The sequence below is a fragment of the Diadema setosum genome, chromosome 20 (genome assembly GCF_964275005.1).
Source record: "Diadema setosum chromosome 20, eeDiaSeto1, whole genome shotgun sequence".
In the NCBI taxonomy this organism is placed as follows: Eukaryota; Metazoa; Echinodermata; class Echinoidea; order Diadematoida; family Diadematidae; genus Diadema; species Diadema setosum.
Window position 1 is genome coordinate 15,061,506 of NC_092704.1, and position 72,089 is coordinate 15,133,594.

Sequence of the window (72,089 nt, forward strand, 5' to 3'; positions counted from 1 at the left end):
TTTGTAGTTTTTTGCAATTCCTGAATGTGTCATGAAAGTTACAGGGAGCAGGGTGCCTTCCTTGCCCTACCAGAGATATACATGCATTACACAACCTTTTGATTAAACTGAAACTGAAATCACCTCATGCCAGACCAAACCATTAAATCTATCCCAATGTATTCTGTGATCCAACACTAGCATATTCTGCTATCCAACACCAGCACTACAACAGCTCAAATGTCATCATTAAAAATCTAGATAACCACAGCATATGCTCTTGCAGGATTTCTTAACTTTATTCACGATCTTAATCATATTTCTTCTACACTCTCCCTTGTCACTGTACTTCCATTAGATTTAATCACCTAAAATGAAAAAAAAAAAAATATAGGCTTCCTAAAATGATCAAATACAATTTCCTTTTTCTTTCAAACAAATATCTGAACTAGGTAGACTGCTTACATAAATAATTGTTTACTCAGGGTATCAAATTACATTAGCCAAGGGATAAGGGGGAGGGTGCTTTCTACTTGAGAATACTGGTTTACAAATATGTGCTATGGGCAGATGACTAAAACAACATTTCTCTAACACCTTTTCCTGCTCTTCCTCTCTCTCAAAAAAAAAAACAAAACAAAAAACAAAAAAACAACAACAAAGGGGTACAAAAAGGACAAAGAGTTTCTTTACCCATACAGTGGAAGTCTGGAATTGTTTCAAGGTTATCTTATCCAAGTCACAGGATATTAAAGTCAAGCTAATGAATTCTACAAGTCAATTGTGCAGCCTTTGTAACTAATGCTGTCAATTTTTGTCAAATAAACAGAAGAAGAAAAATCTCTATAGCCTCTTTTAAATATTCACCATACATTATTCATGCATATCAAAATATGGATTGTGGATGTATTGCAGTCTCCCATATGTTACACAAAAGTAATACAAGCTACAATAGTATTTGAGTAATGCAATGCCACTTTTGGGGAAAATAATTCAAAAGCTGCTCAGCAGTTCTATCATGAATTTTCTGTTTCCTTTTCTACTTATTTACATTGTATTCATCTTTTTAATAAAACAAATCTTGTACAATTAATTCAAAAAAAAATGAAAGACTTTACTGGATATAAATTAGTTACTAACACAGATATGAGCACGTGGGGCAGGGTGTAAGAGACAACCTGAAAGAGTTCTACTATGGGTCTACCATATGGCTAATCAAAGCAAATTTTGGTCAAGTACCTTTCCATTACATCAATAGCAATGATTTGAAAAGAGTAACTCTCACATAAAGTGCTTTATTAAAAAACCTGGGTGTCATTTCCTGTGAGAACCTTCAAAATCTAAATTCAGACTTCAAAAAAAGAAAGAAAAAAAATTTATATATATATATATATATATATATATATATATATATATATCACAATGTCCAATCAATCCTCCTCCACCTTCCCGTTCTCTCTTTCTCTCTCTCTGACTTTATTCTACATCATAGCTCACTTCAGCCTACCTGCTTTGCTTCACGACCAGCCAACGCTGTTGGTCAAATCCTTTGCCAACTTGCTTTCAGTCACAAACATAAGAGTTTGAGTGGTGAATGGTGCTTCGAGTCAGAGTGGCAATCTTCATGGGCAACTCCATAGAAGCGGAGAGGCACCTCACAAAAGGCTTCTCTGATCAAAACACGAACCCGGGAGTGGTCACCCCCATGCACAGTCACATCGCAAGGTACTGTACTTCAGGCCGTTGCCATGACGAAAGAGATGTTGTACATCTGGGTGTGGCATCATCATCTCTGCTTCCCAATAGTGAACAAGATGCTTCACTGAATGCCCATATTTGTAGCCACAGAGTCTTCTTCCAAGCTGAAATCACCCTTGCTCAATTCATATCTAAATTCTATAAATTTGCTTAACACACACACACACACACACACACTGTTACACAAACACAGAAAGAAAAAAAACAACAACAAAAATGGAAATGTCACTTTAGTGACTTGTATGCCTTCACCATATCACAATTTCTCCTAATCGGTCTACCATATATAATGCCAATGTGAGAACACAATACAACAAGAGTAGCAAATAATCATTATCTGGTAATTATACATAAATATTCATAACACTTAAAAACAAAAATCATTGATAACAATCAATTTCTAGCATTTTCACTAGACCTTTGACCCCATGGTCCAAATCTTTTCCTACATAATTCAATGTATATGTACTAAGTTTCAGGAAGATGCCTTGAGCCATTTCCAAGTATGGTGTAAAAGGTGACATTTAGCATTTTCACTTGACCTTTGACCTCTTGACCACTGACCCCATGGTCCAAAACATGTCCTAGAGAATCTTTATTTGGTTATACAGGTACACATGTATGCACTAAGTGTCAAGAGATATAGAAGGAAGTAGTGTAAATTGAACATTTGCCTTAAGTTATGGTTAACAGTCATTCAGTCTTTGAGATTCATTGCTGTCACATGTTTTACACATTTGGTAGGAAGTCATCCCTAACTGTTTTTTTTTTTTAAACCACTTCACCAATAAATATAAGTCTGCAATCTGTTCATCAAACATCTTTCCAACCAGCAATTTCATCCCTAGATAAATGCATCCATGTGTATAAAAATATGATGTATATGTAGTTTCAATGACAGAGTGTACATCTTCCTGTCAAAAGAAAATTTAGTGAGTACGATGTAGTGTATTTTATCGCAAGAATGGTCAACTTCATGTATGACAAATATCGACAAAAAGTGTGACATTTTTAACATCTTCACCTGACCTTTGACCCCATGGTCACAATCTTTCTCGACATCTAGTTTGAGAAGTTTATGTATTGTGTAAATCTCCAAAGTATGGGAATTCTAGCATTTTAACCTGATCTTTGACCCTTATGACCTTTGATCCCATGGCCAAAACTTTCTGGAGAATGGTGAATGTTGTATGGAGAAAAATAATGACATGTGAACATTTTCATTTGACCGTTGCCCTTTGACCCCATGACCCACAATTCTTCAAATAATCACTAACTGGTAACACCCATTTTCATGACAATAATCTGAGCTATTTTCAAAATATGGGAAAAACTTGTGACATTTGAACATTTTCCCCCTGTCCTTTGACTCCACTGCCAAAATCTTTCCTTACAGAATCATTGTGCAGAAATTCATCTATGCATAGAGTAATCTCCAAGGTATGGAGAAAATGGTATAATATCAGCATTTAACAGTAGAATTTTAGTATTTCAATCTTACCTTTGACCCTTGCCCTTTGACCCCATGACCCCAAAAGTCACACAAAAATCACTGTCAGGCAGTACATGCATATGTACTAAGTTTCATGAAGATATCTTGAAGAAGTTTCCGAGACAACAAAAGTGAAATTTTAGCATTTTCACTTGACCTTTGACCCCATGGCCCAAAACTTTCCCCAGATAATCTTTTAATGGGTAATATATGTATACACTTAAGTTTCAAGAAAAGACTTTCAGGCATTGCACAGATATAGGGGAAATAGTAAAATTTTGAGGATTTGACCCTGACCTTGAGCATGTATACTCACGAGTTGATAGGCACGCCATCCAGTCATAAACATGCATATAATGTCAAGTTTCATTAGGATACCTCAAACCCTTTTCAAGGTATGTGGCGAAGGCATAAAAAAGTGTAATTAACATGGTATTAAATAGAATTTAGGATTTTCACCTGACCTTTGACCCTTGACTCCATAACCTAAAATTCCAAAGAAAATCATTATCACATAATACATGTATATGGCCCCAGTTTAGTGAGATATCTCAAGCCACTTCTGAAATATTCACAAAACTAAAATTTTAGTTTTTTTTTTCTTGACCTTTGACCTCTTATCTTTGACCCCATATCACAAAACTTTTGCTAGAGTATGTTTATCTGGTAATACATAAATATATCTATGCATTGCATGGATATGGGGAAATGATATTCTAAGAATTTGACCTTGACCTTTTGACCTTAAGCATGTGGACCCCCCCCCCCCCCCATTATCTAGTCACAACTTCATCAACTGAAACCTACACGTGCCAAGTTTCATTGAGATATGTAGCTCAAACAGTTAAGTTACGCTCTCCACAAAACTGACAATGGACAGAAAGACTGACAGACAGGAAGGACACACAACTTGAAAAGATAATGCCTCCAGCGACACTTCATGGCGGAGGCATAAAAATAGTTCAAGGATTCTTCAATACATTCTTTGTATATAAATTGCAATTGAGTGAGTTGATATTGTCATCACTTCGCAACTTTCTTTTTGTACACAAAATCTTGACATTTCTGGGTTTTTAAAAAACATTTTTTCCATTGTTGTTGTTTAAACATGATCATGCCTCAGTCTCATACCTGAGTGGTCATCAGAGGAGAAGTTATTCATTCAGGAAAAACATTATAGTCTACTCTCTCATAGCAGAAAAAACTTAATTTTCATCATTTTTAAAAACACAAATTGCAAGGTGATTATATCATCAGCTCACTCATTTGCATATTCACATTAACTGGGTTTTTTTTTTTTTTAGTGCTGTTTTGCAAAAATAAGCAAAGCATCTCAATCTTAAAAACTTCCTTAATCTTTATCTGACTTTGAGTGAAATTTCGCTGTTGTGCTTTTTAGAAAAACTTTTACTCTTTATTTTCAGACTAACTTGTCAATAATTGCCCTTGGACAATGGCATTCACAATGAAATACAACTCTATCCATGCCCCAATACTGACAAAAAGGTATTCCATTAGTTTCACATTGTTCATGAAATATAAAGTTTGACACCAGATACACTTTGCACTGTTTATGGCTATTCTTGAGAGAGCTAGGCTTGTCTCTGAAAGGTATCAGAACGTTACCTGTACTATAAATCTGCTGAACACAGTTTGCGACTGTCTTCAAATTTTGTATTCACCGATAACTGCAGCATTTTGATGCCTATCAATTACAAGTCTAACATAGACACAGATGATTTGGACACCTTCCTTTGATTCACTCATACTGACTTGTGCATATTTTCTCCATATCTGAGACTTTATTATCTAGTGTAAAAGGAAAGGAAAAGTGTGTGTTTTATTACAGTTGACTCCCGTTATAATGAAATCCTCCGGACCAGCAGTTTACTTTTGTTACATCGAAATTTCATTATAACCGAACAAATAACAATAAAAAAAAACTAGAAATGTCGCTATGGCGACTGATGCCTCCGCCATAATGCATGATTCTCCCAATAGGCGTATAGTACAATGTCTTCACAATGTGTGATCCATGACAGTTTCACATAACTGCCAAATATTGAAATGACATGTTTGTAAGAAATGTCTTGAACTGGGTTTGCTATAATTTTCTAAGAGTGCAGGTACACATATCTGGGGAATTTTGGGGAAGTTTATGCATTGAGTAATTTCCAAGGTATGAAGAAAGAGTGTGATGATGGTACAAAATATATTTTTTTGTGTGTGTGTTTTTGTGTTTTTTTTTGTTTTTTTTTTTTTTTTTGGGGGGGTAATGCATGTATTAAGTTTTGAAACTAATAATACAAGCATTGCATATACTAGTATATGAGGGAAATAGTAAAATTTTGAGGAGTTGACCTTGACCTTTGACCCCTGACTATTGACCCATGACCCCTAAATTCCCTAGATAATCCCTGCCAGACAGTACATGCATATGTACCAAATTCCACGAAGATACATTGAACCATTTGCAAGAAAAGTGATATTGCAAAATTTCACCTAACCTTTGACCTTTTGACCTTTGACCTTATGACATGAAACTCTCTCTGGAGAATCTTTACACAGTAGTACATGTCCACACCAAGTTTCAAGAAAATACCTTTGGGCATTGCATAGATATGGGGGAAATTGCAACATTTGTAGCATTTGACCTTGACCTTTTGACCTTTGACCTCTTGCCAATGTCACTAAAATCTACTCAACTAATTGTCCCATCATACATCATCCTTGGACCAAGTTTGGTGAAAGCTGCTTCATCCAGTTTTGAGTTATCACGTAAACAGATAAATTTTGGGATTTGACCTTGATCTTTGACCTTTGACCTCTGTTCGATTTCACTGAAAAACTAATCAAGTAATTGTCCCATCATACATCATCCTCCAACAAAGTTTGGTGAAATTTGCTCCATCCAGTCTTGAGTTATCGCGTAAACGGATACAATTTCATGATTTGACCTTGACCTTTGACCTTTGACCTTTAGCCGATTTCACCCAAAATCTAATCAAGTAATTGCCCCATCATACTTCATACTTGGACCAAGTTTGGTAAAATTCCAGTAAATATTACTCAAGTTATCGCGTAAACGAAAGCGGACGGACGTACGGACGTACGGACGTACAGACGTACGGACGTACGGACGTACGTACGGACGGACGGACAACCCGAAAACATAATGCCTCCGGCACCACTTCGTGGCGGAGGCATAAAAAAACTAGAAATGTCGCTTTGGCGACTGGTATGCCTCCGCCATAATGCATGATTTTCCCAATAGGTCTAGATAGTACATGTGGACACTGTGTGATTACATTTTCACAAAATTGGCAAAATATTGGAATGACAAGTTTGTCACAAATGTGTTGAATGTTCACCTTCCTTGACGTAGGTTTAATTGGATGAATAGGAGAGCATGTCTAGGGATTTAAGGACTTTAACTTGACTTTGACCCATTCATACATTTAGGCATTGAGTAATTTTCAAGGTACAGGTGTGGAGAAAAAGTGCAATTTCTGAATTGAATAGTAAATTGTTACCATTTTCATCTGGCCCTTGACCCTAAAATTCATAAGATAATTACTTTCAGGTAGAACATGCATAATATGTACCAAGTTTCAAGGTAACTTGAGCCACTTCCGAGATATGGAAGAAAAAGTTAGTTCAGCACTTTCACTTGATCTTTAACCTTTTGACCTTTGAGGCAAAAAGAGAAAAAAAAACTTTCCAGAGAATTTCTATTAGGTTACACACGCATACACCAAGTGTAAAAAAAATAACCCTGCTGGCATTGCATAAATATGAGGGTAATAGTAAAATTTCAAAGTCTTGCACTTGACCTTTGACCCCATGAACCCTACATTTTCTAGATAATCACTCTCAGTCAGTACATGTATATACTATGTTCCATGAAGATACCTTGAACAATTTTCCAAGGTACGGAGAAAAAAAAGAAGTTTTAATATTTTTTACTTGACCTTTTGACCTTTGACCTCTGACCTCATGACCCAAACTTTCACAAAAGAATCTTAATTGGGTAATACAATGTACATGTATACACTAAGTTTCAAGAAAATATCTTCAGGCATTCAATAGATATGGTGGAAATAGTGAAATTTTATGTATTTTACCCTGACCTTTTGACCTTTGACCTTTGACCTCATGACCCAAACTTTCACCAGAGAATCTTAATTGGGTAATACATGTATACACTAAGTTTCAAGAAAATATCTTTAGGCATTCAATAGATATGGTGGACATAGTGAAATTTTATGTATTTGACCTTGACCTTTTGACCTTTGACCTTGAGCATGTGCACCCAAAAGTTGATAGGCACAACTTCAACCCCTAATACACATACATGCCAAGTTTCATTAGGATACCTCAACAGGTTTCGATAGTTACCTTGTCCACAAAATTCATTACGGACGGATGGATGGAAGGACGGACGGACGGACGGAAGGACGGACGGACGGACAACCCGAAAACATAATGCCTCCGCCACGAAGTGGTGCCGGAGGCATGTCGTGGCCTTAATTTCTATTTTGCTGTAAGCAGAATTTTGTTACAACCATGTTCGTTATAATGGGAGTACACTCTATGAATAAATGTGACATCCACGAAAGCCTGTAAAAGGACACTACACATTTACATCAGCAATTTATGACTACAGGGTATTTGTGATCATCCAGCTCAAAACCCACATAAGGTAGGCCAAAATTTAATTTAATTTAATCAAAAAAGAACATGCAGCTTTTGAATGATAACTTGTAAAAACTGGACCATCCTAACCCATTCAAAAAGTGTTTGAAATATGAGAGTTAGAAGGAGCAGCTTCATCTTTCACTTCATCGCTGGCATGAATTCAGCTTAAAACTGTTATGATTTTTCTCGAGGCTGTAATTTGCTCTTGGATTTGGAGTGATACCAAATAGGACACCTCTTTTAACCCTTTAGCAACTGATGATTCTGTACATAATGGCCTATGGTTCCCTGGAAAGTACAGCAATATTGTTCTCATTTTAATGACTTTCTAAATGATATAAAATAGCAAACTGCAAGTTTATTTTTGTCTATCATAATCTATGTTTATTTGAAAGCCTATCATGACTTTACCAAGAAAATTGTGTGTCACAGAATTCCGACATACTTTTTTTGTTGATCTTTGACCTCTTTCCATTTACAAATTCTATATGAAAACAAAAAAATGGTAAAGCGTAAAACTATTTTTTTTTTAAGTGCATAAGCAGTATCAGGTTTTAGTAAGTAATAAGATGGGCGGTTTCTGGTGTTCCAGTGACTAATAGGCTAATGCACAATTTACTGACCTTTTATTTGGGAAATTTGGGTCTGTAAATGCTTACTCCACTTAACATGCTACACATAACACATGTATCTCGTGTAAGGATAGTCCCTCTTAGAAATGTACATGTTCATTTTACAGATATTGGACATACTGCAAACAGACACAAATGGACAACCTCCCAAGTGTCATGATCAAGATCAAGAATTTGGGAAACACACACACACACACACACACACACACACAAAGCAATGATATCCAAAACTGATTTTTTTTTTCAAGTATTTGACATTAGCTTGGTTTTATAATTTATACAAGTTACTAGCAAGAAACATTTATCTTTAATACTTTAATTTACAATGCATTACCTCCTGTATCTACATTGTATTCCTTACAAGCTGAATTTATTGATTTACAAACACCAGTGAAAAAACAAATAAAAACCCCTCAAACCTCAAACAAACCATATTTGAGATGCACCCCTCCCCCACTGAACAAATTACAGCTCCTTATTGCACAAGTCTCTTGAAACACATCTATCACTATGATCACTCTCTACATCCCTCAATACTTTGATATTCTGCAAATAGTTAGCAGTTATCAAGGACATTTACTTGCAGCCTAAATGACAGAACAAATAGTTGACCTAAAGGTGCAATCACACATCGCCGGTTTAGACGGCGGTTCATGGCGGTTCAGCAAATCGCCGTGCTCCGCCAAAGACCGTGTTTACACCGTACACAAACCGTGGTCATCCGTCACCCATCCGCCATGAACCGCGAGAACCGCGGGGAACCGCGGGGAACCGCCAGAAAAATTAAACATGTTTAATTTTTCGTGGCGGTCTTGGCGGTTTGAAATGGACCGTGTTCACATCGCCGTTCATCGTGTAAAGAACGGCATCCTCCGTGTTTGCACCTCAAGATCCGTGATAATACCGTGTTAACACCGCCATAATTTTCAAGCGAAAAGAAACAATGAACTTAAAAGAGAATAATGGCTCCGGCGACACTTTGCGGCGGAGCAATAAGAATGGAAAAAAAAAGCAAAAATGAACCCATAATTCAAGATCGGGTAAATATATTGAATGTTATAGTTTCCTTATACTTCTTTAACACATAGTATTATACAGTAACAAATAAAGTTTGATGTTCAAAAAGTCGTTAGGTATGTTGAATTACCTTATTTACATCAAAACCATCATTTTCATTAACTGGTAACTTCATAATTTTACTTAAGCTTATAAATAACAGCTTTTAAGATGGCCAGCCACGTGAACGTGATGAGTTATACACAGAAGACTTATGTAAATATGTTATGTTGATACAGATAAAAATATTATGTTGAAACTTAAGAGAGTAGAGGGATGTGCAATGTTGAAAATTGAAAAAAAAAGACACCATTATTATGTTACGTGAACCTGTAAGTAAAGAGGAAACTATGCACACATACTGTATATGCTTGTTTGATAATGTATAATATACATAAATGTCTTTTTATTGACTGTTGTTAAAGGTATTATTATTATTATTATATTATCATCATTGCCGCTCTAATAAAGCGCATATACCTTTGGCAAGGTCTTATATGCGCTTTAGAGGGGGAACAAAAGATAAACAGGAAAAGGTAATTCCAGAAACAGCAACATGCTCCTCTAATCATCATCTACAAACACTATGTTACTATTTTATCAGATAAGTTTTTAAAAACATTTTGGACTTATTGATGGAACTTGCATGTTTTATCTCTTGGACTGCTGTTCCACAGTCCTGGAGCGGCGTAAACTACGTTTGCCATAGTAGTTTGTTGTAATGGATCGAGGGTATCACATACAGATTCCCCTTACGATTTAGGAACTCTCATAGGCTCATATTTCACAAGGAGCACTGAAAGGTAAGAAGGAGCAATTTTGTGAAAACATGGATAAACAAGCAACAAGATCTTAAATTCAATACGCGAAATAACTATGTGAACACTAAAAGGGGTTAATGAAAAAGAGAGATGTTGAAACAAGCAAGTACTCGTACGTCACTTGATGAATAAACCTGCAAATGAACAGGAAACTTCGGAAACTATGTTGGATTCTGCTTTGATATGCATGTCTTTTAATGACAGTTAATACAGATATTTTGAAAATCAAAAGAGAAAGAGAGAAAGCACGTTGAAACTTGAAGATAATTGCTTGTTGCATCACTAATATCAATCTGTAAAACATAGGGGGCTACAACGATTCATAATTTCTTTAAAATTGCGTTTACCTAACAAAGCAAAACGCTCCTTGTTGAAACCCATTGAGGACAAGTGAAAGGGCTCTGATTGCATCCAAATACACGGGCTTGGTATGGACTCCTCCACCTTTCGGGGAGATCCGCGTTACTACCGCGTCAATCCGCGTTTGCTCCGTGTTCAGATCGTGTTGAGAACGTAGTCAAAGTGCTTTCCGCCATCATTGGGACACGGTTCACGGCGGTTTGAGAACCGCCATGAACCGCCATCTAAACCGGCGATGTGTGATCGCACCTTAAAGTCCAGGAAATGTCTCATTATGTATCTCCATCGCAAACAAAGGTGCACTACCATAAAGCTCCTTCATTTTCTATCCAGGCTTCCCTAGTAAGAATACAAAGCAACCAAACATGGCTCTATGGGTATAAGGGCAACAAATCAACTCGTTGCTTGGCATCAGTTTTTCTATCATTAACTCAAAATCAAAATTTTCTTGCGGAAGTCAAGTTAAGCAAATTCCTGTTGTTGCTTTTTTTTTTAAACAGGACTATAAACATGTATGCAAACCTTTTCTTTTTTCATTTATGAAAATGCCAAACTGCATAGTTTGCACATTTTCCAGCCTCTTTGTCACAATACATTGGCTAAATTATTGATATTTTCAACAAGTCGATAACATATCATGCACTTATTGTGGCCAACTAGGGGAGGATGACAAAAACTTTAGATACCTTGAAGGTCATGTTGAGGCAGCCTCAAGGAAAAGACAATGTGCAAAATCTAACACCTTTTGACTACTGTATGAAATGTATTTAAAAAAAGGGTATCTGTGGCATACCTGCCAACATTTCAAGATGAAATATCTTACTCGTGGATTGCAAAAATCTAATTTTATATGCAAACTGAAGTTAAAAATCTTACTTTCAGTCAAATCTTCAGAAAATACACATGAAGGTATATCCAAATATTTTTTTTTAATCTTATTTCTCTGACAGAAAATCTTATTTTGCTATTTCTAATGTAAAAAATCTTACTGAATCTGATAAAATCTTATTAGTTGGCAAGTATGCTGTGGGCCACTACAGTATGTCCCCATCCCCCCCCCCAAAAAAAAAAAAAAAATTACAATCGGATTTTTGCATTGCTAACACCAAATATGATTAAAAAACCATCTAAATGCTACTTCAGGGTCTTAAAATATGACATCTAATAGCTCTATTTAGCAGAAAACCCCATTCAGTTTGGTTAAGTGGTCACAGAGAAATGTGGCTTAATTGTTGTGAAGCATGTCTTGAGTCTGATTCTTCCAAGTTTAGCACTTGGATGCTCTTTGAACGGCATATTAATGTTTAAACACAATGGACAGAACTTGGAGGGAAGGGATTCTTGACATGCTCTACAAAAATCCTCATTTCTCTTTGACCACTGAAGCAAATTGAATGGTTTTTTTTTGTAAGATATGGGCAATGAATTAGTTTCATACCCTGAAATTGTGTTTGGATTGATTCACTATTTTTAAAGTTATCGTTGCAGAGGTTACTGTTGTAATTTTCGGGGACATAGAGTACAGCGTACAATTACTTTTCCTTTTTATAACAGGGTATAGCTTATGAACTTTGTGTCAAAATCCACCGATATGAAATCCTTGCAGAACCCTCTTTAGCATATATCCCAATTTCCACACACGTTCGGCTACACATGGTAACATACTTGTACAACCAGCAGGGGCGGATCCAGGAATACTGTAAAGGGGGGGTGGGGGGTGCCTAACATTTCTGGTGTCACTTCTGGGTTTCATTTCATTTTTTTTTTTCTTTTTCTTTTTAACGAGAAAAAAAGGGGGCATACGCCGGCTGTGCCCCCTCTGGATCCGCCACTGACCAGGAAGTCTCAAATCTCTAAGAGGAACTGAATCCCAACTGTATGACTAATATATAAACATCTGATTTGATTACCCACTTTTTTTTTTTTTTTTTTTTTTTGTAATATCAATCATGGTATGACAGAAAATTAGATAACTTCATGTTCTATACTAATATCAAAGGAATGTGGGCTTACAAAAGTTAGAATGAACGTGTAGATCCTTCCATTCTTTTCTGGACCGAAGTATAAAGACTCTTTGGTATTGACATTAACTGTGTGTGCATTGCTCTGATACATCTGCAACTGATGTAAAGCTTTTTGTATGTATGCAAACATCTGAAGAGTGTGTGAATTTGTGTCCTATCCCATCCCCTCAAAGAAATTAATAACACATGACAAACGAGACATGAAACTCGTCACACTGACGAGTTAGGTGATACGCCTGGGGTCATCAGATGTCGGTCATCTGTGATCGACAAAGAAAAGAATGTGATATAGGCACCTTGAAGTTATATTGAGCGTGCATGCAAAACGGTTTCTCTAACCACTCGGCCACGGGACATCCACGGAAACGCTAAGGCCGAAAAAAAATGTATAGATATTACAGGGGGAAAAAGTCAATGCCCACTCAACAATTGTGGCCGCGTGAACATGTATTGCATTGCTAGAAGGAAATGCGGCCTTGTAACGACTGAGGTCGCTGTGCCATTTCTGGCAATTTCGGAAAAATACGTCCCGCAGACATAAAACCTATAATCGGCTGATTTTGATACCTTGCCTTTAATCACAATTTTCAGTGTGATGACGTCATCAAAGTACAAAACAATGACATGGACTTGAAAGACAATTGCTCAAAGTACAACACCTCCGTTGTCGTCATTACATACTATTTGACAGAGTCAGGATGCAACATTCTGCAGCAGTCGAAGCAATGTGGTCTCCAACACAAAACAGAGGGATATTGTGTGTGTGTGTGTGTGTGTGTGTGTATAGGTGCGTTTATATACGAACGTAATTTCTACATGGACGAATGTGTAATACACCATTGAAGAAAAAAAAAGTAAAATAGCTAGGTATTTTGTTTCGTGATCTTGTGGGGTCCGAACCTGCACGAGTGCAACCTCACGTCTCTGAGACGGCGCCTTTAACCACTCGGCCATACGTCTCGACGAGAAAATATGAGGAACGTAAACTTATGTATGTGAAAGATGAATCAGGAATCGATTCGTCCACATTCCATTCTCATTTTCAGTTTTAAACTGCAAAATTGTCAACCTCATGAGAAGATTTCAAAGAACAAAATGCATGATAACTGCAGCTTATTGTCTCAGCTACAACATACTTAAATTTCAGAGGAAATGAAGCAAAATCAGCTGAGATAAAGTTGCTTAAACGTTGTCAAGTCAATGGATGGTTTTAAAAAAAATCACTTCCCATAGACATAACACGTAAACTTGTCCGATTTTACATCTTTACTTTTAATCACAATTCAAAGTATGATAACGTCATCAAATTTCAAAACCATGACATGGACTTGAAAGGCAAATGTTAAAAGTACAACGTATGTGAATTTGGGATAATATTGAGCTTAAACAACAGAGATACGAGCAAATGAATGTTAGAAACAGTACCTCAAAAAAATTAATTCCACTTTTTTGATTTCAGATGATGATATGATGACGTCATAATGTATTTCGGGAAATATTGATACTTGAAACGTTATTTCCAATTCATATGCTTTTGTAATATGCAATAAAAACATAGGGTCAACGGACTTTTTAAAGAGCTATTGCGAAATAAACAAAGACATGTTTTTCGCTATATTTCCACATAGACGCGCACACGAAATTTCAACTTTGACGCCAGCGCATTCCTTTGTTATAGGTCAACATCGATCGGAAATCAGTGGATATTGTTACTCAAAGTATCAGGAATCCAAATCAGTCAAAAAAAATTGCATTTTCATGTTGGTTACGCCCTCTGCGCGCGAAATTGCGCGGACGGACGCGCACGCGAGAAAATGTTTGAAACGCTTAAAATTGTCTGAAACTTCGAGATTTCCCATTGGGAAGTCGTTTTGAGCCTTTTAAAATTTTGACGCGCTCTTACGCGCGCGTAATGAAGACCTGGGTAACTAGCGTTAAAAAGTAAGATAGAGCGTGACCTGAACTTTATGTCCACCGAAAATGACGCAGAAATTACATCTAGTTATGAAGTTATGATCGATCATGTGACAAGGTCCGAAAATCACAAAATGGCGCCTAAATGACGTCATAGATATGTTACTGTCATGAAAACCTTATTGTGGCTAGATATTGTTATGAGACATGTTGACTGAAAGTTTCATGTCATTCCGTAATGTCATTGTTGAGATATTGACGACACAAAATTGTCCAGAAAGAAAGAATAAAAAAAAATAAAGAGAGATTTTGACAATCACAATAGGTGATACGCTGATAGCGTATCACCTAATAACTAGATTAGATAGGTTACCTTCAAAACAACAATTACCTACTGTCCAGATTACCAGTGGATGCAAAATACACACAAACATTTTTCTGTTGTCTGTCACTTTAAAGGGATTATTTGCAGGAATATCTTCAAATAATACATCATCCTACTTGCAGCTTTCAAAGTGGATTAAATCTCTATAGGGCTGTATCCCCCAAGGCTTCGATTGCAGTTTTACCAGGAAATTTTATCTTGTACTGTACTTACTACCTCGCAGTTTCACAGATGGGTTTTTACAGCAACCAATCTAATTAGAAATTGCAAGATTTGGTTCCTTCCTCTCATTTCTAATACCTGATATACATTGCCTGACAATATGTGGAGAAACACATTTACCAGTTTCAAAGTGGCAGTAAAGGGGAGATCAAACTTATAGGAAAATTTACAATCAGGAAGTCTATACGGCATGTTCACAAGAAACACAAGCATGAACACTAAAGCCTGCAGTATTTGGTCTGAGCATTTACTGAATATCAACTGTGGCCCAAATTGGAAGATGTCACCTACAATGTACATAAATACTGGTTCTCAGTGAAACCTAGTATTTGTTCACAAACATTTCTGTCTCTAAGCTGGTAAATCTGCCATCCCACAATCTGTGAGCACATTAATGAAAAGAAAGAGATCACACATGAACAGATGTTGTTGGTCAATAAAATCTTTTAATATTCTCTGCTCATTCATGAAATGTTCACATACAGGGATAACTCTTTCCCCCCTCAATAGATCACAAGCATGCTGACAAAGCATGATATTAAGTTACAATGAAAAATCTTGCCTTTTTAAAAACCGCACCAAAAGAAAAAGTATAATGGTGAATATTTTCGCTTGCCAGCTCATAGTTCACTTGGAACTACTAACTTACCAGGACATGACCAGAGCTTTCAGAGCGTAGAGTACTTCTCATTTCACACAATATACTTTTACATCACCATCTTTCAATGTTGGAAATTTTATACAGAGCAAATATCTCCTGATTTGCAATACCCGACAACAAATATCCATTTTAATCTGGAGGGCACACTTTAATTACTACACAAATTTCAAACACTCACAAAAAAATATTAGATATTCTACAGAAGTGAAACTACTCTACAACCTCTACATACATACAACGCATTTGTCTACATCATTTTCCTTTTCAACAGTCTTGCTGTTATGTCGTTGCTGCAGACCTTTCTACAGCCTTCCTGTAAATTCATGTTTGCCAAACTATATACGGAAACTACTTTGTGCTCCTCTGATGATCTTATTATGCATTCATACCAGTAAGAAAGAACATTTTGAGATCATAATATAGTGCCATATTTTTAAGAACAAGCGACCAGGAGCTTATGAAAGCTAACCTCATGTTAATGGGTTAATAATAATCCTTTCACCTTTCAGGCAGTTACCAGAAGCTGCCTTTTCTTAATGCAAATCTGTTCATTCATATTTTTACCAGTGCCTGTAATATAAAAAACTTCAAATAAATGTTTTCTTCATTGCACAAATGTTCTTTGACAAAACATCACAGTGCGAAAAAGAGCAAATAGCTCAAACCATAGGTAAAGAGCACACCAGCTTTTGAACAAGTATCTTCTACAGTCCTTTTTTTTTCCACAGATGATCTCTTTTGAAGAAACTTGCCAGGAACACTGAGCAGGAAACAGTCTGTAATAGGTTTTTATGCATGCCATGAAGCTACCTATATTCTGATATTCACAAACGCCCTATCATTATCACAATATTTTCAATCTTCTTGAAAATATACCTATTTTCTTTTTCACTTGTGTAACTACGAAATCTGTAAAAAGAAAAAAAGAAAAAAAAAGAATGTCTGAAGGTTTAAATTAACAATTTTCATCTAATAGTTTTATCAGTACTCAGGGAAATTACAAGTAAAAACTGACAACTCCCAACAGTGTGCTGCTCATTTGTTTTTATTCCCATTTTTGCATTTCCTGGTTACAGTGAGGTTAATCTGGAAAAAAACAAAAGCATTGAAATATTGATCATTTTTTTTTTCTAAATTCAAACTGCAAACATAGAAATTTGCTGCTGTCCAACACAAGAGGACACCCTGGAGGAAAGTTCATTAACTTCATGTTATCCTTTTAGAGAACTGAGGTATGCTTAAGATTCACTCTTTTATTTGAATTCAGTGGCATGCATTTTGTAATTGAGAACTAAACTACAGTCAACCTTGCCTAAGTCAAATCTATCTTGGACTGAAGAAATAGCTTAGATAGACTTAGAAATAATTCAACTTTTATATGAGGGATTAAAATCAAGAGACTATAAACAGAAGAGGAATTGAAATGACCTTTGACTTAGGTGATTATTCAACTTATGCAAGGTCGACTTAAGCAAAGTTGACTGTATAGTCTACAAATAATAAGGGTGAATATGAATTGATTACCTTGATATTCCCGTAACTTTTATTGTGGTTTGCATATAGCATTTCATCCACTTGCCCTTGCATACTTCAATCAATTATCAGTCTACAAAAATGTAATGCTTGTTGATATCTTGTTCATGATGAAATTTAATTTCTATCAAATAATTATCCCTGCCCTACATGAAAAATGACAACTGCTGTGCTAAATTTTGCAGATTTATTCTGGTTGTTTTGTGATATTCGGGTGAATGCTTCCATGTTCTTGCATAATAATTAACAAACTTTTGACAGCCATTCAGACCTAAAATGGGTCCTGCCCCACCAGTTCAGAGGCACGACCACAAAATTTTGTTTTGTATTTCAAGAAACTTGCTCGTGCACAAAAATCAACAACAGAATAAGTAACAACCAGTCACTGATGTTTGCTTCAAGATTTTTGTTGTTGGTGGTAGTCAGACAAACTAAATGTGAACTTGTTTGTGATATCTTAATGATAAATATATTCTCATATATCATACTCTAAGTGGAAGAAATGAGAGTAATACAGGTTATTCAGAAGGGAAGTATCACTTGTGTGTGTTGGATATCCTCAACCCTGATACAGTGCTCAAGTAAGTGTGGCTACAGTATTTACAGTCATGATTGTGTTGTCTCTCTGTCTGTATTACCAATACTGCACTCAGAAGATTCAATGGCATCACAAATAACAAATGAAGAAGACATAAACTTTACGAAGCAGCAAGACAAATCACACCTACAAGACTACAACCAATGGAATGAAACTGAAAGCAACACGAACTGACAAGACAAAAAAAAAAAAAAATCCCAATTCTTGGAAGTCACATTGCAAAGGCATTACTAAGTATATCTTGAATTTGCTTAAAAATTTGCACCTAATCAATACTACGTCAGAGGCAAGATCAAAATTTAGGAAGTGCTTCCAGAACATTCTACAACCAGTAATTTGACGAGGTAATCATTCAAAGTCATATCAATACGCACATAGTACAAATTAGTTCTGTACCATGACACACATACACTTCTGTTTGTTGAAACATCCTCATTCAAACTGTGAACATATATGCTGATCATATTTTCACTTAACCATGTTTTGATGACCATTACAGAGAAAAATCACCTACAAGGAAGTCAGAAATACAGAAACCTCACCAAGTCGAATCCAAAGGGACTGGGAGATTAAAAAAAAATCAATTTTAAATGAATTTTGACTCACATAACAGAATCAACACGTTACTATCCATCTGGGGTAGAATTTTTCTTTGACTTTTAGAAGCTTATTTTTCAACTTCTTCAAGGTTGACTCAGATGCTGAGCTTGATTGTATTTTCCAAAAGTTCTTCACAGGGATTGATATGGAGTGGTTTAAAATGTTTTGCTCTTCACTAGTGATTAGTTTTGCCATGTTCTGTGTTTGAAAGATTACCCTAGGCATCCACTAATTCTTCTCGAAAGGCAGGCTTCCACTTAAGCAGTGGCACTACTTTGATATTGACAAATTCAATTTGACAAGACACAATGAGTCATCCAAAAGAGCTCACATCCTGGTCCTTGCAGATAATAAACCAATAGAATAATTTGCCACATTATGCAAGTTAAGAACAGCAGGTTCTCAGCTGGTTCTGAGGAAGAAATGATCTTGGGACTTCAGTACTGCATTTTATATCTCCAGTATGACATCAGAATATTGTTACAATGCATCTCCAAAGTAAATTATTATTTAAGATACATTGATGTTACACATACTCATTTGTCTCTGCAGATGTAATGTCAGCATTGCTTTTTCATTCCCACTGAAGTACTAGGATTAGAATATATCTTACAAAACAACCTTCTCCATTACTATCTGTGGACTTTTCAAGGGAAAACAAGCTGCCTTCATCATTTTTCCCAGTATTTCTGCAAAAATTTGGAGCTGGCTATCAAGGTAGGGTTGAGTAAGATCAGACACAAGTTTATGTCCACCCAGTTCCGGGTCCTACTGGACCTTTCCTATTGCCCCTACTTCCCCCTCTAGTTCCTCCTCTTCCTCCTCTACTAAATGAGGACCATGCCCTACCACGGCTACCAGGAGGGAAACCTTTACTAGAAGTAAAGGAGTTCCGCCCTTCTCCACTGCCAGATGCAGAACCACCAAATCGGTCTTTCCTGTAGGACTCGTCTTTGCAGTATTGTGCACCAGGAAAAAGGGCCTTTGGCTGCTGGATGTGTACACTGTCCTGAGATGTTTGGTCTTCCATATCTGGGGGTGCAGCTGCAGCACCAGAATTACTGGCATTGTTTGCATTGTTGCCTATCCCCAGTTCTGTCAGGCCTTGCTGGGCTATCATCTGCATCAGAGCTGCCTTGACACCGGGAGTCACAAGGGGGGCATCCTCCTGTTGCACCTCATGTTCCTCAGCTTCTGGGGACTCGGGAGGAGGGCCAGGCGGGGTGGGTGGTTTCCAGCTCTGCTGAGAATCATCAGACATTCCTAAGTCATTCCTGGAATTATCCCTGGAGTATGGCACACTGGAGGAATCTCCTATATGGGAGCTATACTCATCTATACGATCTGATATTGAGCTGTGTCCACCACTGTGTTTATCTGATAGGGGGCTGACATAAGCACCCCCTTCTGGCACATCACCATAACTTCTAACTCCCTGGCTGGAAGAACTTGTCTTCGTTTCACTGCTTCCAGCATTGACTGGCTTACCAAAGAGTGCCGACACATACTGTGCTAACGATGTTGCAATTTCCTTTGCCTGCTTCTTCTGTTCAGAGGACACAGAGCCAAAAACCTGTTCCAATGCACCTCCACCACCCTTGGATCCTTCAAGTGCCCTCACCAGTAGCTCAGTGGTGACTTCCTTGCTCGGTAGCACAGGAGCTTTACTCTCCTCACCCCCTTCCTTTGACTTCTTTTTAGTGGCAGCAGCAGCTATCAACAGCTGCATATTCAAATTCTCCAAGAGCTTAATGGTGGAGGAATCCACTTGGACATTGAGGGTTTCTGCCAGCTTGTTGATATTCAATGCAGGTTGTGCCTGCAGAAGGTTTATCAGCTTGGCAAGCTGTTTCTCACCTGATCCTTTCCCACTCTCCATGGACCCATCCTTACCTTCTTTGACTTCAGGAGTGCTTGTGAGACTAGCCAAATTTCCTCTCTTTGAGCTACCTCCTTCTTCTGAACTGGGTCCAACACCCTGAGAGGTTTCCTCTTCTGCCTGTGATGGAGGAGGTGGCTCCTTACGGCTTAGTTTGGCATGACTTGGGTCTGAGCCGCTGCCCCGACTCTGTGCAACAAGCTGCTGCTGTTGCCGTTCCTGTCGCCTCCTCCGCTTGCTCCAAAGCTCATGACAATCTTGCCAATGTGGTAGACTGTGGGGAATAACAACAAGAAAGGTACAAAAAGATGGTTTCACATATTCATGACATGTTAAGCAACTCTTGACTGAAGACTAGACAGAAGCACACACAGACCAGAAACAAATTCATTACACTTTATGAGCATCACCATCAAAGCTTTATGATAATCTATGGCACAAAGAGTTTGCGTCTAGGGCACCTCCCTCAGTCTTTTGTTCCCTTCATAAAAATGTTCTGAAGAAACAGAGTGCATGATCTCAGCTGTGTAGTAATATGCAAAACTTTATTTGATAGCGTGAATGGATGATTAAATCTGCACCAAAGGGAGGGTAATTTGTGAAATACTGTACGAGCTGAAATTTTCGCGAATTTCGCGAATCGCCATTGAATGGCGAAAATAACAACATGCGAAAATAACAACGCGCGAGACCCTCGCAACCGCGAAATTAACAACACGCGAAAATGTCCTCATATCTGTATGCGAAAACTTCAGTTCGTACAGTACTGTTGTAGCTACACATGTAACTTGAAAATTTGATCAACTTGGCATATGCAACAAGCACGTGGGTAGAAATATATCTCACTGAAATACCATCTTTGTCAGAGCAGATAACTACATGCAACAACTCCAGACTCCAGGCTTAGTCAGATCACTTTAACCTGCCAAGTCCACTTATTCATCACCAGTGAAAGGACCCAGATCTCATTTCATGAAAGATGATAGGTTAGCAACTCTTGCTAGAATAGCAACTTCTTGCAGCAGCAGCCACTCAGATAGAGTGGGATTCTTGCCATTATGACAGGACACATGCCACTGCAGCAACTTCTCAGAAATGAAGCCCAGACTACACTGCTTACTATGTTTGCTATTAGGATATCTCTGTACAACAACATCAAAATAATAATAATTTGAAGGTAGTGTATACAAGTACTTGTATTTGTGCATGCTTAAAATCACACTAGCCGAGTATGGCACTTTTGTCATAAGCATCATGAAACATGCCCGTTTCTAGACATTCTTCCTAAAGCTCAAGTCTCTATTTGATTTTTTTTTTTTTTCAGGGGGGGGGGGATTTATTGTCATTCTTCATTGTACATTGGTCAACAGAATGACCACTCACCGACTGAGTAATACTGTTTGACTCTGCATATAGATAATTATTTATCTTACTTTGTTCATGAAGTGCATTCAGAAAGAAACAGCTTCATATCACAATATCATGATTATCTTTTTCACACATGAATGCCAAGTTCAGTCCTGCTTTTCTTTTCAAGGCCAAGCTGTAAGTCACTGTCACACCTTGTCTGATAAAGCTTGTATTGGAAGACACTCAGTTCTACCAGAAAGCTCTTTTTCCCTACTATTGGCCTTAAGGGCTACATATCTTGCTGGTGAAAAATTTAGGTTGTATGCAAGATACATATGATGTAGGAGAGTTGGCATGAGAAGTTTCCCTGAAAGAAAATATGTGACCCGCTACAACAAAATGATCCTAAAGTCGGGCGAGGTTGATTATTTGAAAATGGCATGATATAATCTCCTAATCTTTCTGCTTTAAATTGATATATAACACATTTTATAAAAATAATCGGCTGCGGAGATATCGATGTTTAAAAGAGAGCATGTCGAGACGTCTGGAAAATCACTGTTTCGAGAAAAGCGCCCTAAAAGTCTTCCTTTCGACGCAATCGCGATCAAGGGACACGCAAGTTAGTTTCACCTCTGGACAATAGAAGGTAAGCCCTAGCAACCCCCGAAGAGTTCATTCAAGCACATCAGCGTCGGCGGTCTCCTCACCAACCAATCAGTGACCAGGATGTGAGAAGCGCCTGAGCATAGCGCACCCCGCCAGCACGCACCAGTCGACTGGGCAGTGTGCGAGCTTCACGCTTCGGTTAGCAGCAAGCAGCAAACTGACCAATGAGATCACTCTGGTCATTGTTAGGGGCGGAACCTATCTGTGGCGCTCAATCCAAATTTTCGAACCAGTTTCTGCTCGTTGAAACGCCAAAAAACATGGCTCAGAAAAACGCTATTTTTTGGTCTTTCCTTTGATCATTTTGCTTCAAAATTTCGACAGATGATAGAAGACATGTTAGACTCCAATAATATATCAAAATCAGAAAATCGTAAGTTTTGACCAATTTTAATGCTCTGACTTCAAACTCGATTTTCACGGCTTTGGCCGTGCGCGACTTTAGGACCTTTTTGTTGTAGCGGGTCACATATAATCCTTGGATATTACTGACATCTATTGATCCTCACACCTACAGATCTATAATCCCACTTGAAGGAGTCTGTTATGGAAAACATGCATATGATAAAGATTGAAAAAAAAAATAGAAATGTCGCTTTGGTGACTGGTATTCCTCCGCCACATTGCATGCTTCCCCCGATAGGTCTAGTGCATGTCTTGACAATGTGAGAAGGCAGTTTAACACAACTGGCAAAAAATAAATAAATAAATAAATAAAAAATCTAAATGACATGTTTGTCCCACATATATACCTATTGTTTACTTTCCTTGAACTTGGTTTCGTTTGGATGGATGGCGAAATTATTAAAGAGATCAAGTATTTGGGACTTTGAGCATTTCTACTTGACCTTTGCCCTTACCCTTTGACCCCATGGCCAACAATTTTTTTTAAATAATCACTAACTGGTAACATCCATTTTCATGACAATACTTTGAGCTGTTTTCAAAATACAGACAAAAATTGTTACATTTTTAACATTTTCACTTGACCTTTGACCCCATGGCCAAAATTTTCCCTACAGAATCAATGTGCAGTAATGCATGTATATATCTAGTTTGAGTAAGTTTATGCATTGCGTAATCTCCAAGGTATGGGAAAAATGTAATTTCAGCATTGAAAAGAATATTAGCATTTTAACCTGATATTTGACCTTTGACCCCATGGCCTCCAAATTGCCAGGAGAATCATTGTCAGAAAGTAAATGCATTTGTACTATGTTTCATTTCTGAGATATGGAGAAATATGTGGTATTTCATTATTTTCACTTGCCCTTTGACCTCTGATCCCACGGCCCAAACTTTCTTCAGAGAATCTTCATCTGGCAATGCATGCGTATTAAATTTCAAGAAAATTCATACCTTGAAGCTTTGCATAAATCTGGGGAAATAGTGATATTATAAGAATCTGACCTTGACATTTGACCTTGAGCATGTGCACCAAAAGTTGAAAGGCACAACTTCTTCTACTCGTACATATGCCAAGTTTCATTAGGATACCTCAAACAGTTGAAGTTATGCTGTCCACAAATTGATTACAGACGGATGGATGGACAACCTGAAAACGCAATGCCTCCAGTGACACTTTGCAGCAAAGGTAAAAACAAAAATTCTTACATATGCTAATAGACAGCTGTGTGAATGTGCAGAGCATCGTTTCAGTTGTCACCAGGCCAAAAGGGCTCTTAAAAGACACATTAGGATTCCAGAAAAGTACACCTCATGCATGTGTCACTGCAGAAAAGATAGGAGATCAATACCCACTCCCCTCTTTTCTTAATGCACTTTAGACATCCTAAATCACCCTGCAGTATCACCAACTTTCTCCAAACAAAGCAGAGTTTTTTGGAGATGTGATCCAGTGAAGTTAATAGATCCTGCATATTATTCATGCATGTATATTTTGAGCTTTGATATGTGCCTGAAACCACAGATGGAAACCTCATACACTTTTTGATGAATAAGAAGGGCATCTGCCATGACTTAGAAAAAGAAAAATGGTAAGATTACAAAAACCCTTAAGTTGATGAACAAATACTTACTCTGGCTGGGGTATCGAGATTACATTCAGCCCCCTTAGCCAGACACAATTCAATGCATCCTCTGCAGTTGTTCTCTTGTCAGGGTCAAGGGTCAACATGCCATCTAACAGGTCAAGGGCATCCCTCGGCAGTCTGCAACAACAACAAAAAATAGTACAGAATATGTAGATGAAAGTATACTTTAACACTTATCATGAGACCTATGATGTGACTCAAAATATTGTATCAAATGAAGAGGAACAGTCCATATAAAAGAAAAGTGCACAGTAACATTCTTCCCTCACATGTACGTAGGGGAACAGAAGTTGGATTCCAGTTTTTTGATACTTTAAATTTGATCCTTGATAGGTCTCATGATAAGTGTTAAAAGTATACTTAGAACAGACATAGCAAAAATTCCCTTTAATTTGATGATATAATGTATGTGCAAAAATGTAGTGTAGAATGTGTTCATGTGCTGACTGTAAGCTGTCTTCATCACATTTGATAAAAAGACTGCTTTTGTTTTTTGTCATCTCTGTGGCACTGCTATAACACACACAACACTATGCATAAATATTCCCATACGTTTACATTTGTGTTTAATTTTTCAAACTGCTGGTGGTGTTCAGCAATCATAATCGACTGTGCATATTGACATAATCTATGATATGCCATCAGCTGAGAACCTGAAGTGTTTGAACACCATATTCTTTACACAAGGTAAAAGGAAAAGTTTCTCAAAATATATGTGTGGATTGAGTGAATGCAGTCATATTGGTAGAACACATCAGTGAAAACTGAGGAAATCAGACAATCAGTTCAAAATTTATGAATGTTTAAAGTTTCTGTGCAACCATGGCTTGATGAGAAGATTAGTTTGAAGTGTGATGTCACATAACAATAAGACGAAAATATTAAGAGAATTCCATAAAATTTCAATTCTAATGAAAATTACACTTTCTTTTGACTTGATACTGACACATGTGATAGCTAATATCATTCCCCCACTTTTTTGAGGTAAGTCAAGTGCTCTTTCATTTTGCTAGAAATATGAGAATATGTTCAATAAATACGGAGATTCTTCTGTTCTTACGTTGAGAACTCTTCTCTGAGTCTTCGATTGTACACCTTCTTGGGCTTCATAGTATTGAAGAGTGGCAGTCGTATAACATCTGGCCAGACGGCTGGTGTTGGTGTTCCACAGATTCTGCTAATGAGCTCTAGCTGGGCTAGCTCTTGGTTGGCCTGGAAGATGGGTCGTTGGGTGAAGAGCTCCCCAAGGATGCATCCACAACTCCAGACATCCACGGCCGGGCCGTACCTCTCCTCACCAAGCAGGAGTTCTGGGGGCCGGTACCACAAGGTGATGACTTTGTTGGTGTACGGACGTGTCTTGTCATCGGCATGGTACAATCTGGCCAAACCAAAGTCTGCAAGCTTGATCTGTCCCTGTAGGAAAACAAAAATTGCAAAAAAAAAAGGGGAGTAAGTAGAGGGTGGATGATGGATGTCCCTACAGCACACAGCTTGAGGTACAACTGATTTACATGAACATGAAAAGATGGATACTGCAAAATCAAAGGGGTATCATCATCAGTTACGATTGCCGCCATGAAGGTGCATATTTGTCACTATCAAAAGCAGTCCTTGTGAAAATGACAAAGTTATAGATTGCCACCAACAGAAACTCCTTTTCTGAATCTGTCGACTCTGAATAACAGAAAACTGACATACAGTAATACCCTTTGTGTTGCAATGGAAATGGCTTTGTGTTGCAGCAAAAATCGCTTTGTGACAGTGAGCTTAAGTGACATTTGGTTTAAAGAGGCCCAAGGCCATGGAAAACTATTATTATACTGTTTTAGCTTTAAAAATACACACCAATGAAATACCTAAAGCGCACACCCCTTTATGTCACATCCACTGCATTGAGTGCTGTATTGTTACAGAGCATAAACCCAGCATCAGACAACACAAATGTCCTTTTGTGGGCCAAGTAGGAATTTCTGAGATGAAGATGATAACTGTAATAATAATATGAGTGGTGTATCTGGCATAAAGCAAAGATTAATTCCTTGCCTGGCCAAACCCTTTAAATGCACCAGAGTATTCATAACTTGTTATTCTTGAAAAGATGAAAATAAAAATAAATAAATAATGACAAAATTGAGTCATTATAAACATTGTCACCATATGAAATGTATAAACTATTAAGCAGTCTTGTAGCAAAATAATTCCAACACCTTTCAATAATGCATTATGTTCTTATCAACAAATCTCAATTTAATTTTCCGGTGCATTTATACATGAACTCATGAACTTTGATACAACATTGGCTGAACTTTCTTGGAATCTTTACCTTGTTGTTGAGGAGTATGTTTGAGCACTTAATGTCCCTGTGAAGGAAGTTCCGCTGGTGGCAGTAGTTCAGTCCATCGAGGAGTTGCTTCATGAAGCTTCCTATATGTTCCTCACTAAATGTCACAAGCCCTGATTCTAATAAGCCCATGAGATCATGATCCATGTACTCAAATACGAGGTAGAAAGATCCTACAGAGAAAAGACAAGAAAAAGATCAGCATAGTAGTTTCCAATATTAAAGAATCTATATTTTTGCTGTTTGTAAATTGGGCATATAATCATAATGGAGAATACAGAAAATAACAAAGCAAGTTGTGTCAACCACTTAATTTTCAATATAAATAGGCTACAACGCAGTCGTGTTATGCAGCGCAAGATAAACTAACCAGCATGAATAGAAGACGTAGAAAACTGTATTTTTTTGAGGGGGGGGGGGGGAAGGGATTGACTTTATTTTTATTCTAATTTCATGACAAATATGTGACTCCCACAGAGTGAAAGGGTGCCACGGTGCACACCAGGAACATCTTGTGAGAAGGCAGGGTCATTCTTTGGGATATGTAAGCCACACAATAATTCTGCACTGCAAAATTTGTATAACACTGTTACACAACTTATGTATGTCCAGGAATACTAAAATGCAATAAGTAGCTCCATCCTCCCCCCCCCCCCCCCCCCAATGCTCTCTTATTATCCAATAAAGATGATTTGAATATAACAGCTGGCACTGCGACAACAGGTGGTGGTATACTTAAAGCCACTGTTTACCATTGGGTAAACAACCTACCATATGAAAATTTTGTACTTACGTCACAAATATAAGGAGATATCACTGAATTTCTCACTAAACCATAACTGCCGATAATTAATTCTAGAAATGATATTGATAAATCTATTATTCATATTTCGTTTATTTAACAATATTTAACATTGATTATACTGATTTACAATATTACATCGGTTGTTTCTATCCCTAACTCACTTTTTAGAACTATTTTGAAGCAGTACAGCTGTTTTGGTTTTTGGTGTTTTTTTTTTAATCCATCTGCAAATGGTAAACAGTGGCTTTCAGGTTTCTCAAATCATATCAAGGAAGGAAACATGTTTTTTGTTAATTCTCTGTCAAAATTCAAATTTCTCAAGGTCAACATGACATCAAAGGTCTCACTTGCAAGGCAAATGGTAAGTCAATACTCACCATCTGACTATCGTGAAAAATAAAACACAAAGTTACCATATTATTCTACACACTGACACAACCATCTTGACCAAAAAGGTGTTCTTCGAATTAAAGCTACCAGTCAAAATATACATGCGAAGAGACAGACTTCAAAGTTGCTTACCTTTGTCCTTCTTAAAGTCCAGAGCATCCTGTTTATCTGTCACGATCTCATGCAGCCTAACCACACTGTCATGGTTCAACTGCCTCAAGATCTTGATCTCTCTCACAGCTGTAATAGGGAAGCCCTCCTTCTCATTGTCAGTCCTCACTTTTTTCAGTGCCACCAGTGCACCTGTGCAGTCATAAGGTCAAGATTAAGGAAGGACATAGAAGATGAAGGTGATTGTCTGTATTCACATGTGCACAGGGCATAATACATCTCAAAAGACATGTGCATGAATACAGGATAAAAGGTACCAGAAAACAGCATGAAAGCTAATCAAGTCCGATATCTGTCCTATACAAAGGTTCTAAAAAGTCTTACACATCAGTCTCATTACACTATTCTTTTTTTTTTAAATATAATTAAGCTATTATCTACATTTTCTATTTGAAATGCACACACAAATACAAAAAAAAAAAAATCAACAGAAAGCAATAATGACACAAGCTTATTTGAGAATACTCTGTACAATCAACAAATCTCAATAATTTAGTTAGAGTCACAATAAATCCATAGCACGAGAGAGAGAGAGAGAGAGAGAGAGAGAGAGAGAGAAAATTCATTTTGCAGTTTATACACCCTATGAGATCTTTTTCTCTCAAATGTGCACACAGGTTTTAAACACATTATTTTCAATCCCTTAAAGATGTGTCATTAATTTTCACAGCATACTGGTACCAAGATGACTTGTGAAACTTTTGTTATACCTGTATCTTTGTCTCTGGCCTTGTACACCTGGCCGTAGGTCCCTTCTCCAATCTGGTTGATGATCTCAAACACATCCACACACCTCTCTCCCCAGTCTGGGGAGTTGCCCGCCACTTTGGCCCTCTTCCGCCGAATCTGCTCCCGCTTCTCCTTGGCCACATCCACCTTAACAGACTCTTTTGACTCCTTCTCTTTCGTCTTCACGCGAGACTGCTGAAGCTGTGGTGAAGGGGTGTCCATTGGCGATTCCTCTGGAGTCGGGGCCATGGGAGGAAGGGGAAGATCGGCTATGGATGTTCTGGACCGTACTCTTTCTGTCTTTACAGACAACCGGGTCGAGTCTAGGGCAAAAGCTGTGGAATGGTCCTTTTCCTTTGGCAATCTGACTGGGCTATCTACAGCATCAATGGTGGGCGGAAGAGGCAATGGCGCAAGGGGATGTTTAGGGGGAGGGGTGGACTTTACAACTGGTGGCACTGGTGATGGCACTGATGGCTTGATTTCTTTCTTGATGATAAGGCCCCCACTACCTGGCACTTCCACAACAGTTCTTGGTGGTGAGGATGCAGGTTTAATATCATTTTTAATTGTAAACACCATAGGGCTTTCAGGCTTAGGCTTTTTCTTCACAACTTCCTGTGGCTTTGGACTGGGCTCTTTCTCCTTCTTAACCTCTTTTGCCTTAGTAGCCTGAATACTCTTTTTATATTTCAGGACTTCAGCACCCAGTGAAGTGGATGTTAACCCAAGACTGGGGCTGTGGCCACGGCGTATACTTCGAGAATGCACAGGGGAGGGAGATCTGGACGGAGAGTACCTGTTCCGGCGGTATGTCGGGCTGTCACTTGGTGAACGGGACATCCTCCGCTGCCTTTTCCTGCTTTTAGTTTTAGATTTGCTTCAGTTAGTTTAGGAGAGAAGTTTCATGTTACACATACAAACATTCACATAATACAGCATACAATGCAAAAGATCCACTACTTCGTGTGAAAAGAGCCATTTAAATACAAGAGCAAATGTTATACTTCAATTTGCTGGATTTTGAAGGAGGGGCATATTTCATATCTGGTCGAGCTAAATAATAATATAATCTTGCAGGCAGACTACTTCAACTCATGCCTAATAATTACTGAACAATGTTTGTTCATACCAACAGGGTATACTCTCTTGCTTTATGCACAAACAGGGTGCATGGTACGTGCTGTCCTTACAGGGCAAAAATCAGAGAGGAAAATAAATTAGGCAAAATCAACATTGGTATTCTACTGGATAAGAGCAAGAAAATAAGATGTAAATCACCATGTTGCAAATCATTTCAATTAGAGTAGCAGAAGTGAAGTTGTCTTCAGCAATAGGAAAACATCTGTAGAACCTCTGAATAACTTTCCTGCACAACCAGTTTTAATAATGTAACAATGATGGGGAGTTAACAATGATCTTGAATAAACCTTGAAATCATTTCACCACGCTTACCCATGTGATGGACTTCTGCTTCTGGACTTGTGGCTCTGGCGTGATGAGTAAAAGTCTGGGCTAGGACTCCTCTTCTTCCTGCTGTGCTTCTTCTTGCTCGGAAAAGGACTTGGGGACTTTCGATGCTTCTGCTTCGACTTTGACCGCTTGGGGGAAGGTGCATACCGGCTCGGAGGCGAAGCTGGGTACCTACTCGGGGGTGGGCTTTGATATCTGGCAGGGGGCGAGTATGCTCGCGGACGGCTACTGCGCGAGTAGCCACGCTGAGATACCGCCTGTGGGTCAGGGGATGGTGGTCTCCGCGATGCCGTTCTAGACGAGTTAGACACATGAGGGGAGGAGGAGCTGCTGCCCTGCTGAGTCATATAGTTTTTGATTGCTGTAGCTGGGGAAACATGCCTCCCCTTTTTTCCCCTATCTGGACTTGACCTCCGCTTGGCAGAGGGGACTGGCGATCGCGGAGGGCTAAGAGAGTAATCATCGCTACTGATGTCATCATATTCCACTAGGGGCTTGACCACTGGCTCCTTTGCCTGTTTCTCCCGAGACCTGGAATGTTTGCTCTTGTGTCGCCCAGATTTTGAGGCCTTGTGCTTCCTCTTGCTAGGGCTGTCCCTGTGTTCACTGTAGTAACTGGGGCTGCTGCCCCTACTATGGTGGTTGCCTGGCATTGCAGAAAACAGCACCAATTCACTACCTTGTTATTTGCTCATCTGAGGTATCTGCAAAGAGAGAGAAAAGGAGAATGAGATAATTAGAATCACTAGTACTTCACCATATAACAGATCAATCCTCTTTAGTTGCACCAAGTACCAACTATGTTTTAAACCACTGATATAAAATATCAAAGGGCATATATCTATGCCATATAATTTGCACATCTTTTCATAGAAAACATGACATACTCTCAGTATTACACACCTCCGTAGCATCTTTTTTTTTTTTTTGCTTATAAGGCTTTTGTGTTTGAACAGTAACAGTAACAATTTCAAGGTAATTGCTTCCTGCATTTATATGAAGAACAGTACATGTACTTAACCCCTTGACATGCCATGATCATCTCAAAATTTTATCTGCAAAGAGGGACTACACTGCTCACAAATCAAATATGAGTTACAGTATTTTTTGTGCCTCCATACCCTGTTTTTGCTCCCATGGGATTAAAATATGCAACCTTCACACTTGGGACCAATTCACTTTGAAGCTCTTATCCCCTGTGCAGCTTAAATCTGCTTTGTTAAATGATGCAAGCTCACAGAGTCACTGTCATGGGTACCATTATTGATTTGAACCTGTCTCAGCCTACGAATGCTTGAGAAATAATAAAGCTACACAGAAAAGTCAGAGAAAACCTCAAACATATTCTAAACATAAATCTAAACGCAATGCCCATATTTGCATGAGCTGCACCCACTCCTTATCAGTAAATTTCAAAACATGTTTGTCCATTCATTCAGTTCCCTGCAAATGTTCCCTGCAAACAAGTAGTTCAACAGCAAGAAAAAAAAAATATGGTGCTACTGACAAAGTCCGCATCCCTCTATCATGGCTGCATTTAGCTAAACTTGCGTTGCTGAGAAATGTGATTAAAAGTATTCTGAAATAAATCATCTCTCCTTTATGTTACGATGTTGATTCTTATCACAGCATCATAGTATTTAAGCTTTCAACTATACATTGTTTGGGGTTCTTTCCTTCGGGAAACACCCCCATTAGAGGAGAAAAAGAGAAGAACAGAAGAAAAACTTCACGAGAATTGAGAAGTGCATCATTGCTGCGCTTTAGCGCTGAGGAATGTGTCTGTATTGAGCTTTCCTTCTGTGATACATTGTTGCATAGAAAACAGCGAATGCATGCATGACAATTTATTCTTTCAGGCATCTTTTATTAATTTCTTTTAGAGGCACCAAGTTTAGCAGGAAAACAAAACAAAACAAAACAAAAGAGCAAGGAGGAAAAAACTGGTGCAAATTACAGAGCGGCATCCATAACAATGTTGCTTGCATTGATGAGAAATGTGACGAAAGCATCACACTTTTTTTCCCCTTTCTGATACACTGTTGATATTTATCACGTTACTACAGCTTACCAAGTTACACATTGCAGTCTATCCTTTGTGTTTTTATGATTCAGGATTCTAATTGAGGACTGCAGCATTTCTACACAATCTTGAGTTCGACCGCCTCACTATGAAGCATGCTAAAGCTTGAGCCAAAACTGAACTCGCAAAAAATGCAACCAGTCACACTTGCATTTGACCATCAATTTCTCAAGCAGAGACAGATGATGAACTGGGGCAATCATAAATATGACTGACTTGTTTTCCGTTAACAGTTGTCAACACACTGAACATGGAGTTTGTGACATCAAAGACGCAGCCTTTCTGATGTATCGCGTCAGCCACTGTCATCATAAATTTGAGATGTACAATAGTTGGATGCAAGAATATGCAGAAATGCCGGTCTTTGTTAGGCAAGTTAATTCACTACTAAGTGTATTAAGTTTGCATGAAGTGTGACCATCCCTATCTGTAATGGTTCAAAATTCCACAGACATCCTATTTTTCCTGTACTATGTGGCAGCAAATCCAAACAGTAATCACTACTGTTGTCATGTACAGTGTGATGCGATAAACACATGCTTGCACTGTCAGTAGAGCACCATTTCTAGCGCGCCAGGTGCTTCCAACCTTTGGCTCAGGTGAGCTAAAAATGCACATGAACATTCCAAGTTTTACAGTATACTGTATGGGGCATACACAATGTATTTCTAAATAAGTACATGTACAAACTAGAGCAACTTGACCACCATGCATAGTTGGCTATGATGCCTCAACCTCCTCACTTCACGACTGTACTGGACCATAGGAAAGGACTACTGTACGATTGTATACGCCATATATCTAGCAAGTCTGAATTTTCTCGAAATCGGGATTTTCCGACAACTTCGCGAGAGGTTAAATTCGCAATCATGGCATTTAGTACTGAATGGAGAAATGTACAGTTTATGTGCACGTCACATTCATATCGGGATCAGTCAATATTTTTGTGTGTCTACAAATTTGCGAGCCAATAGCACCTGACTCGCGAAATTCACAAAAATAACTACGTCGCGAAACATTTGGCATATTAGTTACAATTGTAGTACTGCAGATGAAGGTCACTATTCTTACTATCAACTTTTGAGGACTGATCATTCTGCTCTCCCCCCCCCCCCCCATTACATAAAAGGAATGCTTTGTACAGTGTAGTAGCATTCTTTATTTCTATACTTAGCAAATCACATTTCCTTTGAATACTTCAATAAATAGCTAAATTTACAGCTTGAAAATCATTTTCTCTTGCTCTTAGTAGTTCAGCAGCTTTAACTTTTAAGTTTGCTCTCTCACCTGTTGTTACAGTGAAATAATTGTGTACTTATTTTTATTTTTTCTACTGTACTAATGTAAAAGTGAAAATTTTCACGGGGTTGAAATTTTCTTTGTGCAACCAGAAACTAGCATGTAAATACACACATGTGAATATTTTTGCTTGTCATAAGGTTGAAGTAGTTGATGTCTTATTTCGCGGAAAATATCCACTTTTATAGTACAATATGTTACCCACTGATGACATCACTGCAAATCTTGAACTGAAATCATGGCTAGAAAGTGATAGTTTGGCTGAAATTCAGGGATTACTTATTTCTGTCTTTAGGAAGTTTGCCAAAGTAAAATCAGCATATATTCACCACAATACGAAGCATACCTTGGCCAAGTACATGTATCTACAAAACTACCACAAGGTGTCTTGTTTCTCACTCTTAAGGTTGTGTGGACATACGGACAGAAAACCTAAATCCTGAAACATGAGACCTACGAACAAACTTGAAACTAGTTGCCAATCTACTCACTTATAGCACTAAAATAGCATAAAACTAAGTTTGAGAAGGAAGATGATGAAAACTTAAAATCTGGGTCCCAATTTGATGTCCAAATTTGGAACCTGAGAAGAAACATACATACACTATCATCTTTGGAGAGTAGGTAAAATCACTGGCATGTTATGAATAAATGAACAAGTCATTGCTAAACAACGCCAAAATCCCATTCATGCCAGGAAATCTCTCCTACACAATTGTAATCTGTCCTTACGACCCTCTCCCCAACATTCTATTTGTGAGATGATTCCCTGCATTTATACTTCCATATTGTTCCTTTGAACAAAGGAACAACATGGTCAAAGCAAAACATCACAAGAATTTTATAAGTGAGAATCTACAAAGCTCTCATCCAACCAATCGCCACTTATGGTGCTGAAACATGGACCCTAAGGAAAGCAGACACAAGCAAACTTGAATCCTTTGAGATGAGATGCCTTAGGACCATTGCAGGCATTCATCTCCTAGACTGCACCAGGAATGAAGACATCAGGAAGTCTCTGAACATCACAAGATCCATCAGTCAAGAAATCCCCTCACGTAGAATGAAATGGTTTGGGCATGTTATCAGTATGCACGAGCATCACCTACCACGTGAAGCTTACTATGTCAATGACTGCAACACAGCACAGCCATCTGGACACCCTCCCCTTCAATGGAAGGACCAACTTCGCAGTGATACAGGACTTCGCAGTGATACAGGATCAGCCCTGCCGACCCTTGAAAACCAGGCCAAGGCCAGGGGAGGTTGGAGTGAGCTCACCAGAAGTGCAAAAGGACACACCGCCCTACACTTTTAAGTCAGTAAATCATTTATAAATACTTCCATAATTTCTTCAGCTGCCATACTTACTCAAATTTTGAAACATGTATTGGTTCTTCCAACATGTTCAGGAACATGTTAGAAGAACCAATACTAGAAGAACCGATACTGTGTATGTAGGTCTACATACACAGTATGTTACTATTATTATTACCTTTTTTTACATGAATTGTTCTATCTTTCAATCATTACCTAAAATGCAAAGAAAAAAAAAACTAGATATATCGCTACGGCGACTGATATGCCTCCGCCACAATGCATGGTTCTCCTAATAGGTCTATAGTACAATGTCTTGACAATGTGTGATGACAGTTTCACACAATTGGCAAAATATTTAAATGACAGGTTTGCCACAAATGTGCTGAATGTTCACTTTCCTAGAACTAGGTTCAATTGGATGAATGATTAAAATGTCAGAGTGCAGTTTTTTGGGGAACTGATGATTTTTACTTGACTTTTGACCCTTTTATAAGTTTATGCATTGAGTAATTTTCAAGGTATTGAGAAAAAGTATAATTTCAGTATCAAATTGGAAAATAGCATTATCTAAACCTGGCCTTTGACCTCACAGTTCCAAAGAGAATCACTGTTAGGTTGAACATGCATAAATATGTCAGTTTCATGATGATACCTTGAGTTACTTTTGAGATATGGAGGAAAAAGTGCAATTCAGCACTTTCACTTGACCTTTGACCTTTTGACCTTTGACCTTTTGGCAAGAAACTTCCCACAGAATATATATTGGGTAATACATGCATACATCAAGTTAAAACAAAAACAAAAACCTTCAGCCATATTGCATTTTAAGGAAAGTAGTGATATTTTGAGGAGTTGACCTTGACCTTTGACCCCCTGACCTTTGACCCATGACCCCAACTTCCCTAGATAATCACTGCCCATCAGTACAAGCATATATACTAAGTTCCATGAAGATACCTTGAACCATTTGCGAGATATGGAGAAAAACATGAAATTTCAAATTTTTTTTCACAAAATAACCTGTGACCTTTGACCTTTGACCCTGTGACCCTAAAATCCACACAAAGTATTATCCCCCAAGGATATACCCTCATACCAAGTTTGATGTAAAACCACCACACGGTTCTTGAGATATCGACAAAAACAAAACGGGACGGACGGACGGACGGACGACCCAAAAACATAATGCCTCCGGCCACTTCGTTGCGGAGGCATAAAAACAATGACTGATGCTACATCTTACCTTTCTTCAGTATACCGTACTATACATATGTGTATATATTGTGCAACATGTCTCTTTCAGGAAGGTAAAATGAACAATGCAATAAAGCTACCTGATACTAAACACTGATCCAAGCTTTGACTTTTCAATATATTTCTATCCATTACACTAAGTACCATTATTACTAAACTTCATAGCCTAAAGGACTTTCATACTGGACAGATAATGACAATGTAGCCAAATTTAGTGACTGCTGACCTTGACCTTTCACCCTGTCATTTCAGGCAACTAAACATCAAGCTGTACTTATGTCTCCCTTACCAGATGACATTACAGGACAGTTACAATGTCATATACAAGGAGACTCCACTTTAAACAAGGTCATTCATCAGGTCCCAACTAAGCCTTTACAATATGGGAATTCTTTTACTGTGAGACAAATTTTTCAGCAAAAATCAAACAAGAAAAGCAAAGAAGAATTAATAAAGATAAAGCGCGGAAAGCAGCAGTGCAAAATTCATGTGCCGTGTCAAATACAGCAAACTGTGGAAAAACAATTGCTTGAGAGAATAGATGTCACTTTCTGTAAAAGTACAAGGGATTTGGAACTGCCCTTACTGGGCAATGTTGTTTGAGAGATAAAAGAATGGGTGTGCTTTCCGTCTGTACCCAGCATGTTCTGGATGTGTCAACTGAAACTTCAGCCCTATGCTTTATCAAATCGGTAACTCAAAAACATTAATGCTTTATTTATAAGCATTATGGAGCCCAGTGCCGCATGCCAATCTTGGCACTGTGCACAAGACATTATCAAAAGAAAGACATTATTTTTTTTTCTAACATTTTATCTATAATTTATGCCTCCGCAATACATCAAAAAGCATGTTTTATCCATTAGCTAGTACATAATCCTAGAGCATCAGAAATACCACAACAAGCATAATTGCTTTGCACTGAAACAAGAGTTACGTGCAAGCCCACTTGAGGTATAGCGTTCACCAACACTTTTGCGCACTTCCGAGAAATTGTTATACTCATCGGTCTGTCTTCAAAGAGCAGTGCGTTTTTTTTTTATGGCGTCCGCTAAATTTGGTTCTCTTTTCTCTTATTACCATTGCTTCACACAGGTCTACGTACAGCACTATGTCGCATTGTGATAAAGACAATGTATTTAAAAGATGATGTGCAGACGATGTGAATATTCATTAACATAACAGGCGGGTTACAACGTAGCTACATTGTATACGTCTCCAACATGACAATTGTCAAAAAATTGACAAAATTCATCAACATTCTTCCCCCTTATACTCTTAGCACTTTCCCTGTCGCATTTCCTTTTTTCCTCTTCATGAAATCATATCATACTACGTAATACTGTATGTAACCCTATCAGAGCAGAACATGATGTTCGAATGCCAAATATATGGGTGTTTTCCACATGTAGAGCTACAAACAGAGTCCATTTACAATAGGGTATATTAGCCACACTGACAACCTTGTCAAAACAGGATTTCTAGCCTGCATGTCTCAAGAATGGCAACATGCTTAAGTATACTGCCCTTTGACTTTTGACCTCTGTCCATGCAAATACATAGTAATTGTCAGTTTTTGTACCTTATTCACGATGTTACAGTATATCATGAACGGGCATTCCTGGCTAAAAGAATGACTAGAAATGACATCTATTTTGCAAATGATTGGCCTTTGACCTTGACCTTTCAACACATCCCACCACTTCATGGAAATACATGTAAAAGTTAAGTTCAGTCATTTCTACCCTTTCCCTAATTAACATTACCACTGGATATTCCTACACATAGATGAAATTACTGCTGATGGATTCAATTTTCAGCCAAGGTTCAGTAATCAATAACCTTTTACTAAGTGGGATTTTGCCCAAAATCAATCAGCACATCTACAACCTATGTATGCAGCACACATACTGTAAAGCAAGTTATTTTCAAGGCAATGTAATCCATTACAGTACCACTTGCTTAATAAGTTCACCTGTGTAGAATTTATGTATGCTTTCTTCTTTTATTCTGCTTCAATAAGCACCCTGTCATGCATTCCTATAAGATGCTATGTCATCAGCCTTGTTCACTGTGATTTGTTGCAAATTTTTTAAATATTCATATTCCTTATCCTTATCACTGTACATTCTGTAATTTTCTGCACCCAGTATGACCAACTTATAGATATGTTCAAATGCAAAAATCTGAAAATCATCCAGGTCTCCTTTAAACCGACTTTTCCCCCCTGCACGCTGATTTAACACTGCCCACTATATACAGTGGACTCAGTTATAACGAAGTCCTCGGGACTGGCAATTTTCTTTCATTATATTGAAATTTCGTTATAACGGAATAAACAAACAATAAAAAAGCACAGAGAGGATAACGTTGCTGCCTGAATTTTTACTTCATTGTAACCGGAATTTTGCTATAACCGTGTTCGTTATAACAGGAGTACACTGTAGAAACATCTTACTTGTATGCCAATTTGAAAAAAAAAAAAAAAGTAGTTTCTTGTCCAGATTTATGGAGAGAGGTGAATGTGAGAGGTCTTGACTGTTTGATACCTTACTATTTTTTTTATATTTTTTTTTAATCTAAAGCCACTGCACAGTGCAATGCACTCACGTAGGTTTGCTAGAGAATCTCTACTGGGTAACACATGTATACACAAGTTTCAAGAAAATGCCCAACGTTAGGCATCGTGTAGATATGGGAAAATTGTGAAATTTTTGAGGAGTTGACCTCGGCCTTTGACCCCATGACCCCAAAATTTCCAAGAGAATCACTATCAGGCAGTACATACATACACTTTGTATACAATGTACTGAGTTCCATTAAAATACCTTGAACCACTTCTGAGATATGAAGAAAAAAGTAAGATTTTAGCATTTCATTTGACCCTTGACCTCCCTGCCCAAAACTTTCTCTAGAGAATCTTTATTGGGTAATACACGATAAAAGATATTTACGAAATATGAAAGTGTATCAGCACGGACAGATCAATATCCTTCTAGCTTTAACATACTGTGTACAGTCTAGTTGTTGATTGAAATTGGTACAAAATACTGGGATTGGATTTAGCAATACCCCACAGGTCACATAAACTGTAAATCACAATAAAGACAAGATGTACAGCACACTGAAAAGTGTAAATATCACTTAATATCACAGAAGCATTAAGAACCTCACAGAATGGAAAGAAAGTTTGGAACCTGAAGATATGAGATAACACTATCACTAGATTCTAGTATACAGAGTACAAAACTGTGTTAGTGCCCTAGACATCAGTTTAACTCACATCAAGGTCTGTAAACTCATGATAAATCTACCAAGTTTTAGAGTAATTCTTCTTGTTTGTGGTAGGGTGCCTATTTGTGGCAAGGGCAGTTTCATTCATTGATGAAAATGCCCAATCAGGGGCAAGAGTGCTCTCACTTCCCGTAACAACTCCCACTTTTGTTAAGTGGGCCTTACATTGTAGCATACACATTGTACTATGCTCTTTAGCTGGAAAACACAGTAAAAAGATCCCGTAGGAAGCTTCTCAAGCCGAAAAGTTTGCAAAGTACACTGGTAAGTTACAAGGCTTATGGACATGTACATTGTACATAGACATGCCCAGACATAAATATAATTGTGTTTTAGAAGTCAATTTGAGTGAATGGGAGAGAGTAAGAGTGGCCTTCTATTCCCAGTCGATGTAAATACTCAAAATGAACTATTTCACAAGATTTCTTAGGGAAGCCACAAATGGAGCTGCGATAGAGGATGCATGTGCATCAGATGGCATATTCCACACGCTTTCACCACACGCGCGCAATCTACTGGCATACAGTATGTAAGAAATTGTGTAACCTCCTCGAAAATGAAATAAAGTTCATCAATCCGAACATTTGGGGCTATATTCTGAAGTGACGTTTGTTATTTTGAAGGATTAATAGACCGAAAAGTAAGTACAATTTGTTATTGAATTTTAAAGTGCGCACATACAAATTTAATTTCCGGACTAACAGACCTTGAAATGGGAAACTAGACATATCGCTATGGCGACTGATATGCCTCCGCCATAATGCATGGTTCTCCTAATAGGTCTATAGTACAATGTCTTGACAATGTGTGATGACAGTTTCACACAATTGGTAAAATATTAAAATGACAGGTTTGCCACAAATGTGCTAGGTTCAATTGGATGAATGATTAAAATGTCAGAGTGCAGGTATTTGGGGAACTGATGATTTTTACTTGACTTTTGACCCTTTTATAAGTTTATGCATTGAGTAATATTCAAGGTATTGAGAAAAAGTATAATTTCAGTATCAAATGGGAAAATAGCATTATCTAAACCTGGCCTTTGACTTTTGACCTCACAGTTCCAAAGAGAATCACTGTTAGGTTGAACATGCATAACTATGTAAGTTTCATGATGATACCTTGAGTTACTTTTGAGATATGGAGGAAAAAGTGCAATTCAGCACTTTCACTTGACCTTTGACCTTTTGACCTTTGACCTTTTGGCAAGAAACTTCCAACAGAATATATATTGGGTAGTACATGCATACATCAAGTTTAAAAAAAAAACCTTCAGGCATATTGCATTTTAAGGAAATTGATATTTTGAGGAGTTGACCTTGACCTTTGACCCATGACCCAAACTTCCCTAGATAATCACTGCCAATCGGTACAAGCATATATACTAAGTTCCATGAAGATACCTTGAACCATTTGCGAGATATGGAGAAAAATATGAAATTTCCATTTTTTTTTCACAAAATAACCTGTGACCTTTGACCTTTGACCCTGTGACCCTACAATCCACACAAAGTATTATCCCCCAAGGATATACCCTCATACCAAGTTTGATGTAAAACCACCACACGGTTCTTGAGATATCGACAAAAACAAAACGGGACGGACGTACGTACGGACGACCCGAAAACATAATGCCTCCGGCCACTTCGTTGCGGAGGCATAAAAAGAAATTCATTTACGGATCAATGAACCTTCTCAAAATTACAGTACAACCGAATTTGGCTTTTGGATAACCGAACCTTTGAAATAACAAACCTTTTTTTCCCCCAATTTTTGGAAAAACAAACTTCATCCTACAGTAAAACTTATCTTACAATTGTACTTCAATTATGGATTAAAATGAACCTTTGGAAATAAAATAACAAACTTGATTTCATTTTCAGATAAGCAAATCTTCAAAAAACTAATATTCTTTTTTTTTTCAGACTAAAGAACCACTTTGAACTAAAGAAACTTCAGAATATCTAACTTAATTTCGTTTTTGGATCAAACAAACTTTCAAAATTACGAACTTTTTTCCATTTTGAAATTTTGGATCAACCAAAATTTCAAAATTACGAACTTTTTTCCATTTCAGACCAACAAACTTTCGAAATAACTAACCTTGTTTCATATTTGGATTAAGCGAACATTTGGAACAGCAAACCTTATTTCATTTTCAGATTAACAGACCATCGAATCAGTAAAAAAGGATGTAATTGTTTGTTACCTTTTTTTTTTCATCATTAATAATTTCTTGAAATTACATTGCAACACATGTTGTGTTGTCTTTCATTCCTGTGATTCCGGTGAAACTCTCTATCTAGAACGCACATGGGAAAGAGCCGTGCATGCCCACGCTCAGTGTCAGGTTTGCAGTCTGTCAGTTTTGACTGTTACTCTATTACCACTCTCCTTTTAGCCGTGTAGAGAAGATCTATATTATTGTATCTACACATGAAGCTTCATCAACATCCCATAAGTTGGTGTGATAGTTGGGAAAAACTACAACCTTGTAGTGCCCAGAGACTACTTTTATTGGAAAGAATGCAGCCAGTGATTGGTTGCATAAGAGATGGAAATATTATTAGAGCTCTTGCACTATTTTGCTTGATTTACGACCATGTTGCTTTTCAAAATTTAGGGCCTATTTGCATGCCATTGATGTCTGTTTGACCTCTTTTGAGGGCAAGGTCAGTGAAACAGGCCCATGGAGTGAAAATTATACCCCGCGTTCACATTGGTCCCCGCGACGCGGGGACAGCCACAAGAGATCTTATCTTTTTTACGACTGACCGTTCACATTGGTATCTCATCTGTCCCCGAGCTGTGGGGGCATTTTGGGGCTTGGAGCGAGCTCTGCCACTTGAATCCAGGCATAGCGCATGCGCACATTTGATGACCACAGCTGGACGCTATCAATTGCTCCCCAAGGTCACTCTCCCCTCCAAATCTTGTCCCCGTACCCGACTTGCTTCGCGGGGACGAGGGGACAAGTCCCAGAGAGCGTTCACATTATGGTTTTTGAGGAGAAAGTCCCACAGCTCGGGACTTTCCCCGCGTTGCGGGGACCAATGTGAACGCGGGGTTAGCCTGCACATGCTAGGCAAATTAGCACATTGCTCAACGATATACCAATTTTTTTCAAAGCGTGATCATCATTGATTGGATGATCTGTTACACCACTAGTTATTATACCCTACAAGTGCTGTAGCCTCTTATCCACCTATTGTCTCATGCCACAAACTGCAACACTCTCCTGCCGCAAAATCAGACACCCTGATGCTAACCTGCACATACCAGATTATACCCTGCTGCAAATAGGGACACACAGACCGCACATCAATTGAGTCACTCTTTAGCATGCAAATCACTAGTAGATAGTACATGAACTGATATGGGTATCCTGATCATGCATGTTGAGCGAGTTGTAACTGTCAAAGTCATTAACCCGTTGAGGACAGTTTGATTTTGCTACAACACGCATTTCCCATAGACGCCTGCCCAAGTATCGGGTATTATTTCTCCCGACTGAGATTCAGAGAGGATAGAAGGGGGTCAGTGTTTTGTTGTTTTATATGCTGCAAACTGGGATATAGACCCTGACCTACTCTCCTACTTCGACATCACGATGGTTGAGGCGAAGTTTAGCGAGTGTAAACCCAAGCTGTGGAAATATCGCAATTTTTTATCACGTGACTTTCGATATCGGATTGCACCAGGCGTTTACGCGCGCTACCGATCCCTCTTTGGAACATGTAGATAGTACGTCGGCCACTGGCCAGAGTACAGCTATAGGGTACATGCTGTACAGGTAAACAGCCGATCCTCGGCTCATGGTCTCTCATCTCCCTGATGAAACTATATTGTACAGTACAGTGAAACCCCGTTATAACGAGTTCGGTTATAACGAGGAACCGCTTATAACGAGGTGATCGCGTCGGTCCCGTTTTCCTTTGCGTGTAAACCTATGGCAGAACGAATCGGTTATAACGAGTTCGGTTATAACGAGATTCCGGTTATAACGAGGACAATTTCGGTGCATCATGATAAAGAAAAACATAAGCAATTTGATCGGATATAACGAGGTTCAATTTCTTGACTAAATTGCCGCTTTCAAACACGCGACAAACGAAACCCTGAAAACTGAATTCACGCTATCCACGTCTTTTTCCGTTTTGCAGAGAACCGTTCCTTCCATGTTTTCTTCTAAATCACGCGATAAGACACAGGAATGCCTTCCGATGTTCCTACTAAATCTAAACATAATCATTTGATTTTCTTTTCCGCGAGATACGCGTGCGTGATATTAGGGCAGACCACAACGCAACGAGAAATAAAAAAGATAACGCATTCAAAAACTTTTCATGTAGCGACACTTGTGGCCCAAAATGGGCAATTGGAATGCGTGTGCAACTCATTATTATATCCTTTCCATTTCTAGTTCCGACTTCCAGTTCTTTTGCTGCTTAGCAAATATGAGTGTGGATGATTAAAGCCGAAATAATTAATGAAATCATCGCGATCCCGTCGGGTGACAGTAGCGTAAAAATAGTTGAATAACGCATGTTAACCTCCTTAATCGGTGTTCAGAAAAAGAAACGAACGCATTTATTAATTTGAATAGATCTGGATTTGTTCATTATCATTTAACAAATGATAATTTAAATATGAGTGTGTATGATTAAAGCCGAAATAATTAATGAAATCATCGCGATCTCGTCGGGTGACAGTAGCGTAAAAATAGTTGAATAACGCATGTTAACCTACTTAATCGGTGTTCAGAAAAAGAAACAAACGCATTTATTGATTTGAGTAGATCTGGATTTGTTCATTATCATTAAACAAAATAATTTAAATATGAGTGTGTATGATTAAAGCCGAATTAATGAAATCATCGCGATCTCGCCGGGTGAGTAGCGTAAAAATAGTTGAATAACGCATGTTAACCTACTTTATCGGTGTTCGGAAAAAGAAACAAACGCATTTAACAGTTCAAGGATGTACAAAACGCGAAGAGATTTTCGAAAGAAAATAAAGAACGCATTTTTAATCCCGTCGGACGCAACGATCATACATTGTATAAAATTACAACCGAAATGATTCATGAGATTATCGAATTCCCGCTGGGCTCCAACAGCGTAAAATACCTCTCAAGTTAGTTAACGGTAAACAACGCATGTACTATGTTACTCTGAAATTATCGCGATCTCGCCAGGTGACAGTAGCGTAAAAATAGTTGAATAACGCATGTTATACCTAAATCAGAAAAAGAAACAAACGTATTTATTAGTTTGAATAGATCTGGGTTTGTTCATTATCACAATTTTAACACTGCATTTCACAATGAAGATTTTTCTTTCTTTCAGAATGGTCTATGAGGTACAGATTTGCGTAAAAAGGATCACAACGTAACCTTCCACATTCAATCCTGTCGCATATTTTTCAAGAACGGATGTACAAAACGCGAAGAGATTTTCGGAAGAAAATAAAAAACGCATTTTTAATCCCTTCGAGCGCAACGATCATATATTGTACAGGATTACAGCCGAAATGATTCATGAAATCATCGCATTCCCGCTGGGCACCAACAGCGTAAAAATACCTCGCAAGTTATGGTAAACAACGCCTGTATTTTACTCTGTTTGCGCTGGTGTTAGGAAAAATTAGCAAACAAGAATTACAATAAAGAATTATCTCATTTCAACCCCTACTTTTTCGTCTAATTCACAAATAATTTCCCTTTATTATCTCAATAATAATGATCCATAATTGTGTAATAACAACGCAAAGGATGTTCTTAAGTTTCTTCCATTGATGGGTATATTCCGATGTCGTGCTTATGTTTTTCTTTGTTTTTGATGCGTACGGTTATAACGAGGTACCGGTTATAACGAGGTAATATCGCCGGTCCCACGGACCTCGTTATAACGGGGTTTCACTGTATATGAAAACTAGTAACAAACCTGAAGTTCTCCAACCACGTATCATCACCCCATAACGACTTAACAAAATAATGTTCTCCCAGAAATGCATTGATTTTGGGAGTGCCCATACTGCTCTCGGTATATCGATATACGTTGACTTTGTGGAATACAGAAGTACGTAACCAGTGCCAGTAAAACAATGGTGAGTTCTTGCTGTCGCCTGATGAAATACCAGTCCCAACTTCAAGTCCTACTTCCCACTTTCGTCATATCAGCAAAATTTCATGATCCTCCTGAATGCTACTTTCATCAACTTTCCCATACTAAGCTGAAGTTTTACACACCTGTTACGTATGTGATCTAATATAGCAAGCTATATAGTTTTACCATAAGTATACACTCTCGTGAAACACAAATGTGTGCACTGGACTGATAAAAAGCCCTGGCTCAACGTTCCAACTAGCTAGCTAGCTGTGAGCAAAATAGACTGCACTGCAGTGAATATGAATAGCCCACGCTTCCACTCATCTACCGCGTTGAAGAGAGGTAAATTACACATGCGCACTACCGACCAAAAAATCGCAATGTTTTGTGAAGCTCAAATTTCGCATGCTTTTGCGCAAGTGTAAACGGTGGAACCAAAATATCGCGATTTTAAAAATCGCGCTGTTGGGTGTAAAATGCGGCTACTGATGAGGCACGTTTGGTGGTATGCAGTTGACCTTTACTTCCCGCGTCAAACAGCGCAAAGCAGCTGTGCAGTGACAACACTCGAATCGCAAGTATGATGGTTAGATAAACGCGGCACCCTGAGAATCCCGTTTCAAACCACGTTTGCAAACACCGTTTCAAACGCGTTTTGAAACGTGATTCTCAAGTTAGATAAACGCAGCCATATACTAATAGTGCTTTGGCTGCCTTGTTTTTTGCTCTCCCAAACATTTAGATATAGATTATTCAACATACTGGCACTGTTATTCACAACAGGAAAGTACCTCAGTTATCTCTAAAAGTCCATCAAAAATCAATTGATGCAACCTTTGCCTTGTTTTTTGCTCTCCTGAACATTTAGATATAGATTATTCCACATACTGGCACTGTTATTCACAATAGGAAAGTACCTCAGTTATCTCTAAAAGTCCATCAAAAATCAATTGACGTAACCTTTCCAAAGCAAGCAGGAATTAAGTCCAGTGTTAAAGAATCGGGGTCGCCGATAAAACACTAACAAGAGACCCGGGGGTCTAACGCTCACCTGAGTATCGCAAGTTCACCTTCCATGCATTCTAGCAGACTCTTACCTTGAGAACATTGCAAACTTGTGGTGGGGGTGAACTTTGAGCGCTGGGGGCATGGTGTCCATTATATTCCATCATACTGCTCAATCACTTCTGGTTCTAGATAAAATCTTTAAAGATTCCTTACTGGAGGGTGTGGGTTGTTGGGCCCCCTAGGGGCCCCCAGGTGGGGAATGGTACCCATCTGATGGAATTGAGATTCTATCCCACTAGGGATGCTACCTGCCAAGTTTGGTGAAAATTCATCATGGAGTTTTCAAGAAAAAATATGAAAATTTACAATTTAGGCCCTAATTTAGGCCCCCTGGGGCCCCCAGGTCTGGGCATGGTGCCCAGATGATGGGAATGAGATTCTATCCCCCTATGGATGCTATCTGCCAAGTTTGGTGAAAAGTCATCATGGCATTTTCAAGAATATGCAAATGTACAATTTGGGCCCCATTAGGATCCCTCCCCTGGGTCCCAAGGGGGACACCCCTGATTCTGCCATGAACAAACTTGACACTACAGTCATCAATTCACCAACTCATAGTATTAACTTAGCTCTATCACTTCTTGTTCTAGAGAAGAAATTTTTTTAAGATTCCTCAACTTTTTTTTTTTTTTTTTTGGGGGGGGGGGGGGAGCCTGGGCCCCTCTGGGGGCCCACCAGGTGGGGCATGGTGCCCATTTGAATAAATTGAGATTCTAACCCCCTAGGGATGCTACCTGCCAAGTTTGATGAAAATCGGTAATGGGGTTCTCAAGAAGAAGATGAAAATGTAAAAAGTTTACGCACGACGCACAACGGACGAAGAGCGATCGCAACAGCTCACTTGACCCTTCAGCTCACGTGAGCTAAAAATGGAGAAATACACCATTCTGTTGCAAGATTTTTCGCTTATCGCAAGCTCAGAGTGTGATGGTATAACGCAACAGAAAAACAAAATCCATGCAGTGACTTAATGTACAGGTTGAATGCAAGTGCCGACATGACAGAATTCTGCCACCAAAGGGTGCCTCACTGTCCCCAATGCAACTTTGCACCAACAAGTCACATGTAATAATAATAATAATAATAGCTGGTTTTTATATAGCGCATTTCACACACTTCAGGGTTTCAATGCGCTTTACAGACTATTATTACCCCGGTCACTGGATACATTATTTCCAACCAGCACTAACAGTGCTCATTCTCCACTCCCTGGGGAGCATTCCAGCCAGTCGCAGCCATTTTACAGGCGCACACATGCTTATCAACCAACATAAGCTTTCTCATCCTACCAGGTACCCATTTATACTCCTGAGTGGAGAGCAGCAATGTGGATAAAGTGCCTTGCTGAAGGGCAAACGTGTCGGGCTTGGCATGGGCTCGAACCCACGAACCATACCACGCTCATTTCATTCACAGACGAGCGCTCTTATCCACTCAGCCACGACACCTCCACGTATGGCCATATGGCGCTGCGCATTTTTGAGCATCCCTGAATGCACATTGAAATTGAACACGCATATCGCCCAACCAAATTCTGGCTGGGGTGGTTAGATTCCGGTTGGTTATCACAGCAATATCGATCTTTATTTTTGGATTTTATGAAATTCTATGATGTAAAAGTGACAAAAACAAAATTGAGATAAAGAAGTTTGATAGGGTCTAGGATTCTACATTGTTGTAGATACAATTTTGTAAATGTAGACCCCCTATAGATCTATTAAAAGAAACACTATTCTAACTGAAAAAAACAAAACAAAAACAAACATTGCAGAAACCTGAAGTGGCCAAACTCTATCGTCTACCCTAGACCAATCTAGACCTCCACTGTATAATTAACACAATCATACATAAAGAAAGGGAAAAGTCAGGGAAATGAGGTCTAACCACATTATTAGATATCCTACTGGTCAACTGTGTGTAACATGCATCTTGATAGGTACAAACGTTAACAAAATTTGGAAGATCTTGCAATTGTCTCATCCACACATGAACAAATATTATTGACGTTGTGAGAATCCTCCTGTAAAAAATAGGAGCTTGTGAGAAAATGTCCGAGGGTAATCTTCAGTTGTCTAACAGTTCTGCCACTAGCTTCTAAATAAATTAAATGCAATAAATTAAATTTAAATAGGTGCCTACATTTAGAAATCTAACATTAGGGATCAAGTGACTAACTTACATACATTGTAGACCCATTAAAATTCATTGATCTAACAAGTAAATTCAGACGTCGTGGTGTGCTGAAGATTACTTACACAAAATATAACGACAGAGGTGTTTGTGCCACGCAACTGCCATTTAATGCGATCTGAACAATTTGCCAAATCTAGAATCTAGGCAGGATTGTTCATAGTTTATGTAGCACAAACTCTCGTTGACTCTGGCTCTGTTCTGCCTCTGGACAAGAGGTGGATGTGTTGAGATGAAGGTACATTAATTAGCAGCACTCCTCTGTTAAAGAACAGTTACTGTTCCACCGTATCACTGGCACTGCTGCTCTCGGGTGGCTACTTTCGGAAATTTCGTCAGTTTGCAAAAGTCACACAGCAACAAGGCAAGGCTGATCTGACACCGTTTTGGACACAGAGAGCCTCAAGCCAGGTTGTGTGGAGCTTTCAAGCTTTAGACAGTATAGTGCCGAATGCTGACGCGCTGGGATCCGAGTGTCCGACTTCCCAGACCATGAAGAAGACTGATGTAAAGAACCGATCGCTGGAAATGCAGAACTTAACGTTCTACGCACGATAAGCGATGTGGCGTGGCATACAATATGGAGGAATCAACATTTCGAATCATAAGCTGCCCGTGTTTGGTGTTTCGCTTCACTCATGTCTCACACACAGTCTCGGTTCATCACGTAGAGTTGTAACTTGTAAAGTAACCCCTTAATCGTATGGCCGGCCGGCTAGTTCACCAGGCCAGGGCCATGCCCATCAGGAGACCTCAAATATACGTGGCTATTCTGAATCACTTACGCTGAGTTCACTGAATGTTGTCTTCCGTCAACCTCACTGCAATGCTGTATCGTGGGTTTTATGTAGAGTGTCACTAAGCATGCACAGTTCAGCTTCAAAATGGGTACGGTTGTCGAAAGTTCCGAAGGACAGCGACGACCGCCATGTTGGCAAAGCTCATGGGTTGATACGTTGTATGTACGTGCCTGCGCCTCATATGGTGGTACGACGGTCGTACTTGTGTAGATCATACAATGCCTGGATTATATGCGCGTATAAATGTATGTCGCCCACAGCCTAAGATTTATTATAAGTGCGAAGCCTTTTCAAATGTCCATTGCTTTCAGAGTTAGGACCACCAAAATGCTCCAGAATCCAGTTTAAGTTATTACTAAAGTGTTCGTAAAGAGATAGGTGATATTTTCGTTAAGTGTACTGCCACAAAAGCGCAGATTAATACCGATTTTTACAAGTTTTTCTTTAATTCCACAATGGTAAATTTTCACAATTTGGGAACGCACACACGACTACATACATAAAGCAGCACTGCATGCAGATCACTACTGCTAGTTAGTAGTACGCTTTGCATGCACAATTTACAAAACTAGGAGAATGCACGTATGAAACGTGCGTGCGCCGCACGTTCGTACATCGTGCGTGCGAGTATCCTGCATAGGTAAATGAGGTTCGGTGGTTCGAGGGCAGTGCAGTGCAGTGCGACGGCGCAAGGCAGCTAGCTCTTTGGTATCGATCGATAGCATGCAGCCACAAGTACAACTAGACTCGGAATTTGTCAAGACTGACAAATTAGGTGATCCGATTTTTTTTTTTTTTAAATCAATGATTCGAGTCCTGATCGCAATAGGCATGACCATATAGGTTTCATCTGTGTTAAGAGACATTGGCCGTGTGATATTTGGATTCTCATTTAGAAAAGAGAGTCAGGTCTGCCATCTTTGGTACCAAAATCGGTATACATTATAACGAAGATACAGAATGAAGTATATTTGACCATTGACCCAACTTTGCACAGCCAAGATGGCATCTGAGCAAAAAGTGGTTATTTTGTGAAATGATTCTTGTAACATGGTCTTTGCGTGTGCAAAATATGGGAAAGGGAGGACATGTATTCACCAAGATACAGGATGAAACATTTATGACCTTTGACCCTAATTTACATACCCAAGATGGTGTCCGATAAAGTAGTTGTTATTTTATGAAATAATGGACGTGACATGTACTAAACATGTGCAAAATATGGGATTGATAGCCATTGTTGTTGTTCATCTATTGCACAGAAAGTAGTACAAAGAAAGAAAAATAAAGAAAAAATTATGTTATTTTATAGAAATTTGAAGGAGAAGCATAAAAAAATCAGAAAAAGATAAAGTAAGTAAAGGGAGATTAAGATTAACTAAAGAAAAAAAGAACAAAAGTGTTTAAAAAAATATTTAAAAAAAAAATTGGCAGGGGTGAGCCTCGAACCAGGGACCTTAGGATTACGAGTCGGATGCGCTACGCAATGACCTATTTCATTCTCCATAGGCCCTGTGTATTAAGCAAATTGACGCTGCATCGAAGCCTCGTGCCATTTTCAACCCAGTTTTTCGACGTGATGCCGACATCGTATGAAAAAATGGAGGGCACATTCACGATAGCCCAAAGTCTCAGCTACAACATACTAAAATCTGGGAGAAATTCACCGAAGCATAAGTGAGCTAGTGCTCAAAAAAGAGAGTCATGTCAATTTTCACTGCCAGAAAAACTGCTCTCCCATAGAGATAACACGTAAACTGATCAAATTTGACAATATTACTTTCAATCCATTTTTACGAGGTGATGCCGTCATCCAATCAAAATGTTGTAATTATATTAATGAAAGATCATATATTTAGCTACAACATACTGAAATCTGGGTGTAAATTGGCAAAGGATAAGTGAGACACGCTCGAGTGAACTTGAAGTTTGATGACGTCATTTTGAAAATTTACTTTTTTTACTTTATAAAGAAATTTGATATCTTTTAATCATTTTGCCAGCATCGCCAACCCATGAAATAACATGTCCAACTCATCAGCTTTCAGAATATGTACAGAAAATGGGGGGTTACCGTCCATCCTGACGAGTAAAATCGGATTTAAAATTGGCGTTTTTTTGGCATCGTTGCACTGTATATCGCCATTGACGCGCGCGCGGAATTTCAACTTTGACGGGCCCGTATGACGTCATATTGAGTCGGATTGACTTGAAACTTGGTAGAAATATTCCTTGACATTTCAGGCATCCGATTAGTGTAAAAAACCGGGAAATTTCCATTGCTTATGAGCTGTGTGTGCGAATATGTGCGCGCGCGTACGCGTCCGTCCAATTTTTTCAATTTTTCAAAAAATGCTCCAAATGGTCTGAAACGTGTGCAAAAAAAATTTGAGCTCGATTTGAGCATACAAATATTTCAACGCGCGCGTACGCGCACGTTTTAAGAGAAAATATGAATTTTGATTATATGAGTAGAATGCGCCTGACTTGAAATATACGTGATGTAAATTTCATTGCAAAATTCTATTCCATTAATGAGATATGAATGAAAATGTGTTTTCATATAATGACGTCATAGTGACGTCACGGTCGACTAATCACTATGATTTCATTAGGAGGATCGTCTTTGGGACATGATACATGTATGGTATAATTTTGACATTGATAGGAAGAGGACTTTCCGAGATTACCTCTACACAACTTTTGCGGAGAAAGAAGAAGAAAAAGAAGACTAGACTCGGAATTTGTCAACACTGACAAATTAGGTGATCCGATCTCTTTGAAAATCAATGATTTGAGTCCTGATCCAAATATTCGTGACCACACAGGTTTCATCTGTGTTGACGGGGCATTGGCCGTGTGATGTTTGGATTCTCATTTAGAAAAGGGAGTGAGACCTGCCATCTTTGGTACCGAATTCCGTATACACTAACGGAAATACAGAATGAAGTATATTTGACCTTTGACCTCACTTTGCACACCCAAGATGGCGTCTAAGCAAAAAGTGATTATTTTATGAAATGATTCTTGTAACATGGTCTTTGCGTGTGCAAAATATGGGAAAGATAGGACATGTATTCACCAAGATACAGAATGAAACATTTATGACCTTTGACCCTAATTTACATACCCAAGATGGTGTCTGATCAAGTAGTTGTTATTTTATGAAATAATGTACGTGACATGTACTAAACATGTGCAAAATATGGGACTGATAGCCATTGTTGTTGTTCATCTATTGCACAGAAAGTAGTAGAAAGAAAGAAAAATAAAGAAAAAATTGTTATTTTATAGAAATTTGAAGGAGAAGCATAAAAAAATCAGAAAAAGATAAAGTAAGGAAAGGGAGATTAAGATTAACTAAAGAAAAAGAAGAAAAAAAGTGTTTAAAAAAATTAAAAAAAAATATTGGCAGGGGTGAGCCTCGAACCAGGGACCTTAGGGTTACGAGTCGGATGCGCTACGCAATGACCTATTTCATTCTCCATAGGCCCTGTGTATTAAGCAAAATGACGCTGCATCGAAGCCTCGTGCCATTTTCAACCAAGTTTTTTGACGTGATGCCGACGTCGTATGAAAAAATGGAGGGCACACTTACGATAGCCCAAAGTCTCAGCTACAACATATTAAAATCTGGGAGAAATTCACCGAAGCATAAGTGAGCTAGTGCTCGAAAAAGAGAGTCATGTCAATTTTCACTGCCAGAAAAAACTGCTCTCCCATAGAGATAACACGTAAACTGGTCAAATTTGACAATATTACTTTCAATCCATTTTTACGAGGTGATGCCGCCATCCAATCAAAATGTTGTTATTATATTAATGAAAGATCATTTAATAAGCTACAACATACTGAAATCTGGGTGTAAATTGGCAAAGGATAAGTGAGATACGCTCGAGTAAACTTGAAATTTGATGACGTCATTTTGAAAATTTACTTTTTTTACTTTATTAAGAAATTTGATATCTTTTAATCATTTTGCCAGCATCGCCAACCCATCAAATAACATGTCCAACTCATCAGCTTTCAGAATATGTACAGAAAATGGGGGGTTACCGTCCATCCTGACGAGTAAAATCGGATTTAAAATTGGCGTTTTTTTGGCATCGTTGCACTGTATATCGCCATTGACGCGCGCGCGGAATTTCAACTTTGACGGACCCGTATGACGTCATATTGAGTTGGATTGACTTGAAACTTGGTAGAAATATTCCTTGACATTTTAGGCATCCGATAAGTGTAAAAAAACGGGAAATTTCCATTCCATATGAGCTGTGTGGGCGAATATGTGCGCGCGCGTACGCGTCCGTCCAATTTTTTCAATTTTTCAAAAAATGCTCCAAATGGTCTGAAACGTGTGCAAAAAAAATTTGAGCTCGATTTGAGCATACAAATATTTAAACGCGCGCGTACGCGCACGTTTTAAATGAAAATATGAATTTTGAGAATATGAGTAAAATGCGCATAACTTGAAATGTATGTGACGTAAATTTCATTGAAGAATTCTATTCCATTAATGAGATATGATTGAAAATGTGTTTTCATATAATGACGTCATAGTGACGTCACGGTCGACTGATCACTATGATTTTACTTGATCTGTCGTCTTTGGGACATCATACATATATGGTATAAGTTTGACATTGAAAGGTAATGCACTTTCTGAGCTAACCGCTGCACAAATTTTGCCCAGAAATAAAGAAGAATAAAAAAAATATGAAGAACAAAGAATCAGTACAGATACAGAAGGTGATCCGAGAGGATACTCGGATCACCTAAAGAACAAAGAATCAGTACAGATACAGAAGGTGATCCGAGAGGATACTCGGATCACCTAATAATGTAGGCGTGTATGTTGTTTTTTACACCCGTCCGTGGCCGTTGCGTTGTTCCGTCATTTTCGCTAAACACGGAAAAATACCGGCTCAATTATCAAGACTAGCAACTGGATTTCTACTGAAATTATAGTTCCGTCACATAAAATTGAAATTGACATTGAAACAGTAAAAATGTTCGGTTTTTTTTTTTTTTCGAATATGAAGACTCCGTTGAAAGAACAAAAAGCATATTTTGCCTATTAGTCAAATTTGCATTTTTTAATCAATGTTGGTTTTCTCATCATCCATAAAATGAACTCAGCACCCCAAATAACCCTGCTGTACAAATTTTCATTGGTCCAAGCGCATGATACCATGATGAAATAAAAAATGATAGAATGTTTTGCATAGAATAATTGAAATCTGCATAATTAGGCACTATCATAAAAGCGTGCACATTTCTGATCAAATGATATTCATTATGGACTCAGCACTATATTATTATCCCACTATAAATGCAAATTTTCAGTGATCCACTGCAGTCCCACCAATAGTAGCAAGGAAAATATCACATTATGCAAATTAGTTAAATTTGCATAATAAGCACTGATGTCATTAGAATGTGCAAGTTACTGAATTGGCAACATTCATGTTTGGATTCAGCACCCAAAATTACCCACTGTACATTTTCAGGTGGTGCCTAAATACGGACTAGGAAACTCCCAAACTAGACTGATTTGTTCATATTTGGTGTTATCAATGCAAAAATCCAATTGTATTTTTTTATTTGGGGGGGGGGGACATACTGTATACGATACCCCCAAAATAAATCAACTTCATGAGAAAGAGAAGAAGTATTCCGTAAAGAATGATATGGCAAAAAATCTGATAAGAAATAAGGATACAGAAGATATGACAATTTTAAATTCACCTTTTTTTCCTCCAGATTCTTTTTCATGAATATATTCAAATGAGCCAGTTGACGATGTCATACCCTCACAATTTTTCATGTTTGTTATGAAATTCTGGGATTTTTTTTTTTTCATTTTCAGCTTCTTAGTAATACAAGTAAAAGCATGTTTTCATATCAAGATAACCCCATCAGAGTTAACATTAGTTCTTTGTTGTTTTGGGTATATAGTTTTAAGGCAAATTGTACATTTTCTAAAGCTGAAATATGAGATTTTTTTTCTGTACATGAAATGGTCATTTGAATATTCATAAGATATAATATAATATTCAAAAGATATAACTTTTCAAAATGTCATGTCTTCCTTATAACCCTTATCCAGTTTTTGTCATTTTTGTATCGTTCTGTGGGGAATATTTATTTCTCTTTCTGTGAAGTTTGGTTATTTTTGAGATGGATTTCCTCTTTAAATTCGTCAACAAAATGTTGTCACTTCATCACGCAAATCATGGGTCTTCTTGCATTTTTTTTTTTGGGGGGGGAATGTTGTCAGTTCGTTACAAAATGATCATTTTGTTCCGAAATGATCATTTCGTTGAAGAAATTAACATGTCGTTAACTCTTGCAAATCATGGCTCTCCTTGCATTTTTTTTTTTTGGGGGGGGGGGGAGGGGAGGGGTGCATTCCCATTTTGCAACCACCCCCCCCCCCCCGCCTTTCGCCATTTGAATATCAATAACTAGTCGAGAAATGTTTTCTTTTTTTAAAAAAAAAAGTGGGATTTCAAAGTGTCATATCTTTCTTATTTCTTGTCCATTTTTTTTTGGGGGGGGGCATTCATTCTGTAGGGAATATTTTTTCTCTTTCATTTGAAGCATATTTTGGAGGTGGATTTCTTTTTTAACACGGGGATCGAGGGTGACTGGTTTAACCCTATAAAGCCCAAGGGGGGGGGGGGGGATCATGTGCCCCCTTACCAGATTTTCATTTGCCACTCCTTTGCCCTTAATCTGATTTCAACCAAATTTGGTGACTTTTCCTAAAATCTTATTGCGAACATTTTGATATATAATTTAGCTATATTTGATATTGCTAGTTGCCATGGCAACCATAAACTGACAACCATGTCAGTCAGATTTTGCATCTTTTTTCTGTTCCCATTTCATTTAACAGCATATACACTGTATGAAATGGGTGTTTCTTGGCTGAAATCTGTTGAAGGAGCAAAATTTGAAGTAATTATGGTTCTGGAAAGTTTTTCTTATTATTTCCTTTGTTTTTATGTGAAAAAGGCATAAAACAATAGATATAATAGAGATAATTGAAAACAATAATATTTTCTAAAGATTGCCCTTCTATTTTGTGTTATTTTGATTCCTTCACCCAAGTTATGCCTCTAATACCATTAGTTTATCATATTATCAATTTGCAATCTCAAAATTCCACTATTATGCATATCTGAAATATCATAACTAAACATGTACCCATCCCAAACATTTCATCTCGGTCTCATAATGTATTTCTTTATGTTGATATGAATAGCGCCCCCATGTGGTGACCTTGGGAAATTTCAACCACAACAAATGATAAGATTCCACTTGCTTATCATTTGTGGCAAATATGAAAATGATTGGTCTATAACAAGACATATATAATGGGAATAAAGAAATTATACAGAAAAATCATGTTTTTAGCATATTTCCCATGTATTTCTTTATATTTTGGTAAATAGTGCCCTCCATGGGTGACCTTGAGAAAATTCAAATGAACGGTCATATAGAGTATGAGTTACTCTACCCATGTGCCAAATATGACGATGATACATCAAATAATGAAAAAGTTATATAGGTGGGGGCACAAATAGCTTGGGCTTAATAGGGTTAAAGGGGAGTCAGGGCTTGTGTCTACATACCTACATGCATGTACATCATATTTGTTTCTTTTAGGTATAGGTGCATTCACATTTAAAAAGCAAAGCTTGCATGTGATTATGTAATGTGGTCATATAATACACTGTTATATGTTTTTCCAAGTTCATTGATTACTCTGACAATGAAATAAGGTTCGTTATTCCAAAGGTTCATTATTCTGAAGGGTGGCAGCTCCGAAAACGAAACAAAGGTCGTAATACCAAAAATGAAATAAACATTATTTGGTGACAAAATAGTGTTGTAATATAAAAAGGTATAGGATATTAAGTAATGAAAACTAAATAAAAACACACACACACACACACACACACCATTGTACATAGTGACATGTATGTAAACACACATCTAAAAAAACAAAACAAAAAAAAAACAACTGATATGATTTATATACATACTTATTGATTAACTGGAATACATCGATAAGGAGCCTTCGGAAAAACGACACGTATTTCATTTTTGGATTAACGAACCTTTGGAATTAGTGCACCATATTTCATTTTTGAATGAATTAACCTTTGGAATAGTGTAATGCCACAAAATTGTTCGGATTAATGAACCCTTTTTTTCATGAAATGTATATGTTTCAGAATTGCAGACCTTCAAAATGATAAACCTTATTCCATTTTCGGATTAGCAAACCCTTGGAATAATGAGCATCACTCCATGATACCTATCTACTGGCTCATTCAGTTCCTAAGGGAAACACAGAAATGTTTGCGGAACATTAATTTTTGTACATTTCATGCTACTTCTGGCTAGCGCGAATTCTAAAACCTGCGAAAAATATCTTCACAATTTTCTCTGTACATTGCGAATGGGTTGACAATTGCACAGCGCGAATCCAACAACTTGCGAATATGTTTTTGAGCAGCTCAGCGCAAAAAATTAATCAAGCGAAAATATCAACATGTGCAGTTGTTACAAGTATGTGAAATAGCGATTTGCTCAAATTGACTATGAAGTGACAACACCATGGTCTAGCATATCTTTGAGTGCATTTATTACATTCCACCATAAGAAGCATTTGCTTGACTGCAGTGTGGACAAGATCAAAGTCACAAACTACAGTACATGTATTCACTCTATACACCTGGATATATATACTTTGTACACTGCATAAATAAAGGTGAGTAAGCAGTGTAACTAAGAACTTCTGTTCATAACAGCATGTCCTGCATGCTTAAAGGCATAATTTACCATTTGCAGATGAAACAAAAACCCAGCATTATTGTTTTAAATACTTCTAAAACGTGAGTTAGGGATAGAAACAACCACTGTAAAAATTTGAATCCATTAAATCAATGTTAAGCATTGTTAAATACACCAAATGTGAATAATAAATATAATAAGAATACTTCCAGACTAAACCGTCTACAGTTATGGTTTACTGCGAAAAATACTAATATATCCATATATCTTAGGCCTTATGGCGAAAAATTTATATGGTAGGATGTTTTGTGATACAACAGACCTACACATATGCATCAAATGTGATATCTTGAACATTTTTAAAGTCACTGCTCCCATAGGTAAACTTGACCTTTAAAGTGCTCACTTCATACAGAGTGACAGCACACAGCTGTGTACCTTTTTAAATCTGCTATGCACCTAAACATGAGAGATTCCTTGAATATGTACATGACTGATCAAAAGAGACATCTGAACATGCACATAAGGCCTATGGATACTTGAGTATATACATGTAAGATATTCTGTCTCTGGTGACAGCATGATGACGAAGAGAGATGTACTATACCTTCTATGTACATGATAGAAATTGGTAAATGTACATCCACTCTATACTCCTGTATATCTAACAAAAACTTGTGTCACAGTCTTCAGCTCTGACTGATAAATTTCTAGTGGCTAATGCTTATGTACATTATTGGTAAGGATGTCTCCTTTGAAAAGATGTGCTGCACACTAATCATTTGACACCAAAGCTCAAGTTACGTAAAAGAACATGCTAATGTGCAATTAATGTGCAGTTTGTCTGTATTTCTATATTGGACTTTCAAAAGTCTTGAGTGGAACTTTTGTTCTGTATTTTTCTTCACCACATATGTTCGTCAAAAAGAGGCTTAAAAAAAATCCTTTGCCACTCTAAAGGTTTACCTTGTTGACAGAAAATGCATGGTGATTGAGAGAGACTGCACTGGTCACAGCAAATTCCAGTACCTCTAATGATTACAATAATTGCTTTAGGATTGAAATGAAAGCATTGCGTGAGGAAATATTTCAAGCATCACGCATCAAGGTGGCTAATGGAACATAAAGAGGTAATTTCGTCCTCTTTGCCAACATCCTTTCATCAGTCATGATATCAATGTTCTATTTACACTGATTAAAAACCCCAAATAAACTACAGTTGTAGTGCAAACAGAAAATAAACTCTCATTCATGCATCACAGTAGGCCTGTATTTGAAATGATGGATTTTAGTTGGGGTTGATGCAAGGAATAAGAATAAGTCCTCTCTAAGAAAATACTTACATGCACACTTTCAGTCACTGTGTAAGTGCAAGCAATGGTTATACAGGATGTTATCTTGACTACAATTACAACTGAATTGCAAGAGCATTGTTATAAAGATGTACACAAAGAAATAAATATGTGTGCATCACCACATTGGTGCAATGAATATAAATATGAATGAACAAATATTCAAAACTGAAAATAAACCTGGTAGTCCTACTCCCAGCAATTTTTTGCAATTCTGACCAAGAAACAGCATGAATTCTCAGAACTATGATAGCATTTCACTAAGTTACTCCTTGTCTACTATAAAGAAAATACAGTATGAATGACAAAAACAGTTCAAATATACAATGAAATTGTCATGAAACATGCCCTGCTCTTCTGATACTGTACATGTAACACTAATGATGGACTTTCACAGATGCTAACACTGTCTGCAAATGAGTGTTGCTCTATCTCAAGCACCATAACTGACAATAATAGAGGTAAGAAGACCCTAAGTGTTGTGTACCTGACCATGAACCTCTAATATGAAGTTTTTACAGTAATATTAAAAAAACTTTTGTCAGGTGAATGAGAATGTAAATCTACAAAGAAGATTGACACACACATTTGAATTGCATGAACACATACCAGTTAGTAGTTTTGAAGAATCTGTTTTACTCTCTTTTAGCTTCCTGCTCTTCTACAACATTATAACGTTTGATTAGCTTCGGCAGCAAATAATTTCATCACAGACCACTGGCAAGCACACTAAAGCAAGCATGTAAAACAAAACAAAAAAAAACAAAAAAAAATCCCTTCCAGGGTCAAAGGTCAAGATTCAGGTTAAGACACAATGACACATGATGTTCAGAGAAGGCAGGCTAACAAATGATATGAGAATACAATAAACCCTTGCATACAAATCTGTTTGAACGGCAGGAATGGTTTCAGCCTAATGCGCCTTACTCAGGCGAGGTGCACAGTAATGATCGATTCAGAGCAGATATGAGGCTCTGTGAGGTATTAACAGAGAAGTTGACTTCAGTCAAGCCATGTAACAAACTCTAATTATGACCCCTGACTATAGCTTCTACATCCAACACCTCAACCCCTTTCCCCTCTAGTTCTTCCCTATACAGTGTACCACACACTGTCTTCAAGTGTAACATCCCTCAACATCACATCATTTCTGTGGCAAGTGAAAATTCTTGACATGGGTTTTGATCTCCATTGAATTTGGTCTCCTGCATGATGTGGCTTTGGTCACTTACACATGTACACACACACACACACACACATGTGCGCGCATGCACACACACACACACACACACACACACACACACACACACACACACTACTAGACAGATAGCAGTTTTCCTCACTGAGTGAATGTCTTTGGAAATTCCACATGAGATGTATACAAATTAAATCAATTTGACTGCCACAAAGTCAAGTTGGATACCTCCTCTTCTCACACATCACAACTTAAATACAGTATGTTCTCTATATCTACATGATCTTGCTTTCATTTACACTTTGATAAAGACACTAAACACCTGGTGATAACGGAGGATATTCATATGGCTTGTTACACTGTGTTTGAACATTTTGTTTGCCTCCAAGGACAGCAGTATTGCTGCAAGTGTGCATGTGACAAAGGAAATTCCCTAATAGCTCAACCTGTTTACCTTTGTTACTGGCACTTTGCTGTCTCATTTCACTTGACACGACAGGTTTCATAATGATGCATTGTTATACCATGAATTCAAACAGGGTGTGAGTGGCCAGGCACAATATTGCACATACCCCTTCATACTATGCATACATTATCCCATCAATAACTTATCTGATGACCATAATCATTATAAATACTGTCATACTACAAGAGAATGAAAATGAAGGAGGAAAAATAGAAGTATCAGAAAAGAAGAAAGAGGAACATTATTCGTGACAAAAAAAAAGTGATTCATTCAAGGAAAATTGCCGAAGAAATGTTATATAGTTACACTGTCGGGCTATCCAGAAAAAGTTCAGATAGCTTATACACAAGGGAGAAAAAAAAGTAATGTCCCTTTTCCATAATGATGATACAAAGCCATATCTGTTACCTTTGACCACAATGCATGAGCAACATTAGGCACTTGCTGAATTTTTTTGGTCTACCTTAGTGCAGGGGCCCCCTGTAGGGAAAACAACAACAATAACAAAAACTCACAGTATCGCATAACAGCACAAAAATAGCATGTGGCAGCTACAGGTGACTCCCATTACATCCAAGTCCTCGGGACGGGCAGTTTTCTTCCTTTATATCAAAATTTTGTATAAAGCGTATAAAGCCATCTAAAATTCAGGGACCAAAGTTATCATCTTCTTTGTTGTATCTGCAATTTCATTATAACAGGAGTGCACTATCTGTTCATTTTGGGGATCATGCATGATTACATATATAAACTGCATTTACATGCATACTGCATAAACCTGAATCTTGCAGTTTATAACATATATCACACAGATTTAAAGGGCAGATTAAAAAGCGAAGCAAATAATCTCTAGTGCTTAGCGCCATTACATTTTCCTTTTACTGATTTCATAAGCATTAAAATAAAGCATCAAAGACAAGTCTAAAAGCTGATCTGCTGATGGCTAAGCTGTATTTGACATAGAATGCACTCCCTAAGGCCACTGGTCAACAGTTTTCCACTGAACCTCAACAAATACAATATGTAGCTCATAATACACTGTATATGATTTACGTTTCCTTTAATAAATATCATTTCCAGTTTTAACAACTACATCATCTAGCTCTATAAAAATATACAATCTACAACAATGAGCGTAGAACATTTGCAAATTTATGGCATACTTTAAATACACACTGGAATGTGTTTTTTCTTCCTTTCTTTTCCAGAGTTTGATATCTTGAATGAATCAATCTGTGACTACTCATAGGTTTGAAGGCAACGTGACTGTCGAGACGACGAGAATAAATGGCCCATCTACACCAGCCAGTTCCTGCCTCACTTTTTCACTGCCGCATGGATTGTGGCCAGCACGCTCTCACTGCGGAAACAAACAATGCCGCCAGAATTGCTCCAGGTTTGTCCCTCGGGAACGGCGCCCTCTACGTCCGGCTTCTCATATCTGACGCTGATGCCCCGTATGTTTCCTGCCTCTTCCGCAGACGCTGATTTCCATTTGTCATAATCGACAATACCTCCCCCAAGAGACTGCAGAATGGCATGTGGGCCGCAAGTGTCCCACTTAAAAGTGCTGCCCTTGCTGAGAATGTAAGCATCCACCAGTCCTGCAATGACACACAGGATCTTGTAGCCCGCCCCGCTGGCATAATGGACTGTCCCGATAGAGGTCATGGCATCCTTGATGTGGGCATCTTCACTGGAGCTCATGATCAGGGACAGTCCATTCTCACTGGTAGGGGTAGTCTCGGCATCTGCTGATGATACGAGGGAGTTGCAACGAAAGTCTCCACAGCTCACTCCCCAGTAGCAGCTTGAGGTCCAGCTGAAATGACACGTCAGAAAAGTACTGGTATTTAATTATCAGAAATGCTCATTGCAGAGTCCATTAAAAAAGCACAGTGCATTGTACATAATGATAAGAATTGGGGTAGTTCCATACAAGCTACTTACTAGCCGTATGGCCATCATCCCTTATGACACAATAGAAGATACCTGCTTCCTCACCCATGACACTCTCAACCTCTTATATGGTACTTCGACTTTCAGCACACGGGCAAGTACAGTCATTAGTTAGAGAGAAGTTTCAATTCTACTGGGCACACAGACACTCAATTTTACACATCTGAACTTCCTGGTCTCCAACACTTATGGAATGATAGGATTAGGTAGAGTGAATGAATGTGATCGTGGCTGGAACCAGTTATTATGTATGTACTATATCAAGGTCTGCTAAAGAGTGGCACTTTGAAAGGATTTACTCTTACTAATTTGTGCCGGTAAACCTGTTAAGCCTTACATCTGAACTATTTAAACCTCTCTGCGCTAATGAGTCAAACATGCACAAATTTTTCACACATATCTATAGACAGAAAATGAACATGGCACACAGAAGGTTAATGACCCAATATACTACTTGTCGGTTAGGAGATTTAACAAAATGCAATGTATCCAAAAATGTCAAAATTTTCACTGACATAAAGTTAAATGTAAATGCTTAAATACAAAGCTTTAATCCCAAAACAAGAAGTAGAAATTCTACACATGAATACACATTCAGGATTTACATTTGGAGACCATGTCTTTGTCAAATACTTCTGAGGAGAAAGAAACATGAAATGTCACAGAACTCACAAACTAACCTTGGCACCTTGACACCTATCAAATCACAACACAGAGAATTCATTTATCTTCACATGTATTTTGAAGTTCACTGTTTATCGACATTCATTCCCCTTATTGTCACCTTTTAGTGTCTGTGTCCTGTTTTGCAAAAGGCTGGTTTATGACTCCCATGAGCGGTGATCCCGTCTTGCGATCGAAGGCACCAATTAAAACCACAGCACACTGCAGACCACGCTGATATATACCACTCTCTGCTTGTTCATCTTCAATGCCCTTGATGTATTCTGCAGTGCTGTCTGGAAAGTGGAAATCAAGAAGGAAATACCTCAGCACATGGCAACATTGAAAGAGCCTGCTTTCAAAAACTGCAATTCTCTGACAAGCAAAGATCAACACATAGGATTTGCCACAGGTGAAATGCCTGAACTTTGACAAGTTTGTTGACAAAATTGGAACAAATGTGATTGCTCAAGACATATGTGACAGATCTGTGTATCATATATATACAGTATTTGAGATGAAAGCATTGGGTTTTCCTTGGCCCCTTAGTTGCTCACTTATATTCCCACATTTGGTTCTCTGTCCTTGGAAGAGATTTTTTTTTAAATACACTTTAATACAGTCAAACCTGTCTATAGTAGCCACCTGACCTGAAGGGAGATGAAAAAAGTGGCTGTTATAGACAAGTGGCCCCTATAGACAGGTTCTTGAACATGATTTTTCTCTTCGAGTGAATTGTTTCAGTGGTCATATATGGTAGGTGGACGCTATAAACAAGTGGTCGCTGAGACAGGCTGCAGTTGTAAAAATGTTCAGGCAGGAAATATAGAAAGATACAGTCATGCCTCTTGACCAAGACTGCTAATGAGAAACAGTAAATACATACATCTTTATGGACTGGTTTAAATACAGAAGCCATTTTGAAAGATTTACATTTACATTTACATGGACATACTGTGTAGCTGTCTGATCACAACCCCCTTTTGGTTTGTCTTTTTCATATCATTATTATCACTATTATCATCATCATCATCATCATCATTATTATCGTTATTATTATTATATAGTAACTTGCTTTTGTCGGTTGCCTCTCACTTTCATTTTGTTGCCTCTTCCTTGTACACCAGATCAGGGCACTCCCCTCATGCTGTCATCACTCCACTCTTTCCCTATTCTTTTGTTCCTTATCTTGTTTGATGTTGCATCCCTATTCATTCATACATATTGTACCCTTTACAGGTTGCCCCCTTGATCCTCAGGATCATCACTCACCCACCTCTGCCTTTTGTCTGTCCATCCTTCAGCTTTAATCCCCCTCCCTTACTTGTTGGGCTCCTTGCCCATGACTTCCAACCCACCCCTTTTGTTTTCTTTGTTCTGTGTCCCTAGCCCTCCCCTGACTGTTCTTGTTGTGTGTAGTCCTTATTATGTGATTTCCTTCCCTACTTGTTTGTCACTTTGCCTCTGACGAAGATTCTGCTAGGATCAAAAGCTCAGGTCCCTTTTGACTCCAACGAACACAACCAATGTGACCTCATATACCAACTTGCGCAGATATCATAGTAGAGCAGATAAGCCCTCAAAATCACGTGAATTGTGCAAAATTTGACTAAAGCATGAAACTTTCACCAGTGTAAGTACATACCATAAGATTTATTTTAAGATCGGGAGGTAAGTCTGATTTGACCTCTGATGACCTCCAGAGGTCAATGTACTTTAGATATCAGAAAATCGATGTTTTTAGACATTTGCAAATGATATATGTGGTTATGTTGCACTAAACATGCATTTATACCACAGAGAAATCATTTCCAGATTCAACAGAGCACTGACAGGTTTTTACCTTTGACCTCTGATGACCTCCAGAGGTCAATGAACTTTAAATATCAAAATATCGATGTTTTTAGACATTTGTGAATGATATATGTGGTTATGATTCACTAAACAGGCATCTATACTTCAGGGAAACCATTTTCTGATTCCACAGAGCATTGACAGGTTTTAATCTTTGACCTCTGATGACCTTTGGAGGTCAATGACCTCAAAATATTATACTGATCTGTGATGTCATTGGTTAATGGTAACCATTGTTAAGATGTACAAAACAAGCATATCTGTCTTACAATGAATTTGTCTTCATATTCTAAAGAGCAGACAGGTTTTTACCTTTGACCTCTGATGACCTTGAGAGGTCAATGACCTCAGAATATCAGAATATTGAAGTATGACATCATTGGTGAAAGGTCAAACATGGTAAAGATGTACAAAACAAGCATATCTGTGTACAATGACATCGTCTTCATATTCCAAGGCACACAGACGAGTTTCTGCCTTTGACCTCTGATGATCTCGAGAGGTCAATGACCTCAAAGTATCAGAATAGTTTGGCATCATCAATGGTAAACATGATGATGTTTTATAGAGAGCCCTGTTTATTAACGAGCCATTACCGTTCACCTATGAAAATCACACAAGGTCAAATACCTCGAATGAAATGTGAGGATGTTAATATTGATATTGCGATAGTTAATAGTTAATAATTGTTTATAATGTAGAGCTTACAAACCATGCATTTCTGTTACCAAAAAAGTGGCTACTCATGCCGCAGAACTGTTCAGGTAATTATCTAAGTCGGGTATGTGCACAGAGCAAGGGGTGTCGATCTGTTTTCACGTGGGGGGGGGGGGGACTTGGACAATATGTAAAAGCATAAGTTCATGGTTCAAAGGAATGAAGCGGAGGGGGAGGGGGAGGATGTGGGTGGGGAATTGGATTTTTTGCAGGTTTAGACCTGAAATCAGTGATTCAGTGTAGCTCTTGTTTAATGTGTGCGTCATCACTTATACGGAAGTTGATGGGGTGTGGGCGCATCTCACCTACCCTCCTCCCAAAGACGAAGTTTTTTTTTTTTTTTTTTTTTTTTTTAAGAATCTGATGCATACGTTTTGGGGAATATTTGGAAAATTATGGATCACCAAGGTGTACCAAGTCTATATGGATGGGAACCCAGCAAGCGCAGCGTTGGCGAGGGTAGGGTATTCCACTCCCATTCGACAGAGCTGTTGTATTTTGAGAAATGAGATTCAACGACCTGGCACACAGGCACTTTTGAAGGAATACCTCGAAATTGTATCAAAAAGGTGTAGTAAGTCAGCCATCTATGGAGGACGACCAATCGACAGAAGGATGTGGGTGGAGGTATCCCCCTCCCACATTCTGGAGCTTTTGCATTCTTTTGTTTGCAATTCAATGATCTCGTGCCACTCTTGTTTGAACTACCATTTTGAAGAAAAAAAAAGTCCATACCCAAATGTGTAGCCATAATCAATGCATGGAGGAGAGGTTGATACAGCGAGAGGAGGGTATGAAAGGGGCTGTCCCCCAATCCTTCCCATGCGAGGGAGTCTTTGCAGTAAGAATAGAAATGTTAAAAAAAAAATCTAGTATACACAATTATGATGGAATATTTGGGAAATTATCAGTAAAAGGAGTGTACCAAATCTAAGGGTATAGAAACTGAGGAGGGATTGTTAATTGAAAGATACACTACCCCCTCCAACAAGAGGGATTTTCTTTAATATGTCGGAACTGAAATTAAAGATCTAGTACATACTTTGTGATGATATAGAACAAAAAATGGGACAAAAGCACTGAGCGTATATGGAAGGGGACATGACGAAAGATAGTGTGGGGGAGGGGGTATGCAAAGGAGATTCTGCCTTTTAATCTGGTGCATACTATAGCTGAAATGTTCAGTGACAATTCATTTTCTGTCAAAAAAAGTGAAGAAAAAAAATCTCAATCTCAGGAAATACTTGGAGGCAAAGTTTTATGTCCCCACCATTCCCCCTCCCATATTTTCTCGGGAGGCGGGGCAAATGCCTCTTGCCCTCCAAAATGAACAATCGTGCATATATAGGAAAGCCTTTTCATCTTTGGAATTCAAATAAAAATATCTCTTAAAAACATTTTTCATAGAATAAGGGAAATTACCCTTCTCCGAAGTATGTTATATCCTCTGTGGAAGGAACCAAGCAGGGGGAAGGAGTCTATCGAAAGGAGATATCCCCTCTCACAGAAGGGAGATTTTGCATTTCAGAATTAAATCTTAACAATCCGATGCACACTTAAAGTGAAAAACTTGGGCAGTTTTCTGTCTAAAAAGCAAAAAACAAAAAACAACAAAAACTAACAACAACAAAACATAGTCCACATCTCAGAATTTAATGGGGTGGGGGTCAACTATCCCTGCCACCACCCCACCCCTCCTCCAAACTGATGCCCCGGTATGTGCATGTGTTTTATTCCACTTGTTGAAAAGAAGAGAGAGAGTTTTAAGAAACAATATTGTTCAGTGGTCGCTATGTCCCAGTCAAGTTAATTGTTTATCAATAAGGTGATTTCCTTCACCTGTATACCTTAAGATGATGTAGGCCTGGTATTTGCCTTGCACGTTATTACATCTATTTCTTTTTTATTATTCTCGTTTATATTTTGATGTGAAAGTTGTTTACTTTGCCACGATTTTATTTGTACATAGAAAAAATAATCCAAGACTGAAAATGAAACTGATACAATATTTAATGATTGACATGATGCACATATTGTGTATTTCTATAGCAATAAAAGTGAGCAATTCAAAAGGCGTGTACTCATTTCACATGAACATTAGCGATGATCCTCTGACCCCTGAAGGATATTGAAAGATATGCATCAAAATGTAAGAATATTGATGTCTGGTCTCATTGCTTTGTAATGGCCAGCTGCTTATGAAACAATAATTATATTTTAAAAAAATGCATTTTGTGTGTGTGTGTGTGTCCAAAATTGTATGCAGAGTATTCCACACACAGTTCAATTTTGACTTCCATCTAGGACAATGAGCGGTTACTTTTTTCTCAACTACACTGTAATATCAAAATCTATTGAAAAAACACGGTGGCGGCTGGGTCTAACACATTATCATTCCTTTTCGTTGGAGATCCATGCGGGATGGTCAAAACAAACATAAAAAATAGATTTCTCAGACCTAATTGTTATAACAAAGCATCATATCCTCATATACCCAACCCAACCCTCTATGCCCAGACAATGTAAATCACCCCATGGACTTACTTGGAGCTTTAGAATATCCTTTGTCAACAGAGAGAGACATCCAAACCTTTGCAGTGCCGATTAAGATCTGCCATGGAATTGATTGGTATTGGCTCTGCATCATTGACAGCAGATCTCCTTTCCTATTCTCCTTCTTCTTCTTCTTCTTCTTCTTCTTCTTCTTCTTCTTCTTCATTATACTGTGTAATCTTGTAATATTCTGCCATGGAGCCTTTTCTTAATTGGTTAAAGAAGGTATTCAAAGAGCTATATGAAGCAAAAAACAACAAACAAATGCAAAAACAAAAAGAGAGACATATGTATCTTTAATAACAGAGCTGAATATTGAGTATCTCTCTCCTGAAGTGTTTCAAAGAGATACAAGAGACAGTGGCCGAGAGTAGCCGCCACCTTTTTTGGGAGTAGGCCTACTTTGTGTTCTTGCAAACCGATGCCTGACATTTTTGGTCATTTGCCCTTTTTGAAGAATGCAGCAATAGAGCCACAACTTCCTGCGGAGTGAATATTGTGGGGTTCTTGATGCAGAACATCATCGCTGAATTTGCCTGAGCTGTACTTTCTTACAGGGATTGCCATTGTAATTTTGTTTTGTTTTGCTTTGTTTTGTTTTTCAAGTGTGGCTGTAACACTGCTTGTTTTGCATATGATGGTCATTGCAGCTAAAGAGTGCATATCTTCTCTGGATCATTCCAAACTTCATGATGTTTCACCTGGGTGAATGGATCCCAGATGATGCATGCATATTCCAGGACAGTCCTGAGCAGCATGGAGTAGAAAACACCTGAACTTTATGATACTCGTATCTTCGTCTGGAGAGAGTCTTTGGTTGAAGTATACCCTTTTTAAGCTGCTGTGGCGATTTGATTCCAGCTGAGCCTCCTATTGGAACTCCAAAATATTTTGCACAATCCGCTTTCTTCATGGTTTGCCATGAATGCTTATCTATTCCCTGGGTAGGTCTCGGATGGCAATAGCTAGTTGCAATACAAAGGATTGCTTCATGTGGAATGCATGTTGGGCCTCACAGTATGTCGAAGTTTTCAAGATGGTCCATGATGTCGCAGCTGTGGACTGTATACTCCAGGACCATGAGTCATTCATCGCAGTCATACTGTAACAACCCACCAGCTTTACACTGGCCAATACAGGCCCACCAGCTGGAAACTATGCAAATATTGCCCATGAGCTTGACACTTAGGCAAACCAGTCCCATAATGAGTCCGACACATGGGGGAAAAGATCTATGAGACTTACACTGAATAGATTAAACACTCTGTATATCAGTCTCGTGGGCCTTGTTTCCCTCGAGTGTCGAGATAATGGCCATATTTGCCTATATTTGCTAGTCTACATAACTAACCCAAACATAACAGTTGTATATGAGGTCACTGCCATCACTCGAGAAACTTAAGCTTATTTCTGAAGTAATTGACCTCTCACATTTCAGAGACCTGTTACTATAAACCAATGCTCTGTAGAATATGCATACATACTTTGATCAAAACATCAGTGCGTGATTTGTACATGATTAAGCATTTACGATTACACCAATGAAGCCAAACATCAATACAGGTAAGCCTACACATGTGACCTCAGTGACCTCTCATTGTCCTGAGAGGTCAAAGTTGGATATAATGCTCAGGCTAATGACCAATGTTCCATGGAATGACAAGATTCTTCTATTATAGCATAAATGATTGTACATCGGGTATTACAAAGTTGACCATTGACTATACATAGAATATCAATATTCTGATATTTTGAGGTCATTGACCTGTCACCTTCCTCAGAGGTCAAAGGTAGAGACACGTGAGTAATTTCTCTTGCTCTGTGGAATAGGAAAACAATTCAATTGTAATACAAATGAATATAACATCTAAATCATGTTTGTCATCAACCAATTGCACCAAATATCAATGTTCTGACATTTTGAGGTCATTGGCCTCATCATAGGTCATCTGAGGTCATCAGAGGTCAAAGGTAGAAATCTGACTCGAAAGGCTCAGTGGAACATTGAGGCAATTCCTCTTACAAAAATTAGTTTTTAGTACATAATTATCGTGTTTCAGTTATGAGTGACGCATTAAAATATCAATTTTCTGACATTTTGAGGTCATTGACCTCTGAAGGTCATCAGAGGTCAAAGATAGAAACCTGTCAGGGCTCTGTGGAATATAAAGACAATTTCACTGTGACAAAAATTAAGTTTTAGTACATCATTACTGTGTTTTATCATTAACCAATGATGCAAAATATCAATTTTCTGACATTTTGAGGTCATTGACCTCTGGAGGTCATCAGAGGTCAAAGGTAGAAACCTGTCAGGGCTCTGTGGAACATAAAGACAATTTCACTGTGACAAATATTAAGTTTTAGTACATCATTACTGTGTTTATCATTAACCAATGACGCAAAATATCAATTTTCTTAGATTTTGAGGTCATTGACCTCTAGAGGTCATCAGAGGTCAATTCAGACTTACCTCCCGATCTTAAAATTAATCTTATAGCATGTAC

The 72,089-nt window shown here is 38.2% G+C and overlaps 3 protein-coding genes and 1 long non-coding RNA gene across 4 annotated transcripts in view; 1 reads left to right on the forward strand and 3 right to left on the reverse strand.

The window, feature by feature from the left end:
• Positions 1-15,767: 15,767 nt before the first annotated feature.
• LOC140243305 (uncharacterized) lies at positions 15,768-18,660 on the reverse strand. The gene is made up of 2 exons (XR_011902230.1): positions 17,497-18,660; positions 15,768-17,309 (listed from the first exon to the last, which is right to left on the reverse strand). It is a non-coding gene; the product is annotated as an uncharacterized lncRNA (long non-coding RNA).
• Positions 18,661-18,767: 107 nt separating this feature from the next.
• LOC140243287 (uncharacterized) lies at positions 18,768-49,422 on the reverse strand. Its single transcript, XM_072322956.1, has 8 exons — positions 49,281-49,422; positions 30,580-31,301; positions 29,106-30,004; positions 28,357-28,527; positions 27,012-27,202; positions 25,746-26,101; positions 24,671-24,802; positions 18,768-20,886 (listed from the first exon to the last, which is right to left on the reverse strand). The coding sequence occupies exons 2-8, from the start codon at positions 31,248-31,250 to the stop codon at positions 19,479-19,481; spliced, it is 3,828 nt and encodes a 1,275-aa protein (XP_072179057.1). The 5' UTR covers positions 31,251-31,301; positions 49,281-49,422; the 3' UTR covers positions 18,768-19,478.
• LOC140243453 (uncharacterized) lies at positions 34,926-35,297 on the forward strand. The gene has a single exon (XM_072323130.1). The coding sequence runs from the start codon at positions 34,926-34,928 to the stop codon at positions 35,295-35,297; it is 372 nt and encodes a 123-aa protein (XP_072179231.1).
• Positions 49,423-63,153: 13,731 nt separating the features above from the next.
• The window catches only part of LOC140243868 (inositol polyphosphate 1-phosphatase-like), a 12,711-nt gene continuing 3,775 nt past the window's right edge, over positions 63,154-72,089 (reverse strand). The window contains exons 4-5 of the mRNA XM_072323540.1: positions 64,580-64,754; positions 63,154-63,658 (exon numbers count right to left, since the gene is read on the reverse strand). Of these exons, the coding sequence (XP_072179641.1) occupies positions 63,154-63,658; positions 64,580-64,754 (680 nt within the window). The remainder of the gene's footprint in view (positions 63,659-64,579; positions 64,755-72,089) is intronic.

Coding starts and splice junctions, on each gene's coding strand:
- LOC140243287 (XM_072322956.1), bottom strand. CDS start 31,250: ATGCCAGGCAACCACCATAGTAGGGGCAGCAGCCCCAGTTACTACAGT. Junction 27,203..28,356: donor GGACTTTAAGAAGGACAAAG/GTAAGCAACTTT, acceptor TTTTCTCTGTAG/GATCTTTCTACCTCGTATTT. Junction 26,102..27,011: donor ACATACTCCTCAACAACAAG/GTAAAGATTCCA, acceptor GTTTTCCTACAG/GGACAGATCAAGCTTGCAGA.
- LOC140243453 (XM_072323130.1), top strand. CDS start 34,926: ATGAGATGCCTTAGGACCATTGCAGGCATTCATCTCCTAGACTGCACC.